The 71364-nt window shown below is 44.3% G+C and overlaps 1 protein-coding gene across 2 annotated transcripts; it reads left to right on the forward strand.

The window, feature by feature from the left end:
- The first annotated feature begins 2123 nt into the window (after positions 1 to 2123).
- EDEM1 (ER degradation enhancing alpha-mannosidase like protein 1) lies at positions 2124 to 31233 on the forward strand. 2 transcript variants are annotated; one of them, XM_069476049.1, is made up of 12 exons: positions 2125 to 2711; positions 8599 to 8671; positions 12046 to 12149; positions 13368 to 13539; positions 14569 to 14752; positions 17103 to 17277; positions 19541 to 19661; positions 20123 to 20293; positions 22491 to 22564; positions 23422 to 23518; positions 25596 to 25799; positions 28332 to 31233. In XM_069476049.1, the coding sequence occupies exons 1-12, from the start codon at positions 2194 to 2196 to the stop codon at positions 28419 to 28421; spliced, it is 1983 nt and encodes a 660-aa protein (XP_069332150.1). In that variant the 5' UTR covers positions 2125 to 2193; the 3' UTR covers positions 28422 to 31233. The 2 variants fall into 2 exon arrangements, with proteins under 2 accessions (XP_069332152.1, XP_069332150.1); XM_069476051.1 differs by lacking the exons at positions 22491 to 22564; positions 28332 to 31233 and having other exon boundaries at positions 2124 to 2711; positions 25596 to 25660.
- Positions 31234 to 71364: the final 40131 nt, after the last annotated feature.

Raw genomic sequence — 71364 nt, forward strand, 5'->3', positions numbered from 1 at the left:
ACTTCGAGAAGGAAACACTTTCAGAACCTGGCTCCTAATTCCAAGGCTGTGCCATGACAGGCAATAACGTCAAAATTATTGCCCTTGTGGTGGTTGGGTAGAGTGGGAGGACCAGTCTTTTTTCCTTGCTCGAGGGCCAGCTATTTGTATGTAAATTGCTCTGGACTAAAATGTGCTAGCTCTTTTTCTGCCTGGAGCCTCCAATCTGATTTCTTCCATTATGGCTTGTGGAATAAACCTTACGTTTTCTGTGAAAATTAAATGAGCACATATGTGAAAGTGTTTTTAAACCATAAGACCTTTACAACTGGCAGCTCTTGTCAGTTTTACCATGAAAGGCATCTTTCAGAAGTTGGATGTTCTTTGGTTATTAAAAGAGATTTATTAGCGCTTTTCTTTAATGTGAGAACAGGAGCTGCCATCAATATGGTCTACAGTTGGTGAGGTCACGTTCAAGTTAAAATTTGCAATAAAGCGGCTTAGGAAGGAAATATACAACATGAAACTTAATATTCACATTCAGTTTGCAAGTTCCAGGAAGGCAGAATCTGAAAGTTCAGGATCGAGGACTGGATTTCCAGCAGGGTCCCTAGGTACCCTTTACATAGGGGGAGAAAGCAGAATCTGTGGAGTCAAAAGACCCTGGCTCAGACTCTGTTTGTGTTCTTTTTGCTGTTTGGCCCAACCTAGGTCTTACAATTTTGAAGAGGAACAAGGCTCAGTCAACAAAAAGGACCTTACTATGTGCCAGCTACCCTGTGTTGTAATCAAGTATTTCTTAGTCCTCATTACACCTCTTCTGTATTGCAACGAGTTCTGACCCTGAAAATGTGATGAGAGTGCCATATGACAATGTACCTTCTTAATCACTCCTTCGGTCACCCACCCAATCTCTTATTTGGAGGTGCAGTCAGGCCTTGCTTCCCAAACTTTCCAGGAACTTTGGTGTAACAGGTCTAAACGTAGGAAGGACAAACCTTACTGGCATTTCCAAATGCAGCAAACAAACAAACAACAACAACAACAAAAAACCCCAAACTGTTGAATCTTTACTACATGAAAGCCATAGCCCTTCAGAGCTGACATTTCCAAACTTCTTTATTATAGGAATTAGATACAGAAGGGTAATGTGGATTTGACCAGGAATCGATCCCATACCTCAAAGGTTAGGTCATTGCTGGTGGGTGCACAGGAGAGACGTGGGAGTGGGAGAGGCAGGAGAGGACAAGTTTAAATAGACCTGGTAAACATAATTTGGGCAGCCTCTTGAGTCCCATACTCAAACCCCTTTTTAGAAAAGATCCTATTTCTGAGACAAAGGCGACATAACCTAACTTAGTATTTCCTGAAATTGCAGGATCTTAAGTTGCCCAAGAGTACTTGGTATACACATATTCTCAAGACCCTCCACTGGAGTTGTTCGCTAGGTCTGGGAAGGGATCTGGGGACATGTGTTTTACAAACACAAGATGGGGTGTTCTAATAAAAAATAGCAAAATTCAGAATACCATTTTGTGCAGTCCGTGAGCTAAAAGGTAGCATCGCACCCCCACTATGAATAGACACTGAAGTTATAATACCCTGCCCTCGATATGCAAAAGGAACTTTATATACAGAAATGTTCCTTTCCTTCCTCTTTTCCTAATACGTCTCTTAACTGTCATCACTCCTAACCTAAAACTGGAGTGGCTTTTTCCGGTCCCTGCTCTGACAGGCACACGCTCTGGCCCGGGACCCGGTCTACCTAAGGCAGCCGCCGGGGGCCACGTCTCCGTCCCGTGTCCGGCGGGCGCTCCCATTGGCTGGAAGTTCCCTCGCCCGGAGCCCGAGCGGCCTCTTCTCGCCACGCCAGCCCGGCCCGACTCAGGACCGCCCAGGGGGCGGGGCCCGGGCGGCGGGGCGGGGCCTCGCGGCGCTGCGGACGCCCAGGCGGCGGTCTGTGGCGCGGGAGGGAGTCCCCGGCCGCGCCCCGCGAGGCCGGGCCAATCCTGGGCGACCGGGCGGGCGAACGCCGGGCCTGGCGGGCCAGGCCCGAGGACCTGGGGGTTGGGGACAATGGGCCAGTTCCTGGTGCGTCACGGAGGAGTTCCTTAAAGGGGAAGTGATCCGGGCTACAGACCGGGCGCGGGGTGCGGCGGTCGGCGGGGGAGGCCCCCAACGCTTTAAAATAATGCCCGCGGCGCCCGTGCGACCATGCAATGGCGAGCGCTCGTCCTGGGGCTGGTGCTCCTCCGGCTTGGCCTCCATGGCGTGTTGTGGTTCGTCTTCGGGCTGGGGCCCAGCATGGGCTTCTACCAGCGCTTTCCGCTCAGCTTCGGCTTCCAGCGTCTGAGGGGCTCCGACGACCCCGCGTCGCCCGCCTCGGGGCCCTCGGGCCGGCCCGGGACCCGGGGGGCGCTGTCGGGGCCGTCGTGGCTGCAGTCGCCGGGGAGCGGGGTGGCGGCCGGGCAGCGCCGGGCTCCGCGGCGACCCGGGCCGGGCGTGTGCGGCCCGGCCCACTGGGGCTACGTGCTGGGCGGCCGGGGCCGCGGCCGGGACGAGTACGAGAAGCGCTACAGCCGGGCCTTCCCGCCGCAGCTGCGCGCCCAGATGCGCGACCTGGCGCGGGGCATGTTCGTCTTCGGTTACGACAACTACATGGCGCACGCCTTTCCCCAGGACGAACTCAACCCCATCCACTGCCGCGGCCGGGGGCCCGACCGCGGGGACCCGTGAGTAGCCCGCGCCGCCCCACGCGCTTCCTTCCGCCCTCCGCGCCGGGGTGCTGCCATCTGTCCTCCGGGTGCCCCGAGGGCTGGCAGGGCCGTTAAGGTCCTGGGGGCAGCGCTGTACCTTGACGGACCCCCTTTGATGTCCCCCTGGGCTTGGAGGTGCGTGGGTGGGCCGGTGGCTGCCCTCTGTCTTGGTTCTCCAGGAATCTCTGAACTTCAGAACAGCTGTCCAGCTCAGTATGTTTTACAGATGGGGAAACGGAGGCCCAGAGACCTGAAGGGACAGTGGCAGTGCCAAGAGCTGGCTTGAGGGTCTTTAGACTCCCATCTCGAGCCTTTCTTCCAGATGAACATAAAATCTAAACGAAGTCTCTGTACTTCTCATATAAACGCAGCTTCAGAACAGGTCATTATTCCCTCTTCAAATCGACACACCCAGCTCTTTTCTCTATATTAAAATTAAGAAGTTGATCCTGAGAAAGGACTTCTCCAAAGCCATCCAGTGAGTTTGAGGCAGAGCGGGGTTAAGAGCTGCTGCTTAGGCTGAGGAATAGTTTAGGGGGGAGGGAGGGAAACTCTCTGGCTAGATTTGAGGTCCAGATACCTGGGGTGAGATTCCTTGGGTGCTGAATTGACTGTCAGCGTCATTGACTTGTACTGTCTGTTCCATAAATTCCCCCACTCTTGGTGGCAAGACTGTCAGGGAAGGTCAGCTAGTCCTCACTGTCCACCAGCTTTGTTTGCAAAGGCTGAGCTCCAAGAATCACTGCCGTTGACACCAAAGTCCAGGAGGGCAGGACTCCCAGCTAAGGACCTCCTACCTGGAGGGAAGGAATGTGCATTGCCACCAACCCTGTTAGTCCAGATAGGTGGCTGCCTTCCTCTGTTACCCTCCCTTTAGGTGGGAGTGGAGGAATTAGGTTGCTGAAAGTCTTGTCACCCACCACACATGAGTGCCTTTGGACATTTGGGGCAGAGTCTAATTCTTAGGTTCTAAAAAGGAAGCCTATATACACCAAAGGGGCTTGAAAAGTTTTTTAAAAGGTTTGGTTATCCACAAATTCATGTCTTAAATTTTGCAGTTTGAGAGCACGATTTTTAGTGGAGCAAGGGCACCTCCCAGACCCTTGCTTCACTAAGGTCCTTCAGAGGACTGGGCCTTTACAAAATTGTAGGAAACTAATGAGTTTTTCTTGCTTAACCGTATCAGCATTTATATATATAAATGTGTTTTCTGTCTCAATTTTTTTGAGGAAAAAATATTAAATTTTGAAAAAAAATATTGGGCCTTTCTAGATTGTAGGAAATGAATGAGTTATTCGTCTCACTTAACCAGAGGGGAAAATGTATTTTCTTTCCATCTCAATTTTTTCTGGAGGGGGAATAAACGTCATTAAATTTTGGGAAAAAAAAAAAAAGCATAAAATCCCACGAGACAGTTATTTTTAATTTATCTTTCCTTCCAGCTTCTGCCCACATGCCTACACGTTTTTCATAGTTGCCATCAAAGTGTGTGTACATATTTTGGATCTTAATTGTGCTTTCTCAGTAATGTTCTTAGCATTAAAGAAAAGAGACAGTGCCTTTATTTCCTCCCACAGATGATTTCCTTTTACCAGGTGGACCTGAAGAAAACAGTTTAAGGGGAGATTGTGATAACACTTTCAGTTGGGAATATTATGGTCTTGAGAGTGAGTTGATGACATTTTAATGTTTTCTGTAATGAATGTTAAGAACGCTGAAGAATTGGGAGCCCCTCTCCAGCAAAGGGACGTGGTGGTTGATTTAACCTGCTGGTCCCGGTGATATCATCAGCCTTTATTTCAGGATGAAGGCTGCTGCTGAGTGTTTCGGTTTGGTTATACATTGGCAATCTGAGTAAGTTAAGGTCAGGTTGCTTTGAGACGGATGCGATGTTGGAAAGATGGTGTTAGAAATAGTGTGTGTGGGGGGGTGGCATTTGGCAAGAGTTGTGCCCAGAGGTTAGTAAGCCTTCGTTGTCTTTGAGGAGGTGAAAGAGCTCTGGGATTTTGGTGGCTTTGAGTAGACCCTCATACTGGCCACTTGCAAAGGGTGGGAAAGTTAATTTTTTGTACTCCTTTTCCTTTAATTTAATTCCTCTCAGGCTTTGATATTTTCGAAGAAACTTTAGAACCAAAGCTTTGTCATTCTGGCTTTCAAACAGGAGAGCACATTTATGTTCCCAAAATAAATAACCTGTAATAAAAATCTTTCAAATTAAAAAAAATCAGATGTATTCCGATGATTCTCTTAAAAAATAGAGGGAATTCACCATCAGCATATTATGTACAAAATAGGGGTGCTAAACACGTGTGTGTTTTCTTTGCAGTCACATGAACTTCAGGCTTATCTTGCCTGTCTTGTTTGCCTGGGGATTGGGTAGGGAGTTAGCATGAAGTAAATAAAACCTGAACACTTAAAAACAGTGAATCTTGCTGTCCAGCTGCAGAGTACTCTGCAGTCAGTACCTCTCACAACCCCAATTTGTGTTGGGGGATCCAAATTCAAAGTTTCATTGCGAAAATTTGGATATTATATTTTTGCAATCCTCTGAATAGTTAACTATAGTTCCGGCCTTGGGCATGTGAACCATTCTCCCTTTCTCCACAACCATATTGCTATTAAAAACAAAAAAGTAAATCTCAAATTAACGAACCAAACAAATGTTGGCCTTTAAAGGGGCTCGTTCCTAGGCACTCCTGGTGTAGGATGGGCTGCTTCCTCCCCCTTTCTTTCTAAAATCCTGCCCTCCTTCAGAGTCAGGCTCACGTCTTTTCTCTGTGACGCCATCTAACTGAAGATGATTCTCTTTGGTTTACTCATTTCTCCTTTTGGTTCCTTTTCTTTAAGCTGCTTTTGCATATTTTAATGTTACTTGAAAGTTAAGTACTGTGGTGTGTTCACCTTCATTTCCCTTCATCTTGTCTCTCCAGACTGTCAATCCCTTGAACGCAGGGACTGTTTCTTACCTTATCTCTGTGCCTGCACAGCACCAGGTAGATTTCTGAGCAGCTGTTACGGGTTAGGTATATGTGAGAACTTTTTAAAAACACATGTAATTGATTTTTGTTACCTACATCATCAAAATTTTTCTATCAAAGGCCATGGTTTTCTTTATCTTTTCTGCTTTGAGGTGATAAGAACTTTGAAAATTCACAGTGGAGTGAATGCTGTGAACATTCACACATGGTGAATTAGGCAGAGAGTTTCATTGTGATTCAGCCAGCTGGTCACGTGGAAACATGCACTTTCGAGCCTCATCTTATACTGAAAGATTGAGTTCTTGGCTTGAGGCACTTAAAGGTATCAGGTCAGCCTGGACATTGAGAAGAATATCTGCAAAGAACAGATCCACAGTCTTACCTGCATAGTGGGCTGACATAAAAAGGAGTCATAATAATTTCATGCTGTTACTGAGGAGTTTATGAGGTCTGTTTTTCCCTTCATTCTTCTCCCCCTTTTTCTTTTCTTTTTTTTTTTCTTTTGGCACAATTTGAAAGAGTGTATAGCAATTATTTAGCTGAAAAGAATTAAAAATGAACACCCTAGATCTTCAAGTGGATTTGTCTGACTAGAGTGGAAGGAGGAATTGCACAGTTACTGCAAATACTTTTTTTTTTCCTATTTCTTTTTACTGTGGCAAGTCTTCAGTGATTGGCCATTCATTGTATCAAGAAGTGTTTTAAAACTGGGTCCATTTTAGTTATAGATTGGGAGGAAAAGCACATTAAAACATGGGAAGGAGTATAATACTCAAAATTTATAATGGGCCTGTGCAGGTGGAGAGAATGACACATGCCGCAGATTAGGGTGTCATTCAAGAGAGGGTAGTTACATGTGGTTCTCTCGATCACTATCTAGCTTGGATGCTTCATGATGAGGGAACTATTTTCTGATGAGGTGGGTTGTTGGAGCCCATTCTTTGTTTCCGAGCAGCAGAGCAACATAGTTAAATATTTATACCCAGCAGAATGTTCTTGAGTTGGCATAATTGAGCATGGGGATCTGTCTCCTTTTCGCTCCTCCTCCGACCTTTGGCATTTCTTATACGCTTCTTGGCTGGCAGTACCCTTGAGAGACATATTTGAATCCATAGCTCTTGCCCCTGAGAGCTATGGATTTTTAAATATCAATTTATTTAAAAAGAATCAACAAATAGAAGCAGCAGATGCAGTTTTCAGTCATGCAGTTTGTTGACTTCCTGGCTTGTGCGAGATGAGATAGCCCTACTTCCTAGATAGCCCCCTCTATATAGCTTGTTTTAAAAATGCATCGAAAATTATGCTGTACATTTTTTGCCCTAGATTAGGTGGAATAATAGCATAAAACAAGGCAACTGAACGTGCAGATGAGATCAGACATTTATGCTGTGTCCTGTAAGGCCCATTTCACTCCAGCTGAGGCGCGGAGGAGGCCTTTCAGAGAGCACAGCCAGCCATTGGGGACAGAGGAGGTGCTGTTCACCTGGAGCTTCTCCAGGGAAGTGAGACACACCCATTAGGGTGCTTGGTCTAAAGAGCAGATAAAGTGTTCTGGGGATATGAGAGAAGTGTATCTGTAGCTGGAAATAAAACTGGGGCATTTTCTGTTCAGTCTCTAATAAAATCTTTAACCAGTCGTCTTATTTCTTACTTTCATCCCCTCCCCAAGCACCTGCAGTTATTTTCTGGGTTTATGGGAATGGGACCAAGGAGTAAATGCAGTCCCCAGAATTTCTCAAGTTGTACTTTATTACTTGTGCGACTGCTCCATCCCTGCCCTCCCAGATATATGAGTTTTTGTTGTTATCATTTTTAGTGTTATAAAGTAATATCAGAGTTCCCGAGGAGTGTTACCCTCGTTGTCATCCAGAAATTGGTTTCTCGAGATTGTTTCAGAACGGACACTTGGTGTTGATGATGGAGTGAGAGGTGTGTGGCAGAAACATTTATGCAGCTCCAGTCAAGAAGAGAGAGGACCTCAATTCCTGCTTTGGTTCATGTTGAAAGACATGGCCTCAGAATCAATGGAAATAATGGGGATTCTTTGGATGAGATGTTAATGAAAAAATAGTAGAAGGAAGTTAATTTATTCCCTGATCCAAAGGACAGATGAGTAATATTGAGACTGTAACTGAAGATGTTTACTTCTTTTTGTGTGTAATAGGCTGTAGTGTCTCATTTCTGTATTCAAGGTAGGTCATATGACAAGGTCTTTACTTCCTAATGATTGCAAAATCAGCTTTTTGAAATTGGACAGGATCAAAGAGATTGTTTATGGTGATACAACTGTTACTCAGAAAGGGCAAATGACTCTGGTTCACAGTCTGCTGACTTCCCATGATGTTCTTTCCACTTTTTATAGTACAAGTGTCTCTGCAGTTCCATGATTTGATTCTACTTATAGACACCATAGAAACTGTTGCTTTTGAGATAGAAAGACCTTTGCCGGCCAGGTGTGGTGGCTCACGCCTATAATCCTAGCACTCTGGAAGGCTGAGGTGGGAGGATCACTTGAGGTCAAGAGTTCGAGACAAGCCTGAGCAAGAGTGAGACCCTGTCTCTACTAAAAATAGAAAAATTAGCTGGGCGTTGTGGCATGGGCCTGTAGTCCCAGCTACTCAGGAGGCTGGGGCAGGAGGCTCGCTTGAGCCCAGCTATGATACCACTGCACTCTACCCAGGGCGACAGAGTAAGACTCTGTCCCCCCCCCCCCAAAAAAAACCCACCAAAAAAAGAGCTTTGCCATACTTACTCTCCCATAATTAGTTCCTGAATAAGTAAGAGTTCTGGCAATTTTAGTTTCTGATGGTGTTTAGCTTTATTGTCTTTTTTCCTCTGTTAAAATAAAGTACCTTTGTTTAATTTTAATTTTATTTCTTTTTCAGTTCAAATCTGAACATCAATGATGTACTAGGGAACTATTCATTGACTCTTGTTGATGCATTGGATACACTTGCAGTAAGTGTTCAGCCTTTCTTTTTTATTAATTAATTAAGATAAGATGTTTTGGAATTGATTACCCCTAGTTTATCCCAGCAATGAGAATTCCAGGAAACGAAATGTATTGATAGCTTTGTTAGCTCTTATGTATTTTAATGACCTTAGTAGGGAGTGCAAGAAAAGCATTGAAGGTTAAATGAGGGAAAATGTGATTCTTATTAAAGAAAATGGAGAAGAAATGTATGTTTGTTTTTAGAGAACTTAGTTTTCTCTCAGTTTTCCACTATCTTATTATCTAAAGGAATCCATAGAGACTCTCATTAATATTGACAGTTACTAAAGATAATATTCCAGGAGTAAGACAGAGCTCTTGGGGTTGATTGGTACCCTGGAATATTATCTAGCCACTGGCTCCTCAGGAGCACGTCTGAGCTCTGGTGCAAGCTCGTATGTGGGGCTTTCTATAAACACACCTCTGTTGTTGCTACTTCCTGTTTTGTGGATGCTCCACTCCATGCTTGAGCTGCCAACGTGGATGCTGACTTTACCTCCTCATCCTGTGGTTTTGCTCATTGACTCTGGGGAACTGGAGACCTTTGAACAGATATGCAGCAGCTCACTGAAGGCAGGGAAGCACTGGGGATAGGTACTTACTACCAGGCTGTCTCTACACTTCATCTGCTCCATGACCTTCTGCCATAGAATGCAGTTTCCAAGGGTCTGTGTTCTGGCATAGCATTGGTTTTAAATCTCCTTAGTAAAGGTGATTTTACAACCTCTTTACTCTGCTTCATTGTCTATCAAGCCTTTACCATGAGAAAATTCCTATGGCGGTCTAGTCCAAATCCTGTATTTAATAATTGTTTCTTTTAGCATTCCATAGAAAAGTTTAAAGCTGTCTGTTAGGAGTTAGCGTTGGGTAATGCTAGCTAAGTTTGTATTACAACTGTCCAGTGTCTTGCTAGAATTACCAGAACTTGGAAAGAGCTTGTGAGATCATTCTACATCCTCATTTCATAAATAAGTAGCAGAAATAGGACTAGGCCCTTGGCCTAATAAGAAATTGGAGGTGTTGGATTTCATTTTGAGAGGTTTCAGTTGTGGAGCAATTTAGTTTCCCAATAGCTCCTTCTTAAGTTATTCCTGCTCCCTTGCAGTCATCTACCGTCACCGATCAAAATGTGCCCAGACAAGTACAAGTACGTGCAGCCTTAATTAGAGCTAACTTGTTGAAGATACCAGAGGCTGACTCAGCCTACAAGTGTTGCTTAAAAGGAAAAGTCCTAAGATTCATGCATAGCTTATGAAAGCTCACTCCTTCTCCCTGTGTGCCTTGTGGTTTTTTTTTTTTTTTTGCCCATTGTGTCTTTTCACCCCCCTGCCACACTTGTTGAATATGGAGACCTTATCTCTATTATTTACTGTACTCTCCCTCCACACTTACTGGTGTCTGGTACACAGTAGGAGTGCAAATATTTGTTCAAAAAGTGAATTCCTCCTAATCCAGCATTTCCCAACACAGATTTCAAGGGTATACTTCCTGAAAGAAGAGTTCTGTTCCCATATGAACTTGAGAAATTCTTCATGTCTGTCTCAGTATTGGAGAGCCAGAATGCACATCACCATTTTAAAGGGTCTGGGAAGTCCTACAGTAAAAAAAAGCCAAAAAACAAAAGACAAAAAAACCAAAAAACCCCCACTTATTTAACTCTTCTGTCCAATCCAGTTTTTCTCAAACTAGTGAATGACTTTATAGCCTGGTTACTCTGGGCTCTGTAACTCTCTGACCACAATGGTAAATTCAATATGTAATTAAGAGTTGTTGGCTTCTTTCACTATCCTCCACTTGATCTGAGATCATATCAGCACCTGCAGCTGCATGAGATATTGTTGCTGGTGAACATCTGTTAGGAAACAGACCCCTCTCTGTGGTTTTCATTGTTGAATGTCTGGCCTTTAACGTGTTAGTGCTTCAGGTGTTACTTATGTTGAGGTTTTCCTTTTCTTTTGCTAACATTTTAAACAGGCTTTAACAGATGTGCTACAGAAACATTCTGAAGATAGCAATCTCCTGGCCATTGGATGCAACTTGTAGCATTATTGCATAATCTTTTAAAAAGAAAGAACTGAAAGCCAGGAAAAAAGTCTGTACTTGCTCTGTATGTTACAGCAGAATCTCAATGAGTGGGGAAAAAAGATATAGCAGACCAATAAATATTGGGAAATAAGGCATACTTCAATGAAATTATTTGGGTTTAAAAAAATTATTTTTTTCATGTGCATCCTTATGATGTCATTGTGATCCCAGGATTATCACAACATTTTAAAAATAATGAAATCATTTCAATTCAGGTTTTTTTTTTTTTTTTTTTCCGAGACAGCATCTTGCTCTGTTGCCTGGACTAGAGTGCCATGGCGTCCACCTAGCTCACAGCAACCTCAAACTCCTGGGCTCAAGCGATCCTCCTGCCTCAGCCTCCCAAGTAGCTGGGATTACAGGAATGTGCCACCATGCCCGGCTAATTTTTTTCTATATATATTTTTAGCTGTCCATATAATTTCTTTCTATTTTTAGTAGAGACGGGGTCTCGCTCTTGCTCAGGCTGGTCTCGAACTCCTAAACGATCCGCCCACCTCGGCCTCCCAGAGTGCTAGGATTACAGGCGTGAGCCACTGCGCCTGGCCCAATTCAGGTTTATATATAAAATTTTGTGCCCAATTTGCACTTCATATAGGAGAAAGTAGCTTGATATAACATCATATCCACCCACTTAAAATAGGAATTGTAATTCTAATTACTTTTTATAAAGAACATAGAGTTAATTATTTGTATGTCTTGTTTGTTTTAAATGTCACTGGTTTTATACTGTGCTCTAAAAGATATTAGCATCATTTCTCAAAGTGTTTAGACATCTGGATAACAAGCAACAAGTTCATTCAGTTTTTCAGATGTTTTGGTCTCCTGGGGGCCAAGCACCCAAGCTGTTGATTTGAGGAGCAGAGGGAAAGTCATATTTTTATTTCTTCAACTTGTTGATTTATTTTTACCCATTCCAGAAGTTTAGGAACTATAATGCCTTGCCTGTTAAATGGGATTAGACTGAAGTTTTTAGGAGGTGCAATGGGAAGTGAAAGTACCAGTGATTTTTATGAAGAATTATTTTCACAGTTTTGCCATTTGAGATAGGACTCTTGAGTTGGAGGAAATGGGCTTGCCATCTGTCTTGGAATATGTTCTGAGAAAAACTGTGCTTTCCCTACTTTTTGTGCGTCTACCCCCATGGTGACAAAACCACATATAGACACTGCAGTGAGGTAGCCTCGCTGCCGTGACCGCGTAGCCTTGGTTTCATTTCAAGCTGCTGTAATGACTTGTGTTCCTCTTTTTAAAGATAATGGGCAATTCATCCGAGTTCCAGAAAGCAGTCAAGTTAGTGATCGACACAGTTTCATTTGACAAAGATTCCACCGTCCAAGTCTTTGAGGCCACAATAAGGTAAAGTCATAGATAAAATGGATTAAAGTCTTCTTTTAGTGTGTATGAGGAGAATAATTCCCATAAGGGTCTTATAGCCCCCAAATCCAGGTAGAGAGTCCATATAGGCTTTATGGGGGCAGTTTGCAGTTTTCATGTTGATTTTATATTTATCAAAACTGGGATAATTGATGTTTCAAAGTAATCGCATTTTGGACTGAAGAGAAAGACATTTATGTTTTAATGGGTGTAAGATCAGTGTCCAGCTAATACAGAGTTCCATGGTTTCCCTTTATCTCTGGTCTCATTTCTTTCTTTCACTGTGTCCTAGGAAAACTACATATTTGTGAGGGAAACGAGAATTTCCCATCTCAACTCCCACCCACAGAAGACCACTGTTTACCATTTTGGTGTATTTCTTTCTTCTCTCGTTCTCTCTGTTTAATGTATTGGGATCATGCTCCCATATATACCCAGTTTTGTGTGTCGCTTTCTTTAGTTTGATGTGTTGTGACTATTTTCCTGGGTTTAATTTAAATTCTTTGAAAATTGCATTACTGCATGACATTCCAGTTTATAGATGTAATATTTATTTTAAAGTTATGAAAACATTTGTTCTGAAAAATGTCACAGTCCACTTCAGATCATTGGAATGGAACATTCATAGGTCTACAGGGACGTCGATCTAAGCTGGTAGCCTCCTACCTCTGAGTAGGTCATTTTCTCGTTTTCTCCTCCTCCTCCTGTTCACCTTGCCTCTTTACCAGATGTTGAAGTGCATCAGTTGCTTGGCAGCCAAAGCTACAAAAGTTACTATTTGTTGTCTTTCCTTTCTCTTTTTCTTATCTGACTAAGTTTTTCCCCAAAGTGAAATAAATCAAGAGTAATTTAATAATACTAACGGGGAATATTTATTCCGAGAACAATTAACACATTGCCAGTTAGCATACCCCCTTTTCTTAATGGCTTAAGATTCAAATTACCAAAGATATTTTAAATAGTGTTGTTCTTGGTAGCTTCAGCCTCCTTTTCTCCTGTTCAGTAATGCGGTTAACTAAGAATCAATCCTTTCTTATTAGAGCTGGAAAGGACTTCGAGAGGCCATTAAGTCAAGTCTTTCTGACTCCAGGCAGTTCTGATTCCACAAGGAAATGGAGGCCACTTCTATCCTTCTAAACTGGATTGTGTGCACTTACAAGCAACATGATTTTATTATTTTTTTGTTCTTCCTGTTGTTAGGGTCCTGGGAAGCCTCCTTTCTGCCCACAGAATAATAACTGACTCCAAGCAGCCCTTTGGTGACATGACTATTAAGGATTATGATAATGAATTGTTGCACATGGCCCATGACCTGGCTGTGCGGCTTCTCCCTGCTTTTGAAAACACCAAGACAGGGATCCCCTATCCTCGGGTAGGTAGACTGGTTTGACCTTTTGTGTTTGACATCACACCATCTTCCTGAATTTTCTCTTTATTAATTTATTTGGGGGAAGGAACGGGGCTAAGATAAAAGAGGAAAGCAGTATTCTTGGGAGAATTTGGCTCTAAATATGATATACATGTTTTTTAATTCATTTAACATTTACTAAGCACCTACTTTATGCTGGGCATGCAGTGACATATTTGACTTAATCCTTCCACTTAAGGAATTTATGTTCCTGTGTTCAGTATTCTGTCCTTTTACATGTGTGATTTATATTCTCTGCTACAAATAGTGTGGGGAATTTGTCTTCATTTCTGACTTGGGTATATTTCCCCAGAGATCCTCACATGTATATTGTAGGAGCTCGGTGAGTATTCTTTTGAATGCTTCACATGGATCTTCCAAATAAAAGTACGCACAGACTAGCAAGTTAGATGCTGATTTAAATGCCAAGATCCAGAATGAGATTATGTCTTTGTGGCATCTGATTTGCCAAACCTAGACCTCCTCTGGGAATTGAGTCAGCCTTTTAGGTAACCAGCAGAGAACTGCCAGACCACAGAACCTCCGTGATGAAACTGGTTGTCATTTTCTGGCCGTGCCTCATTCTCTCCCAGTCTGAGGTTGGTTTATGTTTGCTAAGCAGGAGTGAGTTCATAATAGCTCACTTTAAAATTTATAAGTGATTCTGTAGTTTGCATTTGTTTATTACACCTAAGCTTGTGTAACCATGAAGAAAACCTGCTGGAAAGAGGTGGTTTAGTGAATAGTGCTAAAATTATTCCCTGAAGACTTGCTTTTATTAATAAGACCAAGGTCTGGTGTTGTTATTTTCTTGTTTGTGTCTTTTAAATTTAATTCCCATGTTCATCTCAAATGTGTCTTGGGAGGCAGCGGGCTGACTCTTACCATGATAAGCTGGGTTCATTAGCCGAGTGTAGTGTCTGTGACCTGGCCTTTCAGCCCTGTGGGTGCCTTGAGTTTTGCCATGAAGGCTTTGTCTCTTCCTGTCCCCAGGTGAATCTAAAGACAGGAGTTCCTCCTGACAGCAATAATGAGACGTGCACGGCGGGAGCTGGTTCCCTCCTGGTGGAATTTGGGATTCTGAGCCGACTGCTGGGGGATTCCACGTTTGAGTGGGTGGCCAGACGAGCAGTGAAAGCCCTTTGGAACCTCCGGAGCAATGATACAGGATTATTAGGTGTGGCGGCACCTTTGCTTGCTGTTGGCACTGCGTCCCATCTGGTCCCCTTTCCTTTCATCTTCTCTGGGGCTCTCCCTCTTTTCCACTCCCTTCCTAAAATTGATAACTCAGAAAGAATGGCCCTCAGTGTCTGCCATGTCCATTTTTTTTTTTTTTTTTTGACAGAGTCTCTCTCTGTTGCCCTGGGTAGAGCGGCAGTGGCATCATTGTAGCTCACTACAACCTCATACTCCTGAGCTCAAGCCATCCATCTGCCTCAGCCTTCCGAGTAACTGGGATTGCAGGTGTGTGCCACGATACCCAGCTGATTTTTCTATTTTTAGTAGTGATGGGGTCTTGCTCTTGATCAGGCTGGTCTTGAACTCCTGAGCTCAAGCGCTCCCCCTGCCCTGGCCTCCCAGAGTGCTAGGTGTGAGCCACCGCACCCAGCCCATATCCAATTCCTCTCCTCTCCCCTCCTCTCCTCTCCTCTCCCCTCCTCTCCTCTCCTCTCCTCTCTTTTCTTTCTTTCTTTTTTTGTTGAGACAGAGTCTCGCTGTCATCTGGGCTAGAGTACCCTGGCATCAGCCTAGCTCACAGCAACCTCAAACTCCTGGGCTCAAGTGGTCCTCCTGCCTCAGCCTTCTGAGTAGCTGGGACTACAGGTGCATAGTACCACGCCTGGCTAATTTTTCTATTTTTTGTAGAGACGGGGTCTCACTCTTGCTCAGGCTGGTCTTGAACTCCTGAGCTCAAGTGATCCTCTGGTCTTGGCCTCCCAGAGTGTTAGGATTACAGGCGTGAGCCACCATGCCCAGCCCATAGCCTATTTCTTTATGTGACCTTTCGCTTAGAATGAAGCTGTAAAGTTTGATGGAAAAGAGTAAAGCTTTTGTGGTTTGAAGGCTCCCTTCTGATTTGGATCCCTTGGCATATTTCACTTGAAAATTATTGTTAATGGAAATGCTATAAAAAGAACTGCCTCTGAGGCAGATTTTATTCCTTCAATATAAGGTTCTAAATATAGGAATTTAGAGTTACTGGTGGAGCAGCTTTCTCCTTTTAAAAAATCTAGGCATGTGAGCTGGATGTTGTGGCTCACTCCTGTAATCCCAGCATTTTGGGAGGCTGAAGTGGGAGGATGGCTTGAGGTTAGGAGTTCAAGACCAGCCTGGGCAACATAGCAAGAACCTATTTCTACAAAAAAATTTTTTTTTGTAAATCTAGGCATGTGGTAGTAGATTGAAAGCCCATATTAAACCTGTATTAGGTGTGGGATTTTTTTTTTTTTTTTTTGCTTGAGAATGTTTGGTCAAGATATTATTAAAAAATCATTGTTATTTTTTTTACAGCCAGTCTTGCTCTGTTGCCCAGGCTGGAGTGCAGTGGCACTATCATAGTTCACTGTAGCCTTGAACTCCTGGGCTCAAGCGATCCTCCTTGCCTTGGCCTGTCAAAGTGCTGGGGTTAGAGGTGTGAGCCACCATGCCCAGCTAAAAAATTATGGGAAATTTCAAACATGTGATACTAAAGAGAAAGCATAATGAATAATAACCACTATGTACTCATTCTTCTGCAGTAATTATCAGTATTTTGCTCACTCAAGATGCTATTTTAAAATGGGTTTTTACTTCATATAACTGTTTAAGTTGTAAAATTCATATGCAAATGTATTGTATTTAACAATAGCAACAGAAATAAGTCTCTCAAATTATAAATCTGTCCCCAAATGGTTGACCAGTGTCACTGCAAATTGTCAACTTTTTAGCTTTTCATATGTCCTTTCACCCTGACACGCACAACTTTTGTATATTTTCAGTTATAATATAAATAAGTATTTTTATTCTGCCTTACATTTAGCAGGTCATTCAAGTATTTCCACGTTGTTACCTTGTTTTCAAAGCTACATAAGTGTCCATTTCTAAAAGCTACATAATCATCCATTAACTCTCATGTTAGACAGTGTTAGACACTTAGATTATTTCTTTTTTTTTTTCTTTTGTATAGTACATATAATGTTCTGGTGAACAACATAATGCTTTTTCTTCTTAAAAACATTTTTTTTAAGGATAAATTCCCAGGAATTGTACTGTTGGGTTAAAGGCTGTGAACACTTTTTGGTTTTAACATGTATCATCTATCTGGGAAAAGCAAAATGACAAACCTATTTTTATTTTGCTTTAAATGTTCATCCCTGTTTTGTGTCAGCAGTTACACACGACATATTCAGAAAGCTCTCTAGGCTGTCCAAGCTGCTGATAAAGGGTAAAGTGCTGAGGAGCAGTGATGTTGGTGTTGGCGGCCTGTCCCCATCCCTGCCTGCCCTCCAGGATAGCTGGGACCTGAAGTACCTTGTTTGTTCTTACAGGCAATGTTGTCAACATTCAGACGGGCCATTGGGTTGGAAAGCAGAGTGGCTTGGGTGCTGGGCTGGACTCCTTCTATGAATACCTCTTGAAATCTTACATTCTCTTTGGAGAAAAAGAAGACCTAGACATGTTTAATGCAGCATATCAGAGTATTCAGAACTACTTAAGAAGAGGGTATGTCTCCTTAACATCTCTTCTATTGCCTTATAAAGCAAATACAATGCATTCTGATAGGTTCAATTTTTTTTTTTTTTTAACGTAAACTCGCAGGGTCTGTTCACCTCTTCCCTCACCTCACTTCCTCTCCTGGTTTGTCAGTCATCTGGGGGTGAGGAACTGTGTTAAGCTGTCTATTTGTTGCACAGCATAGTTCCTTAAAACCTAGTGGCTTAAAACAGCAAACATCATCTCATGCCATTTCTGAGGGACAAGAATCCAGGAGCAGCCAAGCCAAGGCCCAGATCTCTCGGGAGGTTGTTGTCAAGCTGTTTGCCAGGGCAGCAGCCACGTCAAGGCCCGAATGGGGTTACTCATGTGGGGGTTGGCGGGCTTCTGCTCCTCACTGCTGTTGGCTGGAGGCTCAGCTCCTTGCCACAGGGGCCTCTTTGTAGGTAGCCGTGGCAGCTGGCTTCCCCCAGAGTGAGTGATCTGAGAGAGAGAAAGATGGAAGCCACAGTGCTTTCATGGCTTTGTCTGGGAATGCTGTGCCCACACTTCTGCCAGTCCGTTGGTCACCCAGAATCCCTCATACAGCGTGGGAGGGGACTACCCAAGGCTTTGACTACCAGGAGGGTGGAGGTTATCTGGGGCTGTCTTAGAGACCAGTTCCTATAGGGGCTGACACATTCCCAGTGTTTAACTGTGGCTTTAATTGCAGATAGAGCTGTAATGCAGGACAATTACAGAGTTATTTTGGTTCTTTTACTTTGCAAAGAATTGTTAGGATTAGTCTTTACACTTGATGAAATAAAGGACAGTTGCCACATTTTTGTCCCCTCTGAGTTTGTTTTTTTTTTTTTTTTTTTTTTTTTGAGACAGAGTCTTGCTCTGTTGCCTGGACTAGAGTGCCGTGGAGTCAAGCTTACAGCAACCTCAAACTCCTGGGCTTAAGCAATCCTTCTGCCTCAGCCTCCCAAGTAGCTGGGACTACAGGCATGCACCACCATGCCTGGCTAATTTTTTTCTATATATATAATTTTAGCTGTCCAGATCATTTCTTTCTATTTTTAGTAGAGACAGGGATCTCACTCAGGCTGGTCTCGAACTCCTGACCTTGAGCAATCCTCCTGCCTTGGCCTCCCAGAGTGCTAGGATTACAGGCGTGAGCCACCATGCCTGGCTTCTCTGAGTTTGTTTAAAACAACATTGTTTGCCATTTCTCAGTTGTGCGGGAGAGAGAGAACCCTAAGAAGCCTCAGTGGCTTCTACTGGTGTCATTTTCTCTTCCCCAGGTCTTCCTTTGTATGCATTTATATATTAAGTGGCCAATGCAAGTTATAGTTACAAAGCCTTCAGCTTGGTAGGATTTTCTTTTACCCATTTTTATTTTAGCTGTTGTAGGAACCGCCTGTGTGAGTGCTGTGGTTAAATAAGAGGCCTTTTGGGTGGAGTTGAATTGTTTTTGCTTTTCAAAGTCCCAAACTAAATTGAGTAGTAATCCCTGAGTACCTTGATCTGATGATTCCTCCAGACCTTTGCCGTGGGACCTTAGTAGAGAAGAGACTTTTTGTACTGAAAGAACCAAGCTTCCCTGCCCAGGTCAAATCCAACTTAGGCCCACACTATAGATTAAATTCTATTACATGGCAGGTTCTTAAACCTGAGTGTCCAAGTGCTTTCTGCAAAATCTTATGAAATCTTTTTTTTTTTTTGAGACAGAGTCTCACTTTGTTGCCCAGGCTAGAGTGCCATGGTGTCAACCTAGCTCACAGCAACCTCAAACTCCTAGGCTCAAGCAATCCTTTTGCCTCAGCCTCCCAAGTAGCTCGGACTACAGGCATGCGCCACCATGCCTTGCTAATTTTTTCTATATATTTTTAGTTGTTCAGCTAATTTCTTTCTATTTTTAGTAGAGATGGGATCTCGCTCTTGCTCAGGCTGGTCTCAAACTCCCGAGCTCAAGCAATCCTCCCGCCTCAGCCTCCCAGAGTGCTAGGATTACAGGCGTGAGCCACCACGCCCGGCCTAAAATACTGTGAAATCCTGATATATTACAATGGTTGAGTTAAGAACTTTTATCGTATGGTAAATATTATTTTCTGCTAGAGTCTAGTATATAGGTAGAGACAGTCTATCTCCAAAGGTTTAGGGAATGAGTTAGGAAAAGTTAATGTCGATTCCATTTAAATGAAACTGCCAGGGGCTGCTGGAGAAACAGAGCCAGAGGTCCGTCAGTGAGCTTGCTTTTCACCCTTGAATGTGCTGCTTGGGTTTGTAGGCGGGAAGCCTGCAATGAAGGAGAAGGAGACCCCCCACTCTATGTCAATGTGAACATGTTCAGTGGGCAGCTGATGAACACCTGGATTGACTCTCTGCAGGCCTTCTTCCCTGGACTGCAGGTATTTTGCAATCAGATTTGCTAAGAATAAGCCATCGTTAGAAAGGCACTCCCTTCCCCCTTTCTTTTTTTGATACCAGAGCATTCTATAGCTCCTTTGGATTTGAGATGTTGATAGCCCAACAGGTCTTGATCATTCTTTTTGTGAAATTAGTCCCCAGAATATTGAACAGAGACATACTTCGTAAGTGCAAAGCCATGCTTGAAATGTAACTGTGTAATGTTTGGATAACCCATCTCTCAATTGTTTATTCACATGCAGTCCCCATCAATTTGGCATTGGTTGCCAGATAGGGAGGGCATCTGTTTGTCTGCATTGCCACTTTTGGATTGGTTTTGTGTTCAACCGTGTTTGTAGGTCAGATAAGAACAGGGGAGTAGAGGAGAGCTAAGGGCCTTTGTGTCCTGTCTTGCCACTCTGGGAAAAGTGTCCCAGCCCGATGACCTATGTCCTCTTCTTAGGTGCTGATAGGAGATGTGGAAGATGCCATCTGCCTCCATGCCTTTTACTATGCCATATGGAAGCGCTATGGTGCCCTCCCCGAGAGGTACAACTGGCAGCTGCAGGCCCCCGATGTTCTCTTCTACCCGCTGAGACCAGAGTTAGTGGAGTCCACCTATCTCCTCTACCAGGTATTAGAGTTTACCAAATAGTGGTTTGTATGTAAACACTAGGAAGACCTATAGCCATTAGTTCTTAATAAACATTTGCTGATTGACTTAGAATTATGTTGTTTCATAATGACTGTTAGAGTTACCACCTGTCTGTGGTCTTGTTAATGCTCAGTGTCATTCATGGCTTCACAGGACAGAGAAGGTGTCTGCGGTCAAATGTTTTTTAACCTCACGTTTTGCAAAGCTGAATCGTGTTTTTACCGTAGGATTTATATCTCACATCTTTAAATATTCAAGAGGAAGATTTTGTGTTCGGGTGTGTTCTAAATTTATTTGATTAAAAAACCCTTTTTTAGTGGGCTGGGCATGGTGGCTCAGGCCTATAATCCTAGCACTTTGGGAGGCTGAGTTGGGAGGATTGCTTGAGCTCAGGAGTTCAAGACCAGCCTGAGCAAGAATGAGACCCCATCTCTACTAAAAGTAGAAAAATTAGCCAGGCATGGTGGCTAGTCCTAGCTTCTCAGGAGGCTGAGGCAGGAAGATTGCTTGAGCTCAGGAGTTTGAGGTTGCTGTGAGCTATGATGACACCACTGCACCCTAGCCAGGGCAACAGAGTGAAACTCTGTCTAAAAAAAAAAAAAAAAAAACCTTTTTGGGATACAATTTTGTACTAATATGCTATGGAACCCTGGTCTGTGTAATAATTCAGACAAAAAGAAAATTTTTTTTCTTGGTGGTAAAGGAAATAATCTTGGATTCATCTGAATGCCTATTTTTGTTTAATGTTATTAAAAAAAACTGGGAGGGAAGAAAAGAAACAACATACAGTGTTCATCTTTTGTGAAATTACTTTAGTGCTGGAGGAAGTGTCCCTTTAACTGTGAAATGTCTTTTCCCTGATAGTTGAAGCCAGATATTTATACTTCTGTGCATGCCATACATATATACACACTGAGAGTCCTTATCCATTCCCAAATAGAGCAGCATGAGCTGTTAGCTTTCTAAGAAGTTGGCCTTCAGTGTGATTCAGTAGGCCTACAACAGACTCCCACGGTGGGTAAGCCCTGGCAAGTGAGACCTGATTTTTATGTGCTCTGCTAGTAGGATTAGTACTATGGTTTGGATTTATTCAGTAATTTTTTATACTGAATCTTTGCTGTTTGCTTTTAGATGAAGAAAGGCGAAAAAAATCCTATGAACTAGTAATAGTCCTTATGCCTAAAGAGAGACCTCGTGAGTTTTAGGTAATCTCTCAAGAAAGGGAAAAGATGAGAGCTTCATATTTGGCCTCTCTGGGCCCAGTGTAGAGCAGGGCTGTACACACTTTGAGGATGGCATGCCTGCTGCTGTCTGATGACTCCTCTTAGGCTTAGTCCTGTTGCCTGTGGGTTTATACCTCTTTGTTTCTGTCACTGCCTCTTTGCTATTTTCAGCTTCTTCCTCATGTTGACTATTTTCTTAGGATCCAGAGAAATCTTGCACTTTACAGCTTTGTCCCTTGAAGCCTCACCCTGTGCTCTTTTAATCCAGAGACGGCTAACCTCGTCATTGTTTGCTTTTGCTGCTGCAAGTTGGCAGTAGGCATGAGTTAAAGATGATCCCCAACTTTTAAACTGCTTGTTGGGCAAAAGGCTTATCTTCTCAGGCAATTTTTTTCCCTAACAGAATCATCTAAGAGCATGTGCCAGAAGAGTAAGCAACCCCAGGACTGATTTCTTAGGGTGATTAGAGAGGAAAGTGTGGAGGCCTCTTTTAGATAGTTTTGAAAGTCTGTTCTCATTGGCCTTTCCTCACAGTGCTGTAATTGGAATGGGGACAGGGCCTGTTTCCTGTGCCTGCATTGTGAGTTTCTAGAGAGTTCTGAGGCAAGACAGAAACTGGATTTGTTCTCAGATATGGTACTGTCAGGGTGGGCATTGTTTTATTTCTAACCATGATGGGGCTCAGGAGAACCAAAAGAGAGTATCGTTTTACCCTGGAACGTATTGTCTTACCCTGGCTAAAAGTAGACAAATCACAGGCATTCTTTGATGTGAACCTACAGATACCTTAGTCCTTTAACCTTTGTGACCCTGCAAGATAAAGTGACTCGGGCCCTGTTTCTTCCTTTGGCTGGAGACTCCTCTCCTGGGGGAATCCCCGCGGTCACCGTGGTGGTTGTCGATGGCATGTCTTCCACGCCCTGCTGGATCACGTTCTCTCATGTTCTCTCTAGGCGACCAAGAATCCCTTCTACCTCCATGTAGGAATGGATATTCTGCAGAGTCTGGAAAAGTACACAAAAGTCAAGTCAGTTTTCTAAGTTCCTTTCTTTTTCTGTCGGCCACCTTTGATTTACTTTGAATTGTTCTGGGGAAATATTATCCTAGTTTGCATTTGAATGTATACAACAGCTCATTAATGCTAATGTCATAGGGCAATTGTCTACCTTTTGGTGCAGTAGAACCTTTCCATTATCGTGGGAATTGCTTTTTTGCCCTCCCCCCCTTTTTTCTGTGAGGTTCTAGCAGATTATGTGTGTTCCTTTTAAGTAACTTATTTCCCCTAGTTATACAGAGAATACATACACTAAACTGTTTAGGGAGTACAGAAAATATAAAGAGGTAGAATGTTTTCACTGTAATCTCCACATACAGAGATAACTATAGTCAGCATTGAAGTATATATACTTACAATCTTTTTTATGTATTTGTATATATGATGTGTGTATATATGTATATATAAAACACATACTCTATATTTCAATTTTGTGACCTTTTTTTTACCCACTATAAGTATTTTCTTACAAAATACTATTTTAGAATACCCAAATAGCAAGTCAATTATACAAGTATTGGTACTAAAATTTCAGATTAGTCCTAAATATGTTGCCAGTCATTTTCTTGGTGCCATGTTAGGCTTTTGGCCAACACCTTCCACTAATTCCCCCCCCTCCAGACTGCAGCTAAGCTGATGATTTAGCAGCCAAAGCACTTTTTAAACAGTTATATAGATAACTCAGGAGAGCCCTTCTATGTGAACATCGTTTTTTTCGTATGGTGTGAGAGGATTTGCTTGATTATTCTGTGAAGAGAATACTTCTGCCTCTGAAATGAATCAGCAGGTGGGGAGGAGGAGACGCAGGGCTGACGGGTGTTGTCTCGTAGATGTGGGTACGCCACGCTGCACCACGTCATCGACAAGTCCACAGAGGACCGCATGGAGAGCTTCTTCCTCAGCGAGACGTGTAAATACTTGTATCTGGTAAGTGCATTGCAAGAGTAACATGGGAATATTTAGTGCTGCTTAGAGCAAGCATTCGTGCAGACTGGTACCTAACGGATATTCACTGGGCACAGCTACACTGTGCATGCCCAGGGATACAGGCACTCTCGGAACAAAAGGATACTGCTGTCTTCCTTCATGGTTTCCAACTCATGGGGGAGTCATTTGTCAAGTAAACAAAGAAATGAACTGTGGTCACAAATTGTGTGAAGTGCTGGTAGCGGCTGATAGAGGACCAGTGTTAGTGCCGTGTCTGGGAGGGCTTGGCTGAGGGCGAGTGCGGTGTTTATAGCTCTTCCTCACCTCTCGTGACCTTCGTGATCCTGGCCCAGCCGTCTCTTTCCATACACACATCCTCAGTCGTGCATTGGTGTTGTGGGGAGGGAGAGAGGGGAGGACTTCTGGACCTGGAAGGAGCCTTTGAGATCACCGAGTCAGCGTGCATTCCTCCCCGCACAGGAACTGCAGCCTGCAAGGGAAGGTCGGGCGACTTGCCTGAGGTCTTGGGGTGACTGTGGCAGAGCTGAGGTGTGAACCACGGTCCTGCCTCTCTGTCCGGTGCTCTTTCCACCTCGTGGGTCTGCCACACGTGTGTAGGTGCCTGTGCACTTGTGCCTGCCCTCCTGCTTATCTGTGGCAGACTTCTCTCGGTATGGCTATGTATGAAAGGCTTCCAAAGGCCCAGGGGGCGGGATTTCCTGGGTAGGAAACAGCGTGGCGACTGAGCAGCGGGGCTGAGGTTCAGGGATAGCAGCTGTGATAAGTTGTGTTACTCAGTTCCGTGGTTCCCAGGCCTGGGGCCCGGTGGGTCAGAATCACCCGGGGCCCTTGAGTTAGAATCTTTAGAATAAGTGGGCTCAGGAATCTATAATTTTGACAAGTACCTCCAGTGATTCTGTACAAGCCAGGTTTTGGAGCTACGGGTCTAATCCTTTAAGACGACTCTTTTGTGTCTGGAGTCACTTCATAGAAGGCCACAGAGGAGGCGTGTCCCCCAGCAGCCCATGTGGTCCTGCCGCCAGACCCCTTGGTGCGTGGTGGTTCGCACTCGGTGCAGGCGGCTTGGGTCAGCTGAGGAGCCTGGCTGAGGATCTCCGTCCAGCAGCCACGGGTGTCAGAAGGACACTGACAGGGCCAGTTTTGGAGTAAAGGAAGGAGACCCCCTAGGGTGTGCGTGAGGAAAGAATGCAGAGTCAGGAGGAGAAAACCTGGGGTCTCCCCCATTCCCTTCCTGTTACTGTGTGAATACTGACAAGCTGCACAGAGTCCCAGTTTTCCTTATCTGTGAAGCAGTTCAGGTGAGCAAACAAGGTTTCTTCCACCTCTGAGGATTTCTAGGTATTCACTCACTCAGCATTCACCCTCCTCCTGCCTTGTCCTGCACTGCCTCATCCCCACGTCTTTGCGGGGGCACCTGGCACACCCTCTTTTATCCCGTCCCGTGGCCATGGTTGAGGGAAAGGACTGCCTCGTGGCCACTGCGTCCTCAGAGCCCAGTTCACGGTGAGCCCACCCCACGTTCTGACCCGAGACATGAACTCAGTGTTGGCAGATGTGTCGGGCTCAGTGCTGGGCCCTGGGGAGAGGGTGACAAATAAGACACTTGCTTCGTCTCCAGTATTTACAGGTTGTAGGTGTGTGTGTGTTGGGGGTGGCAGTAGTTCTAGAATTCCAGCCTGAGAACTCACAGGGCTGCTTATGGGAATCATCCAGTGAGCTTTTATAGACTCCCTGCGCTTGGGTCTTAGCCATGGGGTTTCTGAATCCTTAGGTCTGGGTGGGGCAGGTCCAGGCATCGAGGGGATTCTGTCCTGCAGCCCAGGCTGGGAACTGCGGTTGCTAATTGATGCCTTTTCGTCTGCTTGTCTGCAAAAAGCGTGAGATCCAAGCAAGTTCTGCTCCCTGAGTAGCTGGGACATACTCCTGTGAGTTCCAAACTGTTACAGTTACTGATTGTATCTTTCTTTCTTTGCCTTGCCTTGCCTTTTCTTTTCTTTTTTCTCTCTTTATCTCTCTCTCTTTTCTTTCTTTCTTTCTTTTCTTTCTTTCCCTCTAGCTGTTTGATGAGGAGAATCCGGTGCACAAATCTGGAACCAAATACATGTTTACAACGGAGGGACACATCGTGTCTGTGGACAAACATCTTCGGGAGTCACCCTGGAAGGAATTCTTCTCGGAAGAGGAAGCGCAGGACCAAGAGGGAAAGTCTGTGCACAGGCCTAAATCTCACGAGTTGAAAGTCATCAACTCTAGCTCCAATGTGAGTTCCAGGGGTGGCTTGTGTGTGGAGGAAGAGAAAATGCCCCTAATTCCTTTGTCATTCAGAATTCCTGACCGCAAATACACGCAGATGGGGTGACTTGAAGAGTTTCATAAAGAGACCACTTGGTAGGAGTTGTCAGGGTGCAGGGAAACCGCAGAGGCAGTGGAGGCACTGTTGCTCCTGGCACTGTCGCTCCTGGCTGCAGAGGCCAGCAGAGAGTGTGGTCAGAGGAACCTGGACGGAGGGAGCCCTGTGGGAGGGAGTGGCAGGAGCCAATGCCTGGATCTGGCTCCGGTGACCTTGCCGGAAGGGAGGCAGCGGGGTCTGCACTCGCCCCTGCCCACCTCCTGATCTGCGGGAGCTTGTCCTTGGCAGCCCCACCAGAAGCCAGAGGGCGAGGGGGCTGCTGATGTAACCCACCAGGGGGCCTGGAGGGCAAACCGCCTTCCAGCCGGAGGGGGAAGGAAAGCAATCAGAGTCACTGTGTCTTTTAATGAAGATCCTCCCGAGTACAGCAGGCACTCGCTTTCATTTGAGGTGGGGCTTCATTCGCAGCCCTAGATTATCCTGGCGAGCAGTGGGAAAGACTTGGAAATGGAAGTCCTTGTGTCCCCAGTGGAAGTCCCGGGTAGTTGTACTGATTTGAATCCAGCAGGATGGTTTGGAAGTGAGGATAGGGAAATGTGGACCCAGTCAACCTCCAGTCTTGCTGTCCTACGGTGGCTCAGCTGTCAGAGTTTGGCCACCTCCCCACAGACTGCTGGCCGTGGCTGGGGCGCCCTTTCGTCACAGGCTGTGCTTCACCTTCCCTTGGTGCCTGGGTGAGGGCCAGCACCATCAGGCTCTGGGCCCCGTTGACAGGCCGGAGCGTACACAGGCCCCTACACTCCCATTGGGCCGCAGGGTGTTGATTAGGTGGACAGAGCCTAATGGAGAAGGAGGGGAGGAGGGTGAACGAGCCAGCACTTGACGTCATCTTACCATATGCAGCACTGTTCCAAATGCTTGCGTACGTCAGCTTATGTCCTTGTTACAGTGGCTCTGCGGGGGGTGGGCACTTTTAATGTCCCCATTTTACAGACGAAGAAAGGGAGGCATGGAGAGGTTCAGGTCACATGGTGGAGCCGTGTGGGGGAGCCAGGATTTGGACCCAGGCCGTGTCTTCTCTTTTTGGAAGGAGACACCTCCGGCCTGCCGCACTCACTAATAGGTCTGGTCCCGTCAGGCACTGGATGAGGCCGATCAGAGGGGCTCCCGGTTCCTCCCTGGGCCTTGTCAGGAGTGCCTGAAACACAGAGGGAGCACTCTGCCAGAGAAACTCCAGGAGGGCTTCGCTGAGAGGTCACTCATTAGCAGGTCCGTGAAGGTTGAGGAGCTTCCCAGGAAGGGGCGTTCAGGCAGAAGGAACAGAAGCTGCGGAAACACAGCGGTGGGGGTGACAGGAGGTTGGGACCAGCGGAAGGCCCTGCCAGTCTTGATCTTGTCGGGGTGAGGAGCAAGGCGTAGAGGGTTCAAGCACAGAGCACGGGGAAAACGTTTCCTTGGAGAAGCAGCGTGTAAAGGACGTATGTGGACAGCTGCTTCCAGGGTGACACCCTTGGTGGATTCTCAAGACCCACATCTCTTTTGAGGGGCAAAAAAGATCTTTAATTAAAAAAAGAAAATAGTAATCTTCAACATTTAGAATTTAACAGTGAACGGCTGGGCGCGGTGGCTCACGCCTGTAATCCTAGCACTCTGGGAGGCCGAGGCGGGTGGATCGCTCGAGGTCAGGAGTTTGAGACCAGCCTGAGCAAGAGTGAGACCCCGTCTCTACTAAAAATAGAAAGAAATTATCTGGACAACTAAAATATATATATATAAAAAAAATTAGCCGGGCATGGTGGCACATGCCTGTAGTCCCAGCTACTCGGGAGGCTGAGGCAGTAGGATGGCTTAAGCCCAGGAGTTTGAGGTTGCTGTGAGCTAGGCTGACGCCACGGCACTCACTCTAGCCCGGGCAACAGAGTGAGACTCTGTCTCAAAAAAAAAAAAAGAATTTAACAGTGAACGAGAAGAACATAACTCAGAAAAACACAGTATTTTCAAATAGCTAAAATATTTTCTGAAATTCTGGGTGGATTAAGGACCCGTGGGATACTTTTGGTCCTGGTCCTGGCTAAGCTCTTGCTGTTATGTCTTTTAGCCTCCCTGCATCTCCCGTTTCCTTACCTGTGGGGTGAGCGTATTATCTCGGTGGTTTTCAGCTGGCTGTGAATTTGTTCCTCAAGGTACATTGGGCAGTCCCTGGAGACATTTTTGGTGGTTACAGCTGAAGGGCAGGAGTTGCCACCTATTGGGAGAGGCCCAGGATCCTGCTGACTGTCCTGCAACACCAGGACAGCTCTGCAACAGGTGTCTGCCCCCAAATGTCAGTAGTGCCCAGGTTGAGACACCCTGGATCCAAGTCATCCACCCACATTTCCTGAGAGATCGACACGTGCGGTGTTAATTCAAAATTCACATTTTCCCTCATTTTTGTCTTTCTAGTGCAATCGTGTTCCTGATGAGAGGAGATACTCCCTGCCCTTAAAGAGTATCTACATGCGACAGATTGATCAGATGGTTGGCTTGATTTGATCTGTTCTACTCTGTGTGGCCTCATCTCAAAGCAGACCTAAACAGCTGAACCCAGACCACACCAAAATCCAGTCTGAAGTGGAAGGGGATGGATGTCTGGCCGTCCATGATGGTGTAGGAATTTCTAGCCAACTCCTCACCCACATCTGGTTAATTCTTGCGCACTTCAGTGTTCTTTTTCCATTAAATAAAATGCCCTGTTTTTCCTAAGGATATAATTTAAAATGAGAAGGTATATGGAAATTGGCTTCTTACGACATGCTGATGTTGCTAAGCACAATAGATGGAGCATCTTTGGATTGATGTTCACAGCTTCATACTTTAGAATCTAAGACTCTTCATTTTTCAGGCACATGCTATACTGCAGTATTGCTACTTTTTTATTCTTTATTATTACTATTTATTTTTATTTTTTTGAGATGGGGTCTCACTGTATTCCCCAGGCTGGTCTCGAACTCCTGAGCTCAAGTGATCCTTCTGCCTCCCTCCTGAGGAGCTGGGACTAACAGGCATGTGCCACTATGCCCAGCTAGCTACTTCTTTGTTAGAGGATTGGGGATGAAATTCCCATGCAAAGGGGCCTGAGGTTCACTTGGTACCCCTACTTAATTGCATTGAAAATGTCATACTTTCTCTTATTGGATAATTGGGCTCTCCCCCAGATAGCCAGCCATGGTTTTAGGGATCCCATCATGGCAAAAAGAAAACCATCCAGTTATTCATTTATGCCCCACAGTAATCTTCACAGTGTTACAGATTATTTGCTTAAGAATAATGATCTTACCAGTCTTAGTCTCTTAAGTTGTTATGTCATGGTATAAGAGGTTAGCAGATCTTTTGGATGGCGTTTTGCGTTTATTTTGAACATGAACTTACCTGATGAACTCCCATAGTTCCAGAACCAGGTGCCTTTTAAGGAGAGAAAAAATACCTAAGATTGTCTGAGCTTCCATCTTTCTCGTATTTCCGAACCAAGAATTCTGATCTTATTTGTGTTAGCGTTTTGTTTTGTTTTTGTTTCCTGTGTCTAGTGCCAATTAGCTAAGTCAGGGAGAAAGACATGATCAGATGACTTTTTAGCATTCTTGAGCCATTTTTCTATGTAATATAGGCTTTAGATTAGTGCCTTATATGGGTTTTGGTTTGGGCCACTGGATGTCGAAGCTATTGCTGTGGTTTCTGCAGGCTTGTTTGGTGTTGCCACGTGGCGGGACATGGTGAAAGGGGGAGGGGGGTGGGTGTTAGTTAGAAAAATCCTGGAAATTGCTTAGCCAGTTCTTGCCTTTCAACCTGTTAATTTAAGGAAGCATATAGAAGGAGGAAGTTGTGCTAAAATGCCTTCTTTTTTGTTATCATTTCCTTAGCTAGAACAGAAGCATCTCTCTTTGAATCTCCACTGATACACACCTGCCAGAGCTGCACTTGACTCCTCATCTGACTGTCATGCGGGTCAGGGGTCGAGATGCATCCAGTAGAAAGGGCAGGAAATCTCCAGAAAACCTCCACCCTCACACAGCACATTTCTCACCAGTCACTGCACACTTCAGATGATTTCCTTTTGGTCTTTTTAAAGCTGGAAATAAGCACCATGTAAGATTACGTGGCATTTTTAGTCAAAAAGCAGAAATTTTATTCCTTCTTGAATATTTCAGTGACTGTTTTTAAAATAGATATATAATTCAGTTCTGTGAGATTTTTAAAAAGGTGATTTTTAGTAATAAATGTGTCATCTCTATCTTTTAGACATTTACTGTGCAAATTGTTTTAAAGCAGAAACAATTGAATGCTTCTATTTTGCTTTTTTCTCATTTCAGAAGCTTTATTCCCTTTATCCACAGTGTCTCATCTACTGAATAGAAAACTTTGAGAATGCTATATATTTTTTAAATATTTCTATTGACCCAGTCAAAATGTTAAACACACACACACACACACACACACACACACCCCCCTGTACCCTTTTTCTGGACAAAGAGAGGTGGGACTGTTAGTGACTCACTTGGGAGAATGACCTATCAGGGAAGGAAGTGAATTCTTCACTCTGTTTTCTCTTTTGACAGCCTCCTCCTGTCCCTCTCTGGTGTCTGTGGCCCCAGTGGTATGTGAGCACTCCAGTGTCCCTTTTCTCATCTGGGCCCTTTGCCTGTCACTCTGAGCAAGCTTGGGCGTCTCTTCCTCCTTGTGCCCTTGGAACAGGGACCTGCGCCTGGCAGCACCACGTGCCCTGAGCTCTGCAGATGCATCTCAGGGGCTGCAGGCCGCCGCGAGGCATGTTCTGCATTAAGTCTCATCTCAATCCTTCTTGACTTCTGGGTCCTGGAGTTAATTGCAATTGGTGAGACTGAGGGGGAGTGAATTACTGCGTATTAATCCTGGTTATTGAGCTTCCAGACTACCCAGTCAAAGGTTTGATGCTGTGTAGTCAGTGATTTGTGGGGCTAGATGCCAGAATGCTGTCTAGTGCCAGTCATAAAAAGAAGGTTCTTTGAGCCAAGTTCAAAGCAGCTTACTTGTTTTCTTTTTGAAAATCAGAATGTCAACAACTGTGAAATATCTTGCAGGGCTTTTGCCCTTCCCTCTATTCTGTGTTCTAAAATGCTGGGCTGGGGAGGCCTGAGGACAGGAATGTCAGAGAAAGTCCCTGTGCTTTGCCCCAGGAATGTCTTGAATCTGAATGGAATTCATCTTTTGCAACAGCTGTGAGCCCGGACCGTCTTCATACGCACACTTGTAGCCAGTGTCTAGTGTCGGCTTTGGTCATGAAAATGGTTTGCAGAGCTGTTGTAGAAAGTTAGGCTTGATGGATTTGAATTCTCCCGCAGCAAAGTTTCGGGTCATGACACAACAGGCTTTTTGCTGCTTTGGGTGGTGCGACTGAAGAATCTGTTCTGGAAGAGTAGGAGATGAAGGAAGGGTTTGCGAGCTTTCCAGTTGTGAAAAACCAGCTTCTGTTTTCAAACCTTTCCTCCAGTTCTTTTCCAGCTCTTCTGCCAGGACGTTTTCTTTTTGTAACTGAATCCCCAGGTTCTGATGATGACCTGGGCTTTGCTTGTCCTGCCTGGAGGACTGTGCACGTGACACTTAAACAGTCTTCTATGTATTTAAAGAAAAATGCACCAGTGTGGTGTCTGTGCAGGTGACTGTGAGCGGAGAGTCTATGGTTACCGGTTTGGTAAGTGCAGTTGGGTGATCTGAGGGCCTCGATCTGCCTCCCCAGCTCCCTCTTCCTCCACCCAAGGAAAATACCCCTCTTAACTGTTTCTTAGCTCAGTTTACTAAATGCGCCAACTGCAGTTCCTCACTTAGGATTTTGTAGGCTCAACATCAGACATTCCCTTCTTTGCAGAGGGCTCCAGAGGTCTTTCCCTTTTGTCAAAAACAGAAGTCTTTTGTTCAGATTTAGTGCTGGTTAAAAGGTAGGGCTGAGTGATTGCCTTAGCCACAGGGTGGCTGAGCAAGGCCGTTGGAAGAAAACCCCAAGCTTTCTTTTTCCATCCCCAGACATCCAGCTCCTACTGTAGTGCCTCTTCCCTGCAGGGCAGGGACCCTGTGAGAGTGAGAAGGGGGCTGGGCCGGGGCCCCAGGTTTCCCAGGGCTCAGGGTTACGCTCCCACTTGAACTTGGGTGTGAATCTGGCAAAAGTGTCAAGTACCTGTGGAACTCCCTCATTCCCCGCCCCCATCTCTTTCTGAGAGGCAGAGGAATAATATTTTTAAAGATTATTTTGTTTTAGTTTTAAATAGCAAAACACAAGCTGCATTTTTATTTATTATGCACAAGAAAGGTAAATCTGTTTTTACAAAATCTAGAGTTGGAAACTCTGGGAAAACTTACTGAAATACACAAATGCTTCTCTCTGTAATGTGCAATATGCTTTGCAACGATAGATAATATTTTATGTTTAATCTGTAAATAAGAAATGTATTTAAATTAAAAGGGAGCTTTTTGTAAAAGGACCAAATGTTCTTTTATAAATGTAATAAGAAATATCTTGCTCTTTGAAATTTATTAGGATTTTTATAAGTAATTTTTATTAAAAGTTTTTTTTTTTGAGTTGTCATCTTGTTTCTCCTTTATATACTCATATATACACATTACATGCAGGACAAACAAGAGAATAAGTCTTTAAAGAAAACTAAATCTAGATGAATAGATTTAGGGCTTACGGCTAAGCCCTGGGTAATGTCTTCCCGTGGGGTTCCGCTCCATTTCTGTCCCTCTCACCGGTCCATTTAAATGCCTTTCCCATGCGGGTCAGAACCGTTTTCCATGATCTTTGTCCTGTCCCTGGCCTTCCCCTCTGCAGAAGCCTCCTTTCTCCCGGGCACTGACTCCTTCTCAACTCTTGTTGCCAATTGCCTGAGTATATCTGTGTTCCAGGACCAGTTTTCTGTGTTATCTCAAGCAAGCTGCCTCGTTGCTCCTCACTCTGAGTTAAGCAGCGACCCAGGGGAGTGTGCGGGTGGGGAGCTCAGAGGGCTGCCTCCCTCCCTGCACTGCCACCAGGGCTGGGGTGGGATCTCAAGGGAGAGAGCTGCTCCTGCCCTGTGACAGCTCGGTGTCCTTGCTTTGGGTCACCGGCAATCCTGATGGACATTTTTAAAGACCATAAAGCATGACGGGGCGAAGTAGAGAGTCTTGAGGTTGGGAGCGCCTTGCTGATGTCGCAGCTCTGCCCCATGGGGCGTGGGGGAGTGTTGGTGAAGTCCTGTGGGTTGGTGATCCTCTTGACAAAGCCAAGCAGGCCCAGTACGCCCAGGGGCAGGTGAAGAGCCACAGGTACTGTCTTGGTCCCTGCCTTCCCTCTCTGGGTGCCTCAATGGTGTGAGCACCGGGCCCTCGGCCATCTGTGGGGTCGGGGAGCCAAGCAGTCCTGTGCAAACACCACAGTAGAGTGTCCGGTTGACAGCAGGAACTCTGGACCCACGCTGTGTGTGTGTGTGTGTGTGTGTGTGTGTGTGCATGTGAGTGTCTGTGTGTGTACACAGGTGGCTTAAAAGCCTGTCACATTCAAACGTCACCCAAATCCTGACCGGTAAGTTCTGTCATGCCATGTTTCCAGCTGAGGACGCTGGAATGGGAAACCTTGCTTCTGGTCACAGCTGAACCCGTTGGAGCCAGTGGCCTCAAGCTCTCTGTTTGGTGCTATCAACCTTGAATAACGACATTCGGAAAATATGATTAAGTATAGAGTTTATGGAGCCCAAAGCTGGGAATGGCCATCTGGGAAACACGGATCCAGGGAAGTTAAAAGTTAAGGTCTTCAAATGCCCATCAATACATGATTGGATTAGTAAACTGTGGTATATGTATACTATGGAATATTACTCAGCTATAAGGAATGATGAAGATACGACATCTCTATGGTTCTCCTGGAGAGAGTTGGAACCCATTATATTAAGTGAAGTATCCCAAGAATGGAAAAACAAGCATCACATGTACTCACCAGAAAATTGGTTTCCCTGATCATCACCTAAATACAAATCTGGGAACGACACCAACTGGACATCAGACTGAGGTGGGGGGTGGGGGAGGGGATGGGGATATGCCTACACAATGAGTGCATTGCGCACCGTTTGGGGAGTGGTAACACTTGAAGGTGCTGACTCGGGAAAGGGGGGGTGGGGAAAAAAGTATGAAACTATTGTTTTTAACTTGCACTGTTCACTTAATAATTTATCATGAATATTTCCCATATTAAAAAAAAAATAAAATAAATTAAAAAAAGTTAAGGTCTTGCTGAGATAGGCAGAAGGCAAAGATAGTAGGGTTAAAACATTTTCTATACAAGGCTGCTTTATAGTTACAGCAATTTTATTAGTTACAAATTTTTTTTTTTTTTTTTTACAGCTTGTTTTGCTTTCCAACTTAAAAGCTAAAAGCGTGTCTGTAACTAACATTCCATCTTAGAGAGTGGACAGCCATGAAGTCTCACTCTGAGAAGGGTGGGAGGGAAGGTCATCTAATGAAGATCAACAGTGAGGAGGGAGGAGTCCCCTCTGGTGCCCTGTAGTCATTTGCAGCCTTTTATAAAAAACAACGTAGGTGAGGAAGAGGGCTAATCCATAATCAGAGAAGCAAAGGTTCCAGCTACCTGTGTATGAGATTCAGGTCCCATAATCACATTACCTTAAGGCTTAAAGTCTATCGAAGTTCCACCAGCTCTGATTGTGAATCACTCACAATGCTGTGTGAGTGGTGTGGTTGTCCCGTATGGAGAGAAGGGATGCTGGTGCACATGCCCAGAGGAATATAGCCCAACCCTTGGTCTGAGACCCCAGTGGCCCCTTCCCCAGGGCTGTGCCCCAGGCACCGAGGCCTCCGCAGCTTCAGGGAACGAAGACCCCAGAAGCCACACTGTGAAGGCCCCTGTCTCCACAATTTAGAATATCCTCTGTGCCTGTGTGTGGGGTGGGGAGGAGGCTACTTCTGGGCATCTGCACGCCAGAAAGCCCCTCTTTGAAGAGCTTCGTTCATCCGCCTTTCCAAAGTCGAGTCTCTCTCATCGCAGGGTACTTTGAAGAAGCTCTGCTCTGAGGGAGAAGGCCTGGGTGCCCCTCAGTGCTGGGCTGATCAAATTCTTGAGGAAAACAGCCTGAATATTTGAAAAGCTTAACAGCTGCTCAGTAAGGAGGTGCCAAAAGGGAGCAAAGAACCAGCTTCCATTGTTAGAAAACCCATCTGGACCATTCTGAACTGATTTTGGTGGGGTAAATACTGACATTTTTTTTTTTTTTTTTTTGAGACAGAGTCTCACTCTGTTGCCCAGGCTAGAGTGAGTGCCGTGGCGTCAGCCTAGCTCACAGCAACCTCAAACTCCTGAGCTCAAGCGATCCTTCTGTCTCAGCCTCCCGAGTAGCTGGGACTACAGGCATGCGCCACCATGCCCAGCTAATTTTTTCTCTATATATTTTTAGCTGTCCATATAATTTCTTTCTATTTTTAGTAGATGGGGTCTCGCTCTTGCTCAGGCTGGTCTCGAACTCCTGAGCTCAAACGATCCGCCCACCTCGGCCTCCCAGAGTGGTAGGATTACAGGCGTGAGCCACCGTGCCCGGCCAATACTGACATTTTGAATTAACACTCTAGCCAGGCGTGGTGGCACTCACCTGTAACACCAGCTACTTGGAAGGCTCAGGTGGGAGGATCACTTGAGCCCAGGAGTTCGAGACCAGCGTCAGCAACATAGCAAGATGCCATCTCTAGGAATGAAAAACAAAAGTATTAAAATAACACTTCGAGTCACTCTTTTAAATATATCTATTGAAATCTTAAAACCATTGCAATTTGTTACTCACCATAATCTGTTAAAGAATATATTACAACAAAGTTTTCTTTATTAGTTGAGAATTTTAGATTGTTTCTTTATCTACTTGAATTGGTATTTCCATTCCTTTCCCACCACAGAATTTTATACTGATTTAATACATTTCAATTCCCTAAAGTCTTATTGTCTACCCGATCACACTGTGCCACAAAAATATATGTAGTTAGACAACTGTATGTTTTAATAACTTTTCTGTGATCATAAGTCCCTAAATATTAAAAGAAGTCTCCAGAATTGAGCTAATTTACAATTATTATATAACAGCAAAATATATATTTTGATAATTATTAACAAGTAAAATTTTGTTGGTAAGATTTCCTCTTATTAAATAACAGCTCCCCTCCCCTTAATTGAGTTGTATATCTACAGATCAATACTATGTACTGTTGGAATGAGATGGGTTTCAGCATTAATTATATTCCTATTTTTTATTATAAGGGATAGAACCTCATTCACATAAGTGAATAGGTATAGAAGGAATTTTGTTATAGATATTACATATAGATATCAATAGATATAGATATCTTGATTCTTTGAACTTCTGAGTAATATGCCAAAAACAACGCAATAATTTATCATCAAAATTATTTTTAAAAATTCTTTGCTGAACTCTCTTTCAATTTTGTTGCAAGCAAAGAATTGGAAAAAATTGACTTGCAAAAAAAATGTTATTTGGCTACTAGAGTCATTTACTTTTTGAAGTTTTTGGAATGTATTCCAGAAAGGTCTTCCAAAGCATATCTAATGATTATTCATTGTATCTGTTTTTTTGGTATTTAAAGGCATATTGTATAACCTGAAATACTCAGAGTGCTGGGAAATTTAAAAATATCATTAACTCCAAAACATCTCTGATAATATTAATACATTTTTAAAAAGTACCTTTCTTGTCAGCACCTTTAACTGTATGTGTGTCAAAACCTTGGAACTCTTGATTTAGCTCCTTCAATTTGGAGAATATATCCACTGTGTAGCTTAATTGGCTAAGGCTGTTTGTGTCTTTCAGCTAATCAGCCCTATCAGGCTTGTAAACTAAAAATAAAATTCTAAGACCCACCTCCCTGACCTCTGCCAACTGAAAGGACCCCATCTTGGCCAGAGGGCCCCAGAAAACCTTAAAACAGTTCCCAGCCATGACAGAAAGAGCGATCAGACATGCTTCCTTATAGTTCCTCCCTTTGGAGTTTGTTTGTTTGTTTGTTTATTTATTTATTTTTTAGAGACAGGGTCTCACTATGTCAGGGTAGAGTACAGTGGTGTGATCATAGCTCACTGCAACCTCAAACTCCTAGGCTTCAAGCTGTCCTCCTGCCTCAGCTTGACATGTAGCTGGGACTATTGGCGCACGCCACCATTTAAAAATTTTTTTTTTTGTAGAGACTATATTTGTGGGGTCTTGTAATGTTGCCCAGGCTGATCTCAAATTCCTGGGCTCACATGATCCTCCTGCCTTGACCTCCGAAAGTGCTAGTATTATAGGCATGAGCCACCATACTGGGCCACCCTTCTGGAGTTTAGACACTACAACTGACCAGCGTTAATGTTAACATAGAGATCACAAGCCTGAAGAAATAGACTCTTTGAGGCAATATAATACTAAAATACAAACAGGACTTAAGGCCGTATGAGACAAAGGTTAAGTCACACCTGCAGGCCATCAGTTTGCTTAACAGATCAGTTTGAGTGGGTATATTGTGGCTTGCTCAATGATTATCGGACTTCCTAATCTTTTCTTTTCTTTTCTTTTCTTTTTTTAGATTAGTCAAGTGCAGTAGTGAGGAGGGGGGAAAGTAGTAGAACAAGGAGTTCAATCTGTAACTGACTGTGAACAATCAAGTGAGATAACTCACTACCTTCGGACCAGCCTAGGACTTCCTAATCTTAAAACATTTTTTTTCTACTGATTTCAGGCCTTTAGAAAAAGCTTCATTTCTTTAACCAATTGAAAATCAAAGAATCTCTGAATCAACCTATAACTTGTAAGGCCCGCCCCCCTTTCAAAATGTCTCACCTTTTCAGGCCAAACCAATGTATACCTTCTGTGTATTGATTTATGATTTTACCTGCAATTCCCGTCTCCCTAAAATGTATAAAACCAAACTGTAACCTGACCACCCCGGGACCACTTGCTCAAGGTTTCTTGGGTTTGTGAGTCCCTGGGCCATCCATGATCGTTCATTTTGGTTCAGAATAAACGTCTTTAAATTATTTTACAGAGTTTGGGTGTTTTCCATTAATAGCCTCTTTGCTCTTGAGGAAAGTCTGACTTCTTTTCTCCCTTCTAATAAATGTGTTGCTACATGTCCCCTGTCAGCCAGCTCACTTCTGAACTCCAGCATGGGGAGATGCCACGGGAAGCTTTGCCTTGGTTCGCAACCTGAACAGAAGGAGGCTCTGCAGCCCTGGCCTCTTGTGTCCTTGCAGGGACTCACCGCTGGAGCAATGCAGTGTTTGCCAACAGCTGGGGAAGGAAGGAGGCAAAGCTGTCACATGGAAAATTCTTCCCACTGCCCCCTGGGTGCCCCAGAGGTTTTTACGTGCTAGGACTGTGCATCTGGAATAGGAGCACTCTGGGTGTGTGCGCAGTGCACGATCTTTGTTACAGTGGAAGGGGAGATTGGGAATGAGAACGGGCAGGGTGGTTTGATCACATGTCAGGGCTCAAGCTGATCAATCTTAGGTAGAAGTACCTAAGCACGTCGAGGGTCCAGACATTGATTCCTTTAAGTCCAGTGGTTCCCCGACTTCAGAGTGCCTCAGATTCACTTGGAGTGTTTGTAAAAGCACAGATGGCTCAGGAAATTTCACCCCAAAATATAACTCTTTGGTATAAAGAGTATTTTGAATTAAAGGCCTTTAGCGATCAACAGGCCATGGAAGGAGCTTTCCCTCTTTCTTCATAGAAAACCAGACCCATGAAAAAGAACAATCAATTTCCTTTCCCCTCCCTGTTATCTGAATATATTGCAGGAAAGAAGATCAAGAAGACAATCAGACATGGCCCAAATCATATTTTTGTGTGTGTGAGTGTGTGTGTGTGTGTGTGTGTTTTTTTTTCTTTGGCAGAGTCCTGCTCTGTCACCCTGGCTAGAGTGCCGTGGCGTCAGCCTAGCTCACAGCAACCTCAAACTCCTGGGCTCAAGCAATCCTTCTGCCTCAGCCTCCTGAGTAGCTGGGACTACGGGCATGCGCCGCCATGCCCGGCTAATTTTTTTCTATATATATTTTTAGCTGTCCAGATCATTTCCATTTTTAGTAGAGACGGGGTCTTGCTCTTGCTCAGGCTGGTCTCGAACTCCTGACCTCGAGCCATCCTCCCGCCTCAGCCTCCCAGAGTGCTAAGATTACAGGCGTGAGCCACCGCGCCCAGCCAAATCATTTAAAATATATTAATAATACCTGTCTCTCAGGTTAATTTCCAAAGAGAATCATTTACAAGTCAATCTGTTTCCCCCATCCATTCATTCTCCTGAGTATCTATTCATCCTCCATAGTAACCAGTTGTGGGCACTCAACAGAATGACCTATATTCCTCATCTCCCCTCCCCTCTAAAAGGAGGGTGTATAAACTTCTGGGCCCTATTGGAATATCAGGTAAATACTCCATGATTCTCCCTCTGCCAACGGTAAATAAATCTTTCTCTTATTAATGTGCCTTATTGTGAGTTGATGTCTCCACGAACCTTCCTGAACAAAGGAGAAGTTTCCCCTCAGCATCACAGTTTGGTGTAGTTGGCAGGATCTTCCCAGCTGCTCTGCTCTTCTGAAAGCCACAGGGAGGAGAGTCTGGACTCTGGCCAGGGGGCAACACGGGAACGTGTCTTAGTTGCCAGTCAGACTCCCGGTTTTCCTCTCTCTGGGGGCTCTGGTTGAGCAGATGGGAGAAGTCATTGTCTCTTTTGCATTTCCAAATTTAAGATTAATGAGAGGCAATGTTTTTGTTAGTGCCTAGTCCTGGTATAGTGACCCTGGTATATTTTTTGGTGCTTTATGGTATGAATATTCATAGTCTGATCCCTTTCCTCTCAGAAATATTGTTGTTTATGTTGCTTTCTTTTGTCATTGTCTTTCTGTGTTGTTCTGTCATATAGAGGGTTACCATAGGGTAGAACACGGGCCTAGATCCCCTGTAAACCCACTGCTCGAACAGCCCTGCAGTCTAGCCAGTTGTGCGGTTCTGACCGTTGCTGCCCACCCAGGTTCATTTGCCCACTGCCCAAGAGAGACTCTAACACGTGGTTAGAGAAAATCCAAAGAGAGTACAGTTCAGCATTTGCCTTGAACACTTGGCCACCTTTGCTTGGGCAAGACTCAGTGATCGCCAAAGAGGAAGGAGCAGAGAGGAATGCAAGTAAATGGAGCCAACTCTAGCCAGGACTAACAGCTAACATTTGTGTTTCCAAACATTTTAACTGAAGTGCCCTTCTAAGCGGAACCAATAAGCCTTAACCCAGGTTATAGCTTAATCAAGGAAGCAAGAGGTGTCTCCAGAGAGATAGAAAACAGTTTTTATGAGATCCAAAAAGTCATAAAAATGGTGGAAAGTCTTACTAGCATCAACAAATGACAAAAGTTAAACAAATACTAAACCAGAACAAGCTTATTCCCTGTCCAAGAATCGAACCTAGGCTGCTGAGATGAAAGCACAGAACTTTGACCATTAGGCTACAAGGTAAACTGGCTTTTGCTATTCTTCCCACAGGGGTGGTGCTCAAAGGATTTTTATTTTCATTTTAGATCAGATATTTGCTTTTCAATTTTGTCAAGAGAAGTTTTAAAGCTAGCCACAAAATTGTTACTTGCTCTCCTTTTAGTTCTGATCTTCTAATAAATACAATTATTTAGAATAAGATATATATATATTTTATATTTTATTTTTTTTGCAGCTCATTATGGGGGTACAAAAGTTCAGGTTATATATATTGCTCATGGCTCCCCATCCCCCCAAGTCTGAGCTTCAAGTGTGTCCATTCCCTAGACAGTGCACATCGCACTCATCATGTAGGTATGCGCCCATCCCCTCCCCCCACCCCCATTCCCCCCAGTCAGAACTTCAAGCGTGACCGTTCTCCAGGCAGTGCGCATCGCACTCATCAAGTAGGTATACACCCATCCCTTCCCCCCAGCCCCCACCTCTGTCCGATACTCAATTGGTGTTATTCCCAAATGTGCACTCAGGGAAACCAGTTTGCTGGTGAGTACATGTGGCGCTTATTTTTCCATTCTTGGGATACTTCACTTAATAGAATGGGTTCCAACTCTCTCCAGGAGAACCAAAGAGATGCCATAGCGCCATTATTTCTAATAGTTGAGTAATATAGAATAAGATATATTTCTAAAGTGAGGAGTCTTTAAAGGATCCATTTTGGCCATTAATTTGAAACACAGTACTTATTTTAAAGTGGATATCAACGCAAAAAGGCCTTCGAAAAATTCAAGAGTATTGTTCTAGACAGGCTCCCCGTTCTCTGTCCAACTGGGTAAAAGTATCCCCAGGACAAGACTCTTTGTATAATATAGAAAAGATCACTCAAGGCTCATGAAGGAGCCAAAGTGCCTCCAGAGAAGCCAAACAACCAGAGAAGGAAGGTTGCTGTGTGTGCTTTGAATACTCCCCAGAACGTCCTCTAGTTCCAGAAACTCTTTCTCTCCTGTAACAGGTCCGAGCACTGTGGGTCCACAGCATCCCACCCGTAGGGACGGAGCCAGATACAGCCTTCAGTGCAAGAGAACTGAGTGGCTGCGGGGGCATGTCTCTGAGTCCACTGTGCCTGCCAGAGGCTGATGTACCGCGGGCATTGCTCACAAGGGTGATCCTGGATGAGCCCCCAAATTGTTGCCACCCAACCAGGTTCATTTGCCCACTGTGCAAGAGGAAGCCGATATGCTGAGACAGCAGGGTTTGCAACAGAAAAAGAGCTTATTCTGCAAAGCCCCAAGAAGGGAAATGGGAGAAATTTCTCAAATCCACCTCCCTGAGAATTTGGGAGACAGAGATTTTATTTTATTTTAATTTATTAATTAATTAATTTATTTTTTTGAGACTGAGTCTCACTTTGTTGCCCGGGCTAGAGTGAGTGCCGTGGCATCAGCTCACAGCAACCTCAAACTTCTGAGCTTAAGCTATCCTACCGCCTCAGCCTCCCGAGTAGCTGGGACTACAGGCATGCGCCACCATGCCCGGCTAATTTTTTCTATATATATTTTAGTTGTCCAGATAATTTCTTTCTATTTTTAGTAGAGACGGGGTCTCGCTCTTGCTCAGGCTGGTCTCGAATGCCTGACCTTGAGCGATCCACCCGCCTCAGCCTCCCAGAGTGCTAGGATTACAGGCGTGAGCCACCGCGCCCGGCCAAGACAGAGATTTTGGACAGCTTGGTGTAGGCAATTGAGTCTGCTAATTGGCTGTGTTTGGGATGGAACCATAGGGTTGTAGAAATTGTCTTCTTTGTTGACCAGGTTCTTGGATGGGGGTCAGAAGACCAGTTGAGTCAGTTCATTGGTATGGGCTGCTGATCAGGGTGGGTCAGCCGATTCCCTGGAATTTGGGACCTGGAAGATATCTCAGAAACTACCCCTGGGTTACAAAAAGGTGATGTTATCTATGGAGAAAGCTAAGAATCTTTATGACCATGAGCTATGTGGCTCCAGGGTGGCATTTATAGAGAAGTGAAAGGGGGGGGGGCTAATTATTATTATTTTTAGCTAGGCCTAGTTCTCGCCTTGTACCCCTTTATCAATTTATAAAGGCAATTTCATGACTATGTTAATGAACCCACAAGGGAAGTTTAACGTTGCTTGCCACACAGAAAGCCAATCACTGAGACAACGAGGATTGTCAAGGAAGAAAGGATTTATTGCAGAAGACATGTCTGCTGGGAGGGTGAGGTATGAACTGCCTCCAGTCTGCCTCTGTGACCGGAAGGGTCAGGGGTTTTTCTGGAGGCAAAATGAATAATGTGGGAAGGGAGTGAGCGTCATCACGTGTGTGGGGTGGAGTGCAGGCCACACAAGTACAGTGGGAAATCATGCTCGTACCTACATCCCATGGTCAAGAAATGGCAGATAAGTCTCTTCTAGGGCAGAGATTTTAGTATTATAATGAGCTAGGGGTTAATATCGGTCATTCTTTCAGCCTTGTGCACAGGCTCAGTGGGTCTTTGGGCACAATCTGTGGGGGAGTATTGCTTGTCTTCTTCGGACAAACAGGTGGTGCCATGCTTTGTAGAAACTCAAAAGAGAATGTTCAGTGCCACAGAAAGTTACAAAGTTCTGGTCATCAAATCTTACCGAGAACCAGCTGTCTATTTTCTGCCTATTTTGAGACTGTAGTTGCTAAGCTACCAGGGCTGAGACAAAACTCACTGTCAAGGTCACTTAGAGCTGCCAGCCCCAGCCACAATGTGAACATTGAAAACTCATTTGCAATTTGAGGGAACTAAAAACATTATTGAGAAAATATTTCCTTGCTTATGGAGCCAGTTACAATCTTCCCCCTTTTCTTCATTCATTCCTCAATCTTGGGGAATCAGAGTGTTGATTGTTCTGGTGTCCTGCTGAAGTGGGGTGTAGCTGGGGTGTGAGGAATGAAGGTTGTGAGCCTGTTGCTGAAAGTACTCACGAGTCATAGGTGAAGGATTGAACATCTCTGGTACCATTACTTGAGTGTTTCTGTTTGTTCTTTTTTTTTTTTTTTTTTTTTTAAATCTTTTTTAAATTTTTTTTTTATTTTTTATTTTTTTTTATTTCATCTTGTTATGGGGGATACAGAATTGCAGGTTACATACATTGCTCCTGTACCCCCTTTCCCCCCAAGTCAGAGCTCCAGGCGTGTCTGTTCCCCAGGTCGTGCGCATTGCACCCATCATGTAGGTATATATATCCCTCCCTTCCCCACCCCCCCTTCCCGAGTCAGCACCTTCAAGTGTTACCACTCCCCAAACGGTGCACAATGCACTCATTGTGTAGGCATACACCCATCCCCTCCCCCACCCCCCACCTCACTCTGATATCCAATTGGTGTCGTTCCCAGATTTGTATTTAGGTGATGATCAGGGAAACCAATTTTCTGGTGAGTACATGTGATGCTTGTTTTTCCATTCTTGGGATACTTCACTTAATATAATGGGTTCCAACTCTCTCCAGGAGAACCATAGAGATGTCGTATCTTCATCATTCCTTATAGCTGAGTAATATTCCATGGTATACATATACCACAGCTTACTAATCCAATCATGTATTGATGGGCATTTGGGTTGTTTCCACATCTTTGCTATTGTGAATTGTGCTGCTATAAACATTCGGGTACATGTGTCTTTGTTACAGAATGACCTTTTTTCCTTTGGGTATATGCCCAGTAATGGGATTGCTGGGTCAAATGGCAGGTCTACTTGAATCTGTTTAAGATACCTCCATAATGCTTTCACAGGGGTTGCACTAGTTTGCAGTCCCACCAGCAGTGTATGAATGTTCCTGTCTCTCCACAGCCACGCCAACATGTGTTGTTTTGGGTTTTTTTGATAAAGGCCATTCTCATTGGAGTTAAGTGATATCTCATTGTGGTTTTGATTTGCATTTCTCTGATGATTAGGGATGTTGAGCATTTTTTCATATGTTTGTTAGCCATTCTTATATCTTCTTTCGAGAAGTTTCTATTCATGTCCTTTGCCCACTTTTTGATAGGGTTGCTTGATTTTTTTCTTGCTGATTTTCCTGAGTTCTAAATAGATTCTTGTTATCAGTCCTTTATCTGATGTGTAGTATGCAAAATTTTTTTCCCATTCTGTAGGTGGTCTGTTTATTCTCTGGACTGTTTCTTTGGCTGTGCAGAAGCTTTTTAATTTAATCATGTCCCATTCATTTATTTTTGTTGCTGCTGTGATTGCCTTGGGGGTCTTCTTCATAAATTCTTTGCCTAGGCCAATGTCTGTAAGAGTCTTTCCTACATTTTCTTCTAGAATTCTGATTGTATCACGCCTAAGGTTTAAGTCTGTTATCCACCGTGATTTGATTTTTGTGAGAGGTGAAAGCTGTGGGTCCTGTTTCAGTCTTCTACAAGTGGCTAACCAATTCTCCCAGCACCATTTATTGAATAGGGATTCTTGTCCCCAGAGTATATTCTTTCCCGCTTTGTCAAAAATTAGGTGACTATGTGAGGATGGTTCTATATTTGGATTTTCTGTTGTGTTCCACTGGTCTGTGTCCCTGCACTTGTGCCAATACCAGGCTGTTTTAAGAACCATGGCCTTGTAGTATAGTTTGAAGTCTGGCAAATTAATACCTCCCATTTTGTTTTTGTTGCTTAAAATTGCTTTTGCTATACGGGGTCTTCTTTGATTCCATACAAAGTGTATAATTATTTTCTCTACGTCTGTAAAGAATGATGTTGGTAATTTAATAGGGATTGCATTGAATCTGTAGATCACTTTGGGTAGTATAGACATTTTAACAATGTTGATTCTTCCGATCCACGAGCATGGTATATTTTTTCATCTATTTGCAAGTTCTGCTATTTCTTTTCTCAGTGTTTCATAGTTTTCCTTATAGAGGTCCTTTACCTCTTTAGTTAGATATATACCTAGATATTTTATTTTCTTTGTTGCTATTTTGAAGGGTATTGAGTCTTTAATTTGGTTTTCCGATTGACTGTTATTGGCATATATAAATGCCTCTGATTTGTGTATATTAATTTTGTAGCCTGAGACTTTGCTGTATTCGTTAATCAATTCCAGGAGTCTCATGGTTGAATCCTGGGGGTTTTCCAGATATAACATCATATCATCAGCAAAAAGTGAGAGTTTGATCTCTTCCTTCCCTATTTGGACTCCCATGATTCTGCTCTCTTGCCTGATAGCTCTCGCAAGGACTTCCAATACTATGTTGAAAAGTAATGGAGACAATGGGCAGCCCTGTCTGGTTCCAGTTCTAAGTGGGAGAGCTTTCAGTTTTTCGCCATTCAGTATGATGTTGGCTGTGGGTTTGTCATATATGGCTTGTATCATTTTTAGGTAGGTTCCATCAATGCCTATTTTGTTAAGCGTTTTTATCATAAAAGGGTGTTGAATTTTGTCAAATGCTTTTTCTGCATCTAATGAGAGTATCATATGGTTTTTGGTTTTGCTTCTATTTATGTGGTGAATTACATTTATAGATTTACGTATGTTGAACCACCCCTGCATCTTGGGGATGAAGCCCACTTGGTCGTGGTGGATTACTTTTTTGATAAGTACTTGGATTCGATTTGCTAGTATTTTATTGAAAATTTTTGCATCTATATTCATGAGAGAAATTGGTCTGTAGTTCTCTATTTTTGTTGCGTCCTTTCCAGGTTTTGGTATCAATGTTATATTGGCTTGGTAGAATGTGTTGGGGAGAATTCCATCCTTCTCAATATTGGAGAATAGTTTATGTAGGATGGGAACCAGTTCTTCTTTGTATGTATGGTAAAATTCAGGTGTGAACTCATCTGGACCAGGGCTTTTCTTTTTGGGAAGGTTTTTTATTGCTGTTTCGATTTCAGTTCTTGATATTGGTCTGTTCAGGTACTCTATTTCTTCCTGGTTGAGCCTGGGAAGACTATGTGTTTCTAAAAATTTGTCCATTTCCTCCACGTTCTCCAGTTTGTGTGCATAAAGATTTTTGTAGAATTCATAGATGATATCTTGTATCTCTGTAGCATCGGTTGTGATTTCTCCTTTCATGTTCCTAATGGAGGTTATTAGAGATTTTAGTTTTGTGCTCTTGGTTAGTCTAGCCAGGTGTGTGTCTATTTTGTTTATCTTTTCAAAGAACCAACTTTTTGTTTTGTTAATTTCCCTTATAGTTTCTTTGTTGTCCTTTTCATTTAATTCTGATTTGATCTTAGTAATTTCTCGCCTTCTGCTGGGTTTGGGATCGTTCTGTTCTTCTTTCTCCAGCTCTTTGAGTCTATTCGTTAGGTTGTCTATTTGCATGTTTTCTGTCTTTTTGATATAGGCATTTATGGATATGAATTTTCCTCTCAGGACTGCTTTAGCTGCGTCCCATAGATTTTGATAAGTTGTATCTCCATTGTCATTTAATTCAAAGAAATTTTTGATTTCCATCTTGATTTCTTCTTTTATAGAATAATTATTCAGGAGAAAGTTATTTAGCTTCCATGACTTTGAGTAAGAGTGAGGGTTTCTGTTTGTGATCATTGTTACTTTTATTCTGCTGTGATCTGAGAAGATGCATGGTATAATTTCTAATTTTTTGAATTTTTTAAGACATGATTTATGTCCTAGGACATGGTCAATCTTAGAGAATGTCCCGTGAGCTGATGAGAAGAATGTATATTCTGTGGACTTTGGGTAGAATGTCCTATAGATGTCAGCCATGCCCATTTATTCTAGCATTCTATTTAGGTCCATTATGTCTTTGTTTATTTTCTGTTTAGAGGATCTGTCCTGTACTGTCAGTGGGGTGTTAAAGTCTCCAGCTATTACAGTATTGTTATCTATCATTTGGTTGAGATCTAGTAGGGTTTGCTTTATGAATCTAGGTGCACCTAGGTTGGGTGCATATATATTGAGTATAGTCATGGCTTCTTGATGAATTGTGCCTTTAATCAGTATGTAGTAGCCATCTTTGTCTTTTATTATTTTTGTTGGTTTGAAAGCTAAGTTATTGGAAATTAAGATTGCCACACCAGCTTTCTTTTGGTTACCATTTGCTTGAAATATCAATTTCCATCCTTTTATTTTCAGTCTAAATGCATCTTTGCAGGTTAGGTGAGTTTCTTGAAGACAGCAGATACTTGGATTGTGTTTCTTTATCCTTTGGGCCAGTCTATGTCTCTTGAGCAGGGAATTCAAGCCATTCACATTTATTGAGAAAACTGATAAGTGAGACGGTTTTTTGTTCAGCTTGTTGGGTAGAACTTCATTGTGATGTTTTCTCTCCTGGGCCATTGTGGTATCTGGAATTTCATCTTTAGCTCTTGAGTAGTTTTACATTCGTGGATCTTTCTTGTGCTGATCCGTGTGTAATTCTCTTTTGAGTACTTCTTGGAGGGCTGGTCTTGTCTTGGTGAATTCCCTCAACCTTTGTTTATCTGAGAATGTCTTGATTTCTCCTTCGTATAGAAAACTTAGCTTAGCTGGGTACAAGATTCTAGGCTGGGCATTATTCTGTTTCAGAAGCGTGAAAATGGGGCCCCAACCTCTTCTTGCTTGTAAGGTTTCAGCTGAGAAATCTGGCGTAATTCTGATGGGTTTTCCTTTGTAAGTTACTTGTTTCTTTCTCCTTACAGCTTAGAGAAGGGACTCTTTAATGGATATTTTGGTCAGCCTGATGACTACGTGGCATGGTGTTTTCCTATTTTCTATGAATCTCCCAGGGGTCCTTTGAGCTTCTTGAATCTGTATGTCTAGAGTATTGGCAAGGTCTGGAAAATTTTCCTCGATTATGTCTTCAAATAGCTTGTCCAACCCTTGCTTATTATCTTCTTCACCCTCGGGAATGCCAATAACTCTCAAGTTAGGTTTCTTCACATAATCCCACATTTCTTGAAGACTCAGATCTTTTCTCTTACTTTTTTGATCTATCTTTGTGACTGACTTATTTAGTTGGAAGGAGTTATCTTCAATTTCTGAGATTCTTTCCTCTGTTTGATCTACCCTGCTCTTGAGACTTTCCACAGTGTTTTGTAGCTCTCTGAGTGAATTCTTCACTTCTAGGAGTTCAGTTTGGTTTTTCTTCAATATTTCAATTCTTTAGTGAATTTTTCCTCCAAATCCTGTATTTTTTTGTGTTTTCCTTGTGTTGTTTATCCATTGATTCTTGTATATTATTCAGCTTGTTTATGATCCATAATTGGAAGTCTTCCTGTGACATGTTGTTGTTTTGAGTCTGGTTTGTGTCAAATGGTTGGGAGCTGGTATTTCTCTTTGGGGATGAGCTTTCCGTTTGATTCTTTGTGCTCTCCATGCTTTTTCGCTGGGCCCTTCCCATCTAGATTTATCGTTGGATCTTTACTTATAGATTTAGTCTGGTTAACAGCACTCTTTGTGCTCTATTCTTAGGCTGTGAAGCAGTCTAGGTATGTTGCTTCTTTTGGCAAGAGGGGGAGACTGCTGTGTATTGTTCAGAGATTTTTCTGTTTCCGTTGGGGGACTGCTTCCGATGGGTCCAATCCTAGAGGATTGGAGTGATCCAAGACCGCTTTGGCGAGTTAGGACACTGTGTTGTGGTCTTTCAGAAGGCAGGCAGGGTCCACACTAATTGTAGACCGGAATTCTCTTTGTTTGTTTGCTTGTTTCCCTTTGGTTCTTCCTCTATAGGGGAGGTTTCTGTCTCTATCTACAGGCAAGATACTAGCTATGGGGAGAGGACGGTGACCTCGCTTGCTCAGCGCCCCAGTTGCTGTAGCTCCCACGGGCAAAAGTCTGCCTTGGCTCAATGTCCCCAGGGATCAGGTTCCACACTCTCGCTTCTGGAGAAGTATTCAGTGTTTACACATGGGTGGGGACCCTATATAAGGTCCGTGAACCAGGGGAGAGGGCCGTCCAGGGAGCCTCTTGGTACCCTATTGCTCCGCGGTGACTTGGCTGTGGGCCCTAAAATGGCGATTGCGCGCCCGCAGATCACCGGCACTGGGGGTGACTGCTCAGGATCCGGTATGTACCAGAGCCAGGGACCTGGCCCGTTCCAAAGCTCACCGTGGGTCCCCAGTTAGAAGGCGAAAAGAGAGAAGAAAGAAAAAAAAAGAAAAAAGAAAAGGAAAGAAAGAAAAGAAAGAGGAGAAAACGAAAGAGAAAAGAAAAAAAGAAGAAAAAGAAAGAAAAAAGAAAAAAAAGAAAAGAAACGCAAAAAGCCAAACCAAAAAACACCAAAAACACCAACAAAAATTAACAAAAACAAACCACATAGCACCTCACCACACCGCAAAGCAGAAAGATACACAAATGTGAAGTATATAGTTCAGCGACTCAATGTTTTTTTTGTTTGTTTGTTTTATGCCTTAGCACAGCTCCGCCCCTTCACTTCCGCTTGGCTGAGTCCGGAGCGGCCATTAGATGTTTTTGTTTTTACGCCTTAGCGCAGCTCCGCCCCTTCACGCCCGCCCCGCTGGGTCCCGGGCGGTTTCGCAGTGGATTTCAAGATGGCGTCTGCGCGCCCGCACAGTTCCAAGGGTGGTGGGGATCCAACCTCCACGCTCAAAAATGCGCGGCAGCCAGAGGCCCGGAGGGCAAAGGTGCCCACCGCGGCTGTCCGGCTCGTGAGCCGCCGGAAAAGAAAAGGGGGAAAAAAAAAAAAAAAAACCAAACCCACAAACAAAAACAAACAAACAAACAAACAAAACCCAGAAAAAATTCACCAAGAATAAAATATACTGTTCGGCGAGTCTATTCTTCTTGTTCTTTTTTTTTTTTTTTTTTTATGCCTTAGCGCAGCTCTGCCCCTTCACCCCGAGCGCGGCCCCGGCATATCCCGCACTCCTGGCGTTGGTTCAGAGACCAGCGGAGGGCGCCGGGCAGAGAGAGCCGCTCGGCACTTTATGGCTCCCGAGCGGGTTCGCCTTCGCTTTCAAGATGGCGCCTGCAGAGCTCCGGGGCTGGAGGGGACCGGCTCCCCGGCAGGCAGAGATCGCCACTGCCCGGGGGCTGGCCAGCAAGGACACGCACCGGGGGTGATCGGCTGGAGAACTGCCGAAAAAGGCAGCACGGGGTACAACGCTATTTGCTATCTGGGAATCTTTTGTGTTTTTCTGCCCTGGGGCAGATCCGTCCCTCCTCGCCAAGCGCTGTCTCAGCTGAGATCCCCCAGGTTCTAAGGTAATTTCGCAAAAAAGCCTCCTGTCTGCAATGCGCCACGTATCCCTCAGTGATTCTGCGCTGGCCTGGGTCAGGGCTCTATTCAATTGGGAGCGGAGGGCAAGCCGCTTTCCCGAGAGGCTGCACCCACCCCGGCTGGGGGCGGGTGTATCCGACCCGCGCTCCGCTGGCTAGTGTCTGTCCCGCGTTCCTAATTTTCGTTCACCTCAGACCTCACTCGCTCTGTTTGTCCCACACTGATTCTCCGTGGATTCACACCGCTGCTCCTGTGTGGGAGCGGTCCTCTAGCGTTGTGGCAGGTCCAGATCGATGCCTTCCTCCCCGGGAGCGCGCCAGGCCGTCACCACCACTCTGCCATCTTTTTGCTACCTCCTGTTTGTTCTTTTGAAACAACATTTTAGTCCACATTTAATTAATAAATTTTTAATGAGGTAAATCACGAAAATCAGTAGTAAAAGAGAAAGACTAAATTTCAAGATCCCTGAAAGCACAGAGCAAGTATCCTGAGGAATCCAAGAGAATGGTCTTGAGAACCAATCTCCCATTCCCATATCATCTCTGTTAACCCGTTGTAACCATGAAGCTTGTTGTCTAATTTTATCAACACGTGTTTCCCTTTCTGTGGAGGTATTTATATAAGTGCAGCACAAAGAATTAGCTATAACACAAACACCTCCTTGTTCTGCTAAAATATAGTCAGGAGCAATGTGATCATCAAGAACCACTTGATTTCCAGTGAATATTATTTCATATGTGAACGTAAGTGGGGAGGGTGGAGGAGGGGATGGGTAACTCACGGGTACAATGTACATTATCTGGGGGATGGCACACTTATAACTTTCGCTCAAATGGTACAAAAGCAATTTGTGTAAACAAAATGTTTGTACTCCCATAATATTCTGAAAAAAAACAAAAACAAAAACAAAAACAAGAGGCACTTGAGCTAAAGAGTTTACAGTGTTTTGTTGAGCAGCTATTGCTGATGCAGTTGCATTAGCAATCATTTTCAAGGTTATGGCTAGGTTGCAAAGCACATGTTGGTGAGCTGCCACAACCCACCAGGGCAGTAGGGCTTACCCAAAGAAGTAGTCGTCTCCATCTGGTATTCCCCCCGGGAGGTACTGCTTTGGGGCTCCCCAGATAAATTCTCTGTCCAAAATTCCCCTAGTTTTCATGAAAACAATTTTAGGGAGCTGGTCTAATGAGCAACTTCAGATCTGTTATGGACTGAAACGGAGTTGTGAGGAGCCCTAGTAAGCAAGTGCCCCCATCGACCAGCTGTGTAAGCAGTCGTGAGCCCAAGGAGGTCCTTTCCTGCCTCCACAGACAAAAATATACTCAAGGGATGCAAAGACAGTACCTGTTCCTGTTTGAAGGTTTATAGAACCAGTTTTAGGTAACATTAGGGTTAAATTTTTTTTTTTTTTTTTTTTTTTTTTTTTGAGACAGAGTCTCACTCTGTTGTCCAGGCTAGAGTGCCGAGGCATCAGCCTAGCTCACAGCAACCTCAAACTCCTGGGCTCAAGTGATCCTCCTGCCTGAGCCTCCCGAGTAGTTGGGACTACAGGCATGTGCCACTATGCCCGGCCAATTTTTTCTGTATTTTTAGATGTCCAGCTAATTTCTTTCTATTTTTTTAGTAGAGACAGGGTCTCACTCTTGCTCAGGCTGGTCTCGAACTCCTCAGCTCAAATGATCTGCCTGCCTCGGCCTCCCAGAGTGCTAGGATTACAGGCGTGAGCCACCGTGCCAGGCCTAGGGTTAAATTTTTAAACCAAATTCTGTATAAGGGAGTTGATCCTGTCCCCCTGGGAGTGACAGGCTGCTAGTTTCCCAAGGCCTTGAGGATACAGCTTCCGTTGACGTACTATGGTACAGATAGGGGTCTCATGGTCCTTGTCCGAGGGTTAAAACATTTCTTAATAAGATAATCTAAAGAGAGCAGTGTGGAAAAGGCTGTAATAGTCGAGTTTTTACAATTGGTGGTCAATTTAGAGAGACCGATTGCCCAGTAGAAAGTACACTTATTAGAGCATGGGTGCCTTCTGTCACTTTGTACATAATGTCTGATAAGGGGCTGGGTAAGAAAGAAACATGGGTCCTCTGAGTATGGAGATATTAGTCCTACTGTGTAGGTGGCCCAAGAGACAGGCTTCTGTAAGTTCCATGTACAGGAGGGTATATTATTGAAATTGTATATAGGGACAATTCTAGGTTCAGAATGGTCTTGCACTGAATGAGGTTTACGATGACAAACCCTGCAGCTAGACAGGTTAGCGGAGGAGGAGATAGCTTGAGAAATCCTAACTAAAGAATTGTCTTTCCAGGCAAACAAAAATCCCCAAAGAACAAATAAGATGCATAGGGTGTATAATTTCGTGTTACTTGTCTCTTTTGTGTAAGAGTAACTTTAGGTCCTTTAAGGGCTCACAAGCCCACTGTTCCTTTAGTGTTTCAGAAGGTGACGAATCCTGGAGGCAGGGGTCTCTGGTAGGGCTGCCTCTTTTATTCAAGTATGATGAATCCACGGCGTAGCTCCTGCAAATTTAACTGCTGAGTGAGTTGTCAGGAGCACCTCAACTGGGCCGATCCACTGCGGCTGTGGTTGATGTTCAGGATGCTAGTTTCTCCAGGTTTTCAGTAACACCTTGTCTCCTGGCTTTATGGAATGAGAGGGCACATCTATTGGAAACTGGAGCCTGTTGGAAGCAAATTCAGAAATAGTAGTTAGCATATTAGCGAGCTGTTTTACCTATGAGCGAGCCTCTGTCTCTGGGGGCAGACAGTCACTGGGCGAGCCCTGGCTGGCAGCTCTTAGGAATGGTCTCCCATATAAAATTTCAAAGGGGCTAAGTACCAGCTTACTTTTAGGGGCCACCAGAATTCTCAACAGGGCAAGGGATAACACTTTGTCCCAAGTTAAATTGGTCTCTTGACAAATTTTGGAGAGAGTCTTTTTTAAGGTTCTATTCATTTTTTCCTAAAGACTGGGGTCTCCACGATGAATGCAGTTTCCAACTGATTTCTAAAACTCTTGATATTTCTTGGGGGATTTCAGCAACAAAGGCTGCTCCATTACCACCTTGGAGAGTTGATGGAAGTCCAAACCTAGGAATAATTTCCTTTCAAAGGGCCTTAGTGACTTCTGATGCCCATTCAATCCTGGTGGGGTAAGCGTCAAACTATCCTGAGAAAGTGTCAACAAGGACCAGCAAATATTGAATATTTCCAGGGACTCACGGCATCATGGTAAAGTATATCTGCCAGTCCTCTCCTGGGAAACTCTCTCCCTCGTGTTCCTTCCTTTAAGGGTGGCTGTGAGGCTCTGGGCAGCTTTGGACACTGTCTGAATAGTTCTCTGTGAGTTGGGCCCAGCCATCTGGGGCTGTATCCATTGTAAGGTGGCACCTCGCCCAAAATGGACGAGATGAATCTGCTCAAGCTCTGGTCTGACAAGAGTTTCAGGGAGGAGGACCTTCCCTTCCATGTTTGTGAGCCAATTTTGGTCATTATGCTTGGAGAATCCCCATTCTTTAGCTCTTTCTAGATCTTTTTCAGAATATCAGGGTTCATGTTTATCTCCTTGAATAGAGGGAATTAGAGTCATTTGACAATTTATTTGTCAGGCCGTCCTTTTTGCCATTAAATCTGTCATAGTATCTCCTTTTGTAATATGACTGTCTGTTTTCTCATGTCCTCAGCAGTGCGTGATGGCTACCTCCTTAGGCAGTAAAACTGAATCTGAGGCCAATATTTAATTTCTTTATTTTCAGAATAAGGTATCCTGGCTCCTTCTAAATAGCTCCATGAGCTATGGACCATCATAAATGCATATTTAGAATCTGCAAATATATATTTATATGCTTATTTTTCCCATGATATAGGGCTCTGGTCAATGTCATCAATTCCATCTTTTGGTTGGACATCCCAGAGGGAAGGGCTTGTGCCTCACTTACCTGCTGGCTGGCAGCCACGGCATACCCAGCTTTGCATTGCTCATGTTCCACGAAGCTGCTCCATCTGTGAAGAATTCCTCATGCAGGTCTGAAAAGAGCCAATCAGTCAAATCCAGGCAGCTAGAATATACTTGGCCAATGATTTGAAGGCAATTATGAACTGGGGAGGGAGAGTCCATAGGCAGCAAGGTGGCCGGATTCAAGGTGGACACTGCCTTTAAAGTTACGTTAGGATTATCTAACAGAGTAGTTTGACAGTTGCCCAACCAGCCAGACATCAACCAATAGCCCTCTTCTGTTCTAGTAGGGGTAACACATAATGTGCACTATGAACCGCTACCAACTGTCCGAGGATAAACTTTTCAGTTTCTTGTAAAATATCTCAAGTCACAGCAACTGCTCTCAGACAAGTGGGCCATCCTTTTGCTACTATATCTAATTGTGTAGAGAAATAGGCCACAGGATGCTTATGAGCTTCCAAAATTTGGGTTAATACCCCCAGCCCAATTCCTTGTCTTTCTTGAATGAACAAATCAAAAGGCTTTCGCAAATCCGGGAGGCCCCATGCAGGCAGTCATCAGTTTTTCTTTAATAGTCAAAAAAGCCTTTTGACACACTCCCGTCCAAGTAAGGAGCTCATTTTCCTCTTCTTTTACGGCTTCATAGAGAGGTTTGGCTACTGGGCCAAAGCTAGGAATGCAAATCGGGCAAAACTCTGCCACTACCAAGAATTCTCGCTTGTGGGTGGTGGGGATTGTGCTACCCGGTTTACAGCCTCCTGCCAGTCTCGGAGGAGGTTTCAAGTCCCCTAAGACAATTCAAATCTCAAGTATTTGACAATGGGCAGTGAGATTCAGGCCTTTTTCTGGGATGCTTTATATCTTTGTCAGCGAAGAAATTCCACACATTTATAGCACGTTGTCTTGATTCAGCTTCAGTATGACTTACAACTAAAATCTCATCTACATGCTGTAATATTACTCCCTTTCCTTTTTTTAATTTTTAAATTTTTCCACCCCTTTCTTCTTGTCTCCTAATCTTTCCTAAAATTATTTTTCTTAAATCTCTAGCTAAAATTTCTCCAAAGAGGGTTGGAGAATTTTTAAATCCCCGAGGGAGGACAGTCCAGCAGGATTGACATTGGGTTTTAGTCCTGAGTTCCAGATTTTTGAAGTGGCAAAATGGGAGTGTTATAAGGAGAGCAACACGGCCGGAGAAGTCCATATTTTAAAAAGGCCGTAACTAGGGGTTGAAGGCCCTCCCTAGCTTGCAGCTTTAATGGATACTGCTTGAATTGGGGAGAAATTCCCGGTTTTACCTTGATATGAACAGGGTCCACGTGTGCCCTTCCAGCTTGTCTGGTATCCCACACCTCAGGGTTGATTTGATTGAGGACTTCAGTGAGCAGCTCTTGAGGGACAGCCAAGGGGGCCAGCACAGCTGCTTGCAAGGCACAGGCATGCTCTGGAGGAACAGCAATATGCACTCGTTCATTCTGAAAGGTCACTTGAGCTGGCAGTTTAGAGAGGAGGTCTCTATCCAGCAATGGGGCAGGGCACTCAGGCCGCACAGAAAACTGTATGGGAGGAAAGAATTCCCAACAGCACAATCCAGTGGCTGCAGGAAATATTTCTGAGAGGGTGCTCCAGACACCCCGGTCACCAGCATTGAGTCTCTAGTAAGATTAGCCAATTTAAGGTTTAAAACTGAGTAGGTTGTACCGAAATCAATCAATTTTTCTCCCACTTTTATGGTTACCCTGGGCTCCTGGTGGGAGGTATTAATCACTGGCTGTAATTCCCATGGATTCTGGGGAGCTCTAGGGACCCGTCATTCTATGTCTTTTGCATTCAGCCCCATGATTGTACAGTAGGTTCCCCGTCACTCTTTTGTTGTAGATGGGGACAATCCTTCCTCCAGTGACCCATCGCCTTATAGTAGCCACATTGGTTCTCTTTGAAGGGAACTTCCTCTCCGTGGGGCAGTGGTCTCTGTGGAGGGGACCCCCTAGAGTTTTCTGTCAGAACTGTTGCCCAAAGTTTTGCCCATTGTTTCATTTCATATACTTTCCTTTTTTCCCTTTTGCTTTTCATTAGTCTGTTCATGGTTTATAAAGACCCTATAAGCCACTTCAACCAAATGAACTATGGGCGAAGTGAGGATCCCTTCTAACTTCTGTAACTTCTGCTGGATCTCAGGCATGCTCTGGCCAACGAAGGTCACGTTAATTAACCTTCAATTATCAGGACTTTCTGGATCTATATTAGTGTATTTCTGATACGCTTCCATAATTCTTTCTAGGAAGGCTGATGGATTTTCATCTGTTTCCTCTCTTATTTCCTGAAGCTTGTTCAGGGTTTTAGTTTTGGGGACCCCTTTCCTAAGCCCAGCCAAGATTCAGTCTTGAAAATGTTGAATCTTACCTTCATCTCCATCGTTTGGGGCCCAATTGGGGTCATGTGTTGGGATGGCTAAATTAGCTCCAGCTCTTACCTGTTATTTGGGTCTTCCCCGTGCACTTGGTCAGCTTGTTCTCGAACCTTATCCAGGACAATGCGATGCTTCTAGGAGGTTAACAGTATGTTAAGAAGGCTCCGGACATCTGTCCATGGAGTGTGATGCGTGGTGAAAATAGATCAAAACAGACCAGTTGTATGCTTTGGATCATCCCTGTAGGCAGGGTTGTTCTGTTTCCAATTGTACGAATCAGAAGTGGTAAGTGGGTTATAAGCCCACTTAATCCAGCCAGTTGTCCGTTCTCATTTATTCCTCCTACAGGGACCTGTCTCAAAGGAAATTGCCCTGCTGGGAAGGAGGGAGGACCCTGACCAAACTGTGTACCCTGACGGGTGCAGGAAGGAGAGACCATGTCCCCATGCTTCCCATGACTATTCTCAGAGAAGGAAGAAAGCGAAGGATAGGTGGCCGGAGACCCCAGGAGGGGTCTAGAGTCATAAGGGGGGGTGGGGGCAGGAGAGTTAGGAGAGGGATCTCTGAAAGAAACTGGAGCTGTGGCCGAAGCCATCACTGCAGCTGAAGCTGTTGCCAGCACCTCAGCCACAGCCTGAGCCCGAGCCGGCACGGCCACAGCTGGAGCTGCTGTCACGGCTGCCCAGAGGCCTTCGACATGGGCATTTCCTTGTGATGCCAAGACGGGGTTCTCAGATCTGGCTTGTTGTTTCCCAACCTTCTTAAAGGCTTCTGTATTAGAATCTTACATTTAATTTGATCTGGCTTGTTTTGATACAGAAGCATAAAGGACTGTACATAAGGGATTTCATCTCATTTTCCAACACAGTGACAAAGCAAATCTAACTGGAGAATAGTATTACAGCTCAATGAGCCAGTAAGGGGCCATGCCTCCCCAGACCCGAGAGAGTACTGGGGCCAGGCGGTATTATACAAATGTACCATTTTTTCTTCTTCAAAGGCTCATAACTGTATTCAGACTAGTTTTGAAGAATACAACCCAAAGGGCTACATTCAGGAATTGAATTCTTATTTCTCATAGACACACACACACACACACACACACACACACGCGCGCGCGCGCCCCCGACACATCCCAAATGGACTGCAGTTCCAACAAGTAAGCCTAAGGAGTGCCAAATGCAAACAGTCGGAGGAGGTTCTGCTCTCCCAAACGAGTGATTGAGGCTTCCAACCCAAATGGGATTTGCCTTGAAACTCCCAAATGGTTAAGGCCTCTAGTCCAAATGGGAACTCCAGAGAAATTCCCCAAAAGGAGAGCAGAGGTTTTAGGGAGCAGCCTCTGAAATGGCTGAGGCTCCAACCCAAATGGGAATTCCAGAGAATCTCCCCAAATGGAGAGAGAAGTTTCTCTGCCACATGGTACCTTCAAACAGCACTCATCTGTCCAGACACAAATGCCAAAATCCAAAGGTCAAAGGTCCATTCTTCCCTGACAATCAGGGATGCGCCTGGGGCTGGTAACAGCAAAGTCAGTGGGAGAAACCAAAACAAACCTCTGGCAGAAACTCAGCCAGGCAGCTGAGGGAGGCTTTAGAGTCTCTCCTTGTTCTGTGGCCACCAAGCCAAGAGCAACAGATCCTGGACAAGCCCCCAAATTGTTAATGAATCCACAAGGGGGGTTCAATGTTGCTCGCTGCACAGAAAGCCAATTACTGAGACAATGAGGATTGTTAAGGAAGAAAGATTTATTGCAGAAGACACATCTGGGATGGGGAGGTATGAACTGTGCCAAATCTGCCTCCCCGACCAACAGGGTCAGGGAGTTTTATCTGGGGGCGAAATGAATAATGCATGAGGGGAGTGAGCGTCATTACATGTTCAGGGTAGAGTGCAGGGCATGCAAGTGCAGTGAGAAATCATGCTAGTACATACAGCCCATGAGCAAACAATGGTGGATAAGTTTCTCCCAGGGTTGGGATTTTAATATTATAATGAACTAGGGGTTAATATTGATCATTCAGTCTTCTGCACAGGCTCAGTGGGTCTTTGGGCACAAACTATGGTGGAGTATCACTTATCTTGTCTTCCCTGGACAAACAGGTAGTGTGATGCTTTGTAGTTACCTTGTGGCTGAAAGGAGGTTCTGCCATTTCTGGGAAAGAAACTCAAAAGCGAATGTTCAGTGCTACAGAAAGTTACAAAGTTCTGGTCAGCAAATGTTACCGAGAGCTGTCTATTTTCTGCCTATTTTGAGACTGTAGCTGCTAAGCTACCAGGGCTGAGGCAAAACTCACTGTCAAGGTCAGTTTAGAGCTGCCAGCCCCAGCCATAATGTGAACACTGAAAACTCATTTGGAATACGAGGGAACTGAAAACATTGTTGAGAAAACATTTTCTTGCTTATGGAGCTGGTCACAACTAGACCAGCATCTATTAAAGGCTAACTTTGCTGCAGATCCCTGAAAAAAAAAAGGTATGAGGTTCTCCTCTCGTCCTGTTATATGTCCCCGAACTTGCTTGGTGACTGAGTGGGAGTTTTCTCCTCAGTTTCTGCCATTTGAGGGTGGGGGGGCATGTTTTCGTGGGAACATACTAGGCAGCCAGTCTGGAAAAGACTGGGAGTTGGAGACATGAAAGATTCTTTATTTATTTATTTTTTTTGAGACAGAGTCTCCCTCTGTTGCCTGGGCTAGAGTGCTGTGGCGTCAAGCTCACAGCAACCTTAAACTCCTGGGCTTAAGCCATCCTTCTGCCTCAGCCTCCCGAGTAGGTGGGACTACAGGCATGTGCCACCATGCCGGGCTAATTTTTTTTCTATATATATTTTTAGCTGTCCAGATCATTTCTTTCTATTTTTTTAGTAGAGACGGGGTCTCACTCTTGTTCAGGCTGGTCTTGAATTCCTGACCTCGAGTCATCCTCCTGCCTCAGCCTCCCAGAGTGCTAGGATTACAGGTATGAGCCACCGCGCCCGGCGGAGACACGAAAGATTCTAAGTGGCAAACTCTTTGTACTGAACATGTCGAGCTCTAGGGTAGTCTTTGTTTTCAAAGGTCCTATCCTCATTGTCTATCTTAAGTCTATTTCTGAGAGTGAATTTTTGGGAATCGTGGAACTGCCTCCTCTCCAGGATACTCTAAACCAGGAAAATGGCCACCTGGGCTTTCTAGGAAGAGGCTTATTGGATTGAGTTGCTTTTATAATAAATATACTATTGAGAATTCTAATTACCAGTGGCCAGAAATTGGATCCTTTGAACTAGAAGGACTTTTTAATATAAAGAAAATTTTAGAGAGCTGTCATTCTAAGCAATTGCCTTATCTGTATTTGTGGGAAGATAAAATTGAAAGAAAGACACGTATCAGTGTTGTGGCTAGCCTTAAAACTCTCTTAAAAAAACTGAAGAGTAGAAATCTGACCTAGAACAAAAGTTAAAATCTGCCCCCACCTTAAAGCCCCCTCCAGCTTATACTCCCTTATCTTCAGCTACCTGTCCCTGACCTCCCAGAAGATCTTTTGGATCTCTGCATCTGTGGTCAAAATCAGCCTCAAAATCCATCCTTAATTCTATAACAATCTCCCTTAATAACCCTTAAAACTATCTCATCCCCGATTTCTTCAGAAAACTCTTTAAATAACCAACTCCTTACTTTAACATCTGTGTCCCTCCAAGATTCACAGAAGGGCTCAGGCCTGACTTCCAGTCCTGAGACATACAGTTCGATTGCATAAAAGCTGACAAGCAAGAGACAGGCCTGACACGAAGTCAAGGCAAAGCTTGGTTTTCTGTGCCATGTGATGCCTCTTACTTTCCAGGGCTGTGTGATCTAACTCCATCAGCTCCAGACCCCCCTAGGCAGTGCCCCCTGAGAATGTAGCCAGGACCCCCACCACAGAGAATTCATGTCCCCTTGACTGCAGCAAATATTCTGAATTACAAAACCCTTTCCCCCCACTTTCAGGAGATCGTACCAAATTTAGAGAAGAATTGGAGAGGCTGGTAGCCATTCATAATCCCACTCACAGGGACCTTGATTGGCTGCCCATGGTTGTACTTCCCACCCATGATTATACTGCAGTCATTAGATAGGCCAGGCCACCTCCAGGGGAAAACTCTATCCATAGAGGGAACAAGTGGCCAGATCCTGTCCCTGGACTCCTGACAGATAACTGGAAATTAGCTCAGCTAAACGCTGACGTACAGGGCCTGATAGGGGCAATATTGCAGGCTTTCCCTCCTAAAGTTAATTGGTGTAAGGTTGAATTTTCTACTCAGAAGGAGGAAGAGCACCCAAAGATTTTATTGAGAGATTTATACAGATTTTTCAGAAGCACACTGTATTAAATCCTGAAGCACCAGAGCACAGAAGTCTTTTATTTTTTATTTATTTATTTTTTATTTCAGCTTATTATGGGGGTACAACAGTTCAGGTTATATATATTGCCCATGTACTGCCCATCTCCCCAAGTCAGAGCTTCAAGTGTGTCCATTCCCCAGACAGTGTGCATTGCACTCATCATGTAGGTATACACCCATCCCCTCCCCCCACCCCCATCTCCCCGAGTCAGCACCTTCAAGCGTGTCCATTCCCCAGACGGTGCACAACGCACTTGTCATGTAGGTATACACCGATCCCCTCCCCCCCACCTCAGTCTGATACCCAATTGGTGTCATTCCCAAATAAACCACAGAAGTCTTTTAATTTCTGCCCTAGTTGGAAATCTACAGATATATATATATAAATTCAAAACAGTATAGTTGGCTGGTCTGGTCAGTTCCTAAGCATTCTAATGGAAGTAGTTGCATAGTTTTTTTTTTTTTTTTTTCTGAAAATAGCTTGCAGGAGAACAAAAAAAGGAGGATTTGAAATTTACAGACCTTGTTTTACAAGTTGAATCACTGCAGAAGCAAAAGCAGTACTCTGAAAATAGATTAAAATCCTGTTGGTGTTCTGATCAGTCACAGAATATTCCTCCAGATGTCTCCAGATACTGCAGAAAACCTGGACGTTGGAAAAATTCTTGTCCGCTCACTCATAAAAGAAAGGAAGACTCAAAAAAAGCCCTCCCCCAAACCCAGCAGTTTTGTACCAGCACCTATCCCCAAGGCTGCTTCAGAAGAACAAGGACAAGTGGTTGAGGAAAAGGAAAGAGAGATTTATTAATTTGCCTGCAAATGAAGAGAAGGGCAGACTCCCATCTTAACGTACCATCATCCTTCTCATAAGCAGAAATACAGAGCTTTTAAAGGGAGGGTTTTCAGCTTCCGGCTACTGCTGAACTGTAGTCGAAGATTCTGATTCGTCCCAACTCTGGTGAAGACAATCTCATGATCTCCTCTTGGACCTCCCGGACCTCTGCCCTGACAATTCCGTTGAACAATCTCCTGTGGGACAAAGAACAAAGGACACTCCCCTGACCTTTCCAACCACTGGCCTGAGGCAGGGATGCAGGTTTTATTTCTTAAAAAGAGTAAGGGAAATTTTAAAGAGACAGAAAACATTTTTACCCCATTTTCAGGCCATTCCCTTCTGTTATAGGTTCATTTTTTTCCTCCTGTGGGACAATTCCCTGCTGTTTGATAGAGTCAGATGATCCTTAGTTGCAGCCCAGATCCCACCATTAAACCTGGGAAGCTAGAAGCTAGAAGCTTGGGAACTGGATTTTCTAATTGATACTGGTGTGACAACCTCTACCATTTGATCAGAGGAATTATCTCTATCGCTTATCTCTTATTCTTTTCAAGCTATTGGAGTCTCTGGGCAACCTATTTCATTACCTATCTCTCAAGTCACCCCAATAAACCTAGGCCCCCTTAACACCCACCATCCCTTGCTAATGTCTGACTCCTCAGCTGCAAACCTTTTAGGTAGAGATCTGCTATATAAATTTAATGCCACCATACAATGTAATGAAAAGGGTATTTTTGTATTTCTGCCCTCAGACCAAACTCTAAACTTCTTACTCTTCTTAATGGAGACTCATTCTGATTTAAATTTCTCTGAAGATATAGTCTTTTCCTCAGAGACAGTGTCTATTGAGAAAAAAATAAAGATAGCTTCTGGGCAGAATATGCAGATGAGGTCAGACTGCTGCTAAGTGCTTAACCCACATGCATTTCCTGGAAAAGAAACAAACCCTTCCCTTCAGTAGTTCAGTACCCCTCTCAGGAGATGCAGCGCAGGGAACTGAACCTATAACAGACTCCGTTTTACAACAGGGGTGCTTGTCTTCACCACCTCACCCTCTAATACCGCAATTATACCAGTAAAAGAAGAAGGAAAATTTGATTGAGATGGCAATCAGATCTATCAATTTGTACAGGATCTGAGAGCCATAAACTCCTTTGTAATCCCTCAACACCCTGCCGTGCCTATTCTTGCTACTATTCTATTACCTCCATTCCTGCTGCTGTGGCCTGGCTTACAGTAATGAACTCCGCTCAGCTTTCTTTTCAGTTCCTTTGCACCCTGACTCATAATTTCTCTTTGCATTTACCTTCAGAGGGTGACAATTAACATGGACCCAAATACCTCAGGGGTACTGTGAGTCTCCTTCAATATTCTCTCAAATCCTCAAAGCTGATTTAGACTTTGTAACCTTTACCCAGGGATCCACTCCTTTTCATTACATGGATGATCTTTTGCTCTGTAACTGACTAAGCAGGGTGCCCTCTTACATTCCCACATTCTTTTAAAGATTTAGCTGAGAGAGCCCATAAAGCCTCCAAGTCTAAACTCCAGTGGGTACAGACAACTGTTACTTACTTAGGACATGAAATCTCTCAGGGCACTGAAAAACTCACCCCAAAATGCCTGGAGTCAACCCTGTCCATCCCTCTTCTTCAAACTAAGAAAAAACTACGTAAATTTCTAGGAGCAGCTGGTTACTGCTGCCCATGGATTCCTAATTCTGCTGCTCTCATGAAATCGCTATGTTCCCTCCTCCCAGACAGTGTTCAGGATCCTATTCTATGGCCCTTACAGGCATTAGACTCATTTAAAGCCCTAAAATTAGCGTTATCCACATCTCCTGCTCTGGGCTTACCTACTTCTGATAAACCTTTCCACTTATATTGCCATGAAAATAATGGGATTGCTGCTGGTATTTTAGTGTAACCGAAAGCTTGGCACTTGTCCTCAAGGCTGTGTCATAAGAATGAGAATAAGTGGTTTGAGGAGAAGGAAAGAGAAGTTTATTACTTTGCCGGCAAAGGAGGGGGATGGAGACTCCTGTCTGAAATGCCATGGTCCTAATAATAAGCAGAAATACAGAGCTTTTAAAGGGTGGTTTCTCAGCTTCAGGCAATTGCTGTTCAAGTACAGTGATGCTTCTGATTGTCCCATCTCCAATGAAGACAATCCTGTGACACCCCCCCCCCAACCCCACCCAGGGCCTCCCTTTACCAGGTCTGGGCTGAGCCTTCTCCTGTAGCACAAATAACAGAAGACTTACCGGCTTACTGTGCCTCTCCCAACCACTGGCCTGAGGCAGGGATGCAGGTTTTAGTTCTCTAAAAGGAGTGGAGGATGCTTTCAAGAGACAGAAAACATTTTTGCTGTTTTCATTAAGCCATTCCCTCTGTTACATTAGGACAGCCCTTTTCCTCTCGGATCTGTCCTATAGCATATTTTTCATGCCAGTTGGATCCTGTGGCAGCACGTGCAGCAGCAGCCGCCATGCTAATTGACAAAGCCAGCATCCTTACGTTAGGTTCCCCTGTTCACCTCCCTGTTCCCCACGCTGTCTGCTCTTCCGCAAGTCCATAAAACATAGAACCTCTCTACCAGATGACAGAGCACCTATGAGTAAGCCTTATTGACCAGTCCCTCCACTATTTACATCATTGCAACACTTTCAATCCAGCTACCCTCCTACCTCTCCCTCATGATGGACACCCTCTCCATCTCACATGATTACAGCTGTCAATATGGTTTCAAAGCCACAAGAGGATCTCTCAGACATTCTTAGACAACCCAGACTTACTCCTCTTTTGTGATGGCTTTTGTGAATGACATTTCAAGGGAGGTATAGTGACTGGCCATGCTATAGTTTCCTCATGTGAAACCCTTGAGGCATATTCTCTGCCTACCATAAAGTCAGCACAAGCTGCTGAACTTATAGCCCTCACTACAGCTTGCACTTGGGCAAAAGGAAAAGCTGCCACTATTTACATAGACTCCAAATGTGCCTTTGGAGTCTGCCATAGTGGGCACAACTTGGAAGTCTCATGGTTTCTTAACTTCTGCTGGCACTCCTGTTGCCAGTGGGCCTATAATCGCTGCCCTATTACAAGCTATTCACCCTCCTTCTAAGATCGGTATTGTTCATTGCCCAGCTCGCACTATGGAAACAGATACTGTGTCCCTAGGAAATGATAGAGCAGACAGGGCTGCTAAATATGAGGCCAAAATGGCCCTTCCTATCCTTTTCCCACCAATTTACTACCCTGTCCTTATCCCTGTCTGACATTATTGTATTAATCATCAGACCAATGCCCCACAATCCAAAAAGGATAGGTGGATGCAACATGGTGCTAAGCAACTATCAGATGGATTGTATATTTGGCTAATGGACTCCTTGCAGCCCCTTTTCTTTAAACATTTTGGCTTGCATTTATCTCCCATTTAGGGAATAGTCCACTTTACACAAGTAGCTGGAAAAAAAAAATTAAAAAAAAAGAAGTTTAACCTGTAATCCCAGCACTCTGGGAGGCCGAGGTGGGAGGATTGCTTGAGCTCAGGAGTTCGAGACCAGCCTGAGCAAGAGTGAGACCTTGTCTTTACTCAAAATAGAAAAATTAGCCGGTTTAGGTGGCATGCGCCTGTAGTCCCAGCTACTTGGGAGGCTGAGGCAGGAGGATCACTTGAGCCCAGGAGTTTGAGGTTGCTGTGAGCTATGATGGCACCACTGCACTCTAGCCAGGGCAACAGAGAGAGACTGTTTCAAAAAAAAAAAAAAAAAAAGGCATGATTTGAATTACCAAAATAATTTCCTCAGTGAAGTGTAAGCATGGTTTTGGGGGAAAAGGGAAAAGGGGGATATGGAAACATGCGTCTGTTGCTCCTCAAGTTCCCAAAGGAAAATGACTTATCTTCAATTTACAGAAAGGCAATACAGCTGTAAAAAATACATGAACTCAAGACTCAACTACGCATGCAAAGCAAAACTATTGCACACCCGAAAAAACTGTGCGCCCAATCGGGGCGACGCCTTCGTCTTGCCGGGGGACTCTTGGGGTAACCTGCTCTTAGGAACTGGCACTATGGCGTCGGGCTGCAAGACTGGCCGGTCCATGCTCAACAGCGACCGGGCCAATTTAGGGGCCGAGTGCCTCTGGATGCTAGACTCTGGGGCGGATTATCTGCGCCTGCATGTAATGGACCGGGAACTCCTCGGAGGGCTGGGTCGGACTTGCCGCGCGGGGGCAGGATGGGCGCAGCTTTATTGAGTGCCTGTTGGATGCACAGCGTCCCTGTACCGCCGAGCGCCTCGCTCGGAACGCGATCCTGAGAAGTGCACTGGGGTGGAAGCCTTGGTGGCCCTGGCAGGAGGGACCTGACGCAGCACCCTGGGCCCAAACCTCAACTCCTCCCCTCCCCCACGTAACGTGTGGTCTAGCGCTTAGGACCCGGAAGCGACCTTAAATCTCTAGGACATTTCTTTCAATTTCAGTTGGAGAAACTGAGGCCCAAGGGGATAAGCATGACCTGCCCAAGCTCACATAGTTAGTTAGTGGCAAAGCTGGGGAGACGGACTTGTGTGACGATTAAGAGCTCGGCACCTGGAGTCAGATTGCCCGAGTGACGCCACTTGCTGATTACCTTGGACAAGACACTTAATCTCACTGAGCTTCAGTTTCATTATTTAAAAATGGGAATACTAATAGAATCTACCACTAGAATAGGAATGGGAATACTAATAGAATCTATCTTTTTTTTTTTTTTGAGACAGAGTCTCACTCTGTTGCCCAGGCTAGAGTGAGTGCCGTGGCGTCAGCCTAGCTCACAGCAACCTCAAACTCCTGAGCTCAAGGGATCCTCCTGCCTCAGCCTCCCGAGTAGCTGGGACTACAGGCATGCACCACCATGCCCGGCTAATTTTTTCTATATATATTTTTAGCTGTCCATATAATTTCTTTCTATTTTTAGTAGAGATGGTCTCGCTCTTGCTCAGGCTGGTCTCGAACTCCTGAGCTCAAACGATCCACCCGCCTCGGCCTCCCAGAGTGCTAGGACTACAGGCGTGAGCCACCGCGCCCGGCCTAGAATCTATCTTTGGAAAGTGAAATGAGCAAGGACACGTTCACAGTGCCTGACATATAGTAAATTCTCTATAATTGTTATATCATTATTCAAATTATGATTTTCCTGGCTATTCTCTCTTCAGGCACCCTGCTCTTCAGGGAGGTCAGTTTTTTGTAAGTAGTTTTTAAGCACTGTAGTTATAGCACATAATGTTTGGAATCAGCATACTAGGTTATAAAATAAGGAAACAATCCTAGAGAAAACATTAAGACTCCCTCAAGATGGCGCAAGATTTCGACAGACTTGCAGCTTGGCTGTCGGGTTTGCCAAGTAGTTCTTTGAGCCCCACTGTTGACTGGCCATAAAATCATAAATGCCATTCACTTGGGTGGAGATAGAAAAATAAATTTATTTCAAATAGATAAAAACTCTGTGCCCTCACCAAATTTGCAAATTGGCATTATATACAAAAGATGATTAATTATTTCCTTTTTAATGTCACTCTCACTTCTCTATAAGAGGTTTGTCTTTCTTTGTTCTATGTGGTTAAATCTGTTTTTCTCTTTTGTTTTTCCACCCGGTTACCTTACCAGTCTGCACAACTGATAATGACAAAACCTTGACCTTAGAGTACTAAGAATAATAGGCTAAATGTGTAAGAAGTTTCGTAAATATTACCTCTCACAAAAGCTTGATTTTTGGTTTGCCATTATATATAGTTCTACTTATATACTTTATTTTTGACAGCTTTGCTTGAAAACCGTAAATTGTCATAGGTAATAAACTGAATGTGTAACTTAAAAAAAAAAAAAAAAAACTATTGCACTCCCATGAGCTGGACAAAAATTAATGATACTAAGTACTAGTAAGGATGCAAGAGATGGAGACACTGCTACATTGCTGGGGGGACTGCAAACTGGCAAAACTGTTTCAGGGACGAGCTTGGCATTACCTAGCAAAGTTTAATGTCACATGCCCTGTGACCCAGCAGACAGTATGTGCACTGCCCCGCTCAGGCTGCCATGGGGTGGTGCAGTGGCATGGTCCCGGCAGCTCCACTTCTAAGCAAGTCATCTTGAGCAGGAGTCAGTGAACTGTGGACTGTGGTCCAAATCTAGCTCCCCACTTGTTTTTGTTTTTTGTTAAGTAAAGTTTTATTGGAGCACAGTCCTGGACTCTTTTGTTTGCATATAGTCTATGGTTGCTTTTGCAATACAGTGGCGGAGTTGGAGTTGAACAGTTGCAAGAAAGACTGTATGGCCCATAAAGCCCCAAATAGTTACTATCTGGCCCTTGACAGAAAAAATTCACCTACCTTTGAGGACCCTTTGCGTGTATGAACCAGAGGACACATATAAGGCAGCGTTGCTGGTGAAGGCAAAGAAAAAAAATTGGAAAACTACCAAAATATTCATCGAGAGCCATTAATTCATACAATGGAATATTACAGATCAGAGAAGTGAGTCACAGTAAGTCCATTTATACACAGCTCACAAGCAACCCAAACTGGCTGGCATGGATGTGAGTGTGGACACATACACGGGGTCTTTTAAGGAAGGCACCAGCCATGTTTTCTCTTAGCCTGGGTGGTAGTTGCACAGGTGCTCACTTTATTTTTATTTTTTATACGGTGCACATATTTTAGATGCTTCTTAGCGTGTGTTATAGACTGAATGTGTCCCCTCAAAATCCACATGTTAAAATTTAACCCCCACTGTGATGGTATTAGGAGGCAGTGGGGCCTTTAGGAGGTGACTAGGTCATAAGGGTGGAGCCTTATTAATGGGATTAGTGTCTTATAAGAAGAGGCCAGAGAGCTAGGTCACCCCTTTACCGCCCTGTGAGGATAAAGGAAAAGTTATCAGTCTGCCCAAAAGAAGGCCCTCGCCAGAACCCGACCACACTGGCACCCTGATCTTGAACTCCCAGCCTCCAGAACTGTGAGAAACAAATTTCTGTAGCTGTCCTTATTCTTGGCCTTACAGGGACACAAGCTTAGACGAAGGGTTGCCACAATGTTAGCAGCCCATTTTTGAATGGGAGTCAGAGTGGGATGTCTTTACATATTATGGTCCCATTTTGAAAGTAGCATTTGATGAAAACATAGTGATATGCACCACACAATGCCCGCGAGACTTGTTGGAGAGACTTGTGTCTCAAAGAGTCTCTCCTGAACACCTGCTTCGGGCTCACCTGGGTGGTTTGAGGAGCACATAGTAGGAAGGCTGGTGGCCAAGAGGAAGAATAAAACTTTTCATGGTCTCCGGGAAAGGTTCCTAAAAATGGGCTTAGATTTTACCCATGTACTTTCAAAAGGCATCCACTCTGAAAATGGGCTATTTTCTGCCACTAGGGCAGAAAAATAAAAAATATCCTGTGTGATGGCTATAGTTAACAATAATATATCGTTTCAAGTAGCTAGAAGGATGATATTGAATGTTCCCAACACAAAGAAATGATCAATATTTGAGATGATGGATATGCTAATTACCACGATCGGATCACTATACAGTATGTGTATCAAAACATCACTATGTACCCCGTAAATATGTGCAATTATTTGCCAATGAAAAAACAAAATAAAAAAAAATCTTGTACAATTTAGGTTATAAAAACTGTTGCAACTACTGTTCACTTCCACAAGAGACCACTATTGCTTCACTTTTCCTAATGGTGCCTTTAAAAAATACAGTTTGAACAACCCAGTGGCACAGAAAAAAACAAATAAGTGCTGCATGTTTTAAACACAGTGTGCACAAATGTAATTTCATGGTCCTTGGAATCTTGACTCAAACTCTTGGAGCATGCTGCTAATTGAAACGTGAGTAATAGTGATGACGAGGACGATGACATGGTGTCTCTACTGGGTCCCAAGATCATAGTTCTTTCATGTATATTATTCAGTTAAGACTTGCTATTGTGCGGTGTCCTGGTATTGTCGTTTTCCAGAGAGTAAAACCGAGCTTCAGGGAAATGACACAAGCTGCATAATTGGGTGGTGATATTTCAGCACCAGAGCTAAGTAAGAAACGAGAGAAATGCAGACCTCTGCTTTGGAAAGAGCACCGTCCTCAACGTTTGGGTGGGTGGTTTAATTTTCATCCCATAAAGTTGCTTTCAGCTTGATATGAAATTGGGAAGCTGCAGAGTTGAAGATAAAGCCGGGGAGGGTGCGCACTGTCTCTCGGGGCCTCTCTTTCCCGAGGCAGCGTCCTGCCACCGGCATCTACCCTGGATGTTAGAATCTTTGGGGTCGCGTGGAGCTTTACCTCCTGCAGCCTCCTGCTAGCTCCGGCCCTGCCTGCCGTTTCCATTATTTGACTTGGCAGACAGAAGGCAGAGTGTGCAGTCAACATCGTAGGTTTGAATGTTGACTGTGTTCCTCCTTGGCTGGGTGAATTAGTAAATGTCTCTGTGTCTCAGTTTTCTCCTCTGTAAAATGGGGCTAATTATAGCTGTCTCATAGGGTTTTGTGGGGGATTCAAGCAGTTCTATATACCAAGGTTCTGGCATGTGGTGGATGGGTCTGCTGACCAAATCTTTGATCCTTCCCCTTCTCCTCCCTGACCCCCAGGGCAGCTGCCTCTCTGCTCATTGCTCCTGATTCTGAGAGTACTTCACAGAACACTTGTTACTGCCTACAAGGTTCTGGTACAACCCTGTGGTCCTATTGGTAGTGGTTCTCAAACTGAAATAAGAATCCCCTGAGAGGCCGGGCGCGGTGGCTCACACCTGTAATCCTAGCACTCTGGGAGGCCGAGGCGGGTGGATCACTCGAGGTCAGGAGTTCGAGACCAGCCTGAGCAAGAGTGAGACCCCGTCTCTACTAAAAATAGAAAGAAATTATCTGGACAACTAAAATATATATATAGAAAAAATTAGCCGGGCATGGTGGCGCATGCCTGTAGTCCCAGCTACTCGGGAGGCTGAGGCAGGAGGATCACTTGAGCCCAGGAGTTTGAGGTTGCTGTGAGCTAGGCTGAAGCCACGGCACTCACTCTAGCCCGGGCAACAGAGTGAGACTCTGTCTCAAAAAAAAAAAAAAGAATCCCCTGAGATTGCTAAACAATTCATGGATGGCTCAGAATCAGAATCTGCTATTTATTTATTTATATTTATTTATTTATTTAGAGAAAGGGTCTCACTCTCTCACCCAGGCTGGAGTGCAGTTGCACTATCACAGCT

Source organism: Eulemur rufifrons, chromosome 7, assembly GCF_041146395.1.
Source record: "Eulemur rufifrons isolate Redbay chromosome 7, OSU_ERuf_1, whole genome shotgun sequence".
Taxonomy (NCBI): Eukaryota; Metazoa; Chordata; class Mammalia; order Primates; family Lemuridae; genus Eulemur; species Eulemur rufifrons.

Excerpts from the sequence above, each read along its gene's own strand:
- EDEM1 (XM_069476049.1), top strand. The coding sequence starts at position 2,194 with ATGCAATGGCGAGCGCTCGTCCTGGGGCTGGTGCTCCTCCGGCTTGGC. Across the intron at positions 14,753-17,102 it reads CAATGATACAGGATTATTAG|GCAATGTTGTCAACATTCAG; the intron begins GTGTGGCGGCAC and ends TTGTTCTTACAG. Across the intron at positions 17,278-19,540 it reads CAGAACTACTTAAGAAGAGG|GCGGGAAGCCTGCAATGAAG; the intron begins GTATGTCTCCTT and ends TTGGGTTTGTAG.